Source organism: Eretmochelys imbricata, chromosome 9 (assembly GCF_965152235.1).
Source record: "Eretmochelys imbricata isolate rEreImb1 chromosome 9, rEreImb1.hap1, whole genome shotgun sequence".
Lineage (NCBI taxonomy): Eukaryota > Metazoa > Chordata > Testudines > Cheloniidae > Eretmochelys > Eretmochelys imbricata.
Genome location: NC_135580.1, coordinates 100,534,518 through 100,606,274, shown reverse-complemented (window position 1 = coordinate 100,606,274; position 71,757 = coordinate 100,534,518). Strand labels below are relative to the sequence as shown.

Sequence of the window (71,757 nt, the reverse complement as noted above, 5' to 3'; positions counted from 1 at the left end):
CCTTGAAGTCTTTATACCACGATTTGAGGACTTTAATAGCTCAGACATAGGTGAGAGGTTTAACGCAGGAGTGGGTGGGTGGGATTCTGTGGCCTGCGTTGTGCAGGGGGTCGAACTAGATGATCATAATGGTCCCTTCTGACCTTAATATCTATGAATCTATGAAAACTATTGACTAATGGGCTGAAAAATTTCAAAACACACCTGTTTGTGAAAACAATGCCATTTTTCTAAGTCCTCCTCCAAAAAATCCTAGCAGACAACCAGGCTATTCTGGTCTTTGCATGTAGGGTGACCAGATGTCCTGATTTTATAAGGACAGTCCTGATATTCGGGGCTTTTTCTTATATAGTCACCTATTACCCCTCACCCTCTCTCCTGATTTTTCACACTTGCTGTCTGATCACCCTAATTGCATTCCTCAAACTGTGCTGGGGAAACAGGCGTACAATAGGTTTAAATTACACTGTTCTATGATCTGAGAGTTGAAAAACATCTAAATTATTCAACTCAGAATCTATTTGATGGCTGTAGTGGTAGAAATGCCTTTGTTTTACCTACCAATTCTTGCACACTTATGCTACATAAGCTATATAGACCACTTTGCATTAGCTGAGAAATCAGTTACTGCTTGCAAAGCTAGTCAATGTGTAAATTTCATTAGCTGTAAGAACTGCAGCGGTAAGCGCAACACCCCAGATTCTTTGCTGGGAGTCCATACTTCCCAGGAGCCTTACTGCTTCCATATGGCTGCTCGTTGGCGTCTATGTAATGAGACAAGCTTTAGGCAATCGCAGTGCATTTCAGTCCAGATGGCATGCACTGCCAAATGCATGCTGGTTGCTTGCCCAGTTGCATGCTCTGGAGAGAGCATCATGTTTCATTCTTACTGCATAGTACTCATGAACTCTGGGAAAAGGTTGGTGGCTGGCAGAGAAAGGAGAAGTGATGACTAACAGAGCTCTGTGTAATTTGAAAGCTTGTCCCTCTCACCAACAGAAGTTGGTCCCATAAAAGATATTCCCCCATCCCCCACCTTGTTTTGTGGTTGTGATTTTTGTTCCCAGCGATACCAGTGATTAAACCCCCAAACATTCTGTATCCGGGGCGTGTGAAATGGTGAGCTAGGGAACAGTCGTCCCCCTCCCACGTCAAGATTTCAGGTTTGTTCACAGATGTTCGTAACCCTGGACCAAGTTCAACGGGAGTTTTGCTCAACTGACTCTGTGGCCCCATTAGAAAAAGTCATATCTGGATTTCTGTGACCCTCTATACTCCAGTATATCACAGCTGACTGATGCCTACCTATTCCTAATACTTACTGAGTAAATTGGAGCCATGATATAAATCCTTGGTTTAACTCTGAGCAGGGGTGCTGGGGGTGCAGAAGCGCCCCCTGCTTGAGGTGGTTTCCATCATACCCAGGGTTTACAGATTTGTTTAATGGCTCTCAGCACCCCCACTGTACACATTGCTCCAATGCTGTGGACTCTGAGTAGAACTCTTGTGTGTTTTATATTGAAAATTATAGCTAAAGTAAAGTTCAATGCCCAGGGAGTCTTTCCTTTGACCTCAATGGGTGTTGGATCCAGTCCTATGTACAGAACTGATGGGACATAATACACCAGTTATGATCCGCAGTCCCGAAATCCTTATTCCTATGATCGAGCTGTTCTCCACAAGTAGCCCCATTAAAGTCAGGGGAATGACTCATGTGAGTAAAAGTTACAGGACGAGCCCCTGGAGTTATTAAAACCTTGTGTTGTTAATCATGAATGGCAAAACATGACTAGTAATTTTGATGTAACTCCAGGCAGGAATAAAGGTGTCCAATGATAATGAACAGGCAATCTTGTTAGGTAAAGATAATTTGCAGATTGCAGTGTCAGGCACCTCTGCTCAGGCAAGATGTAATCTGTTGTAATTGAACAAAATGCTTAAATACAATAAAGCAGATGCCAGGCCAAATCGTGGTCCTGGTAAAGTCAATGGCAACACTCCCATTGAATTCAGTGAGGCCTGGCCTAGGCCTATGAATCACATTCAGCTGGTATATTTGTTTTATAAGAATAGCAGGAGAAAATAAACTGTTTAGATTGATTTTATTGATAAGAAGCTTTCATTGTCATTGTGGGCAGGTGGAGACCACATTAGACCGAGCAGACATCTCCAGTGAGTGCCTAACCACTCAGCTATTGGCTATTCCAGTGTGGGTGTCTCCCCCTGACCAGGAATTACATCCTAGCCCCAAGAGAGCTTCCTACCTGAAGTTTTGTCAAGACTGGTATGTTCCTGCACAAAGTTTCAGTTTTGACAAATCAGCATTTTCCAACATTAACCTGTTGTGTCAGTAAATTCCTGACCAGCCCTGCTCAGCACTTCTTCAGCAGGAAGTAGATTCTGCTACTTCTAAACAAGACTAGACAAGTTTGTCTTCAGTTAAATGTTCTCCATACTGAGGTTGATGGGTCCCGCTAGATGCTCACCTGGTGTAAATTTTTCAAATTGCAATTAACTGTAGAGCTGGGAGAAATTTGTTAATTTTTAAAAGTTGACAAAACTTTAAAGTTTGAAATGCCAAAAGCGGGATGCCTTCCCTTCCCCCCACAAAAGAACTTTCCTCGTGTAGTTTTGAGCAGCTGTATTATGCTTAGCGGCTGCCTCTGAAAATAGCGGAATTGCACTTGACTATCCTTAAGAAAATATACATCTAATGGCTTCATGTTGGTGGCAGTTTTCCAAGCTTCTGCATAAACCATCCAAGTTTAGTTTTGCTCCAAGGTGCTGCAGTTGCAACGTGATGACAGTCAATGATCTCTGACCTTGCCCTGTAGATGGTGGCAAATAGCCAGTGAGCTTTTGATTTCTCATGGATTTGCAGTTGTAGATCCTTAGGCTAAATACCTTCCAAGTCACCAGGAGAACACAAGACCCCATGAAATATGAAGCTGCATCCTCTCTGAAGCCAAGATGGCAGGGAGCGGGCACCTAGACTGAGATGGAGTGAGGTTTTAAGTGAACACCCAGGGTGTGACAGAGTGGGATACGTCTGATCAAATTATTAACACAATCTTGTGATGGGGCTTATGGATTGTTTTTCTTACTCCCACAGTATATAAAGCAGTTTGGGTTCAGGATTCTGTTACTAGGGACTTGGTTTTACTTGTGCGACTCTCAGAATTTTCTAATATTTAATTACATTTAAATTTAAACCAAGAGAAACACAGAAAAGAGGGAGGAGGGGAAGGGAAAGAAAACAGAACTCTGTTTGACGCTTGCAGGCCAGTGGCGGAACAGTGGCTGAGCCCGGAGCCCAGCTGTATGCTCCTGCTTCTGACGCTGCACCCACCTCTGTGTGCCATCTGAGCACTGGGGGCTATGCTGTTTGAGCTCTGCCCCTGACTTCAGTGAGGTGAGACTGGGCCCAAAGTGGTGTGCAAGCCTAGGTGTCGGCCATGCAATGCTTTCCAGGAGCATCTGTAGGTTTGTTGTGTTGTTGTGTGATAGTAAACACCCCACCCTCTGTAGCTTTATGATTAATTTGGGGTGCAAAATGCATTTGTCACTAATAACAAATTCATTCTTTGGTGGTGAGTTAGAGCCGAATTATAAAGATGATTGGTGAGACTCACAGAGACTTCGAATTTTATTAGTAGCACGATCAATATAAGTGAAATCACAGAACTAGAAAAACCAGATAAGGTGACAGCATCACATGTACTCCCAAACTGTGGGCCTGGGGGTTCCCCTTAAGGTGAGATTAAGTGTTAAGGTTGTCACCATCCTGCTATCTCAAGGTCCCACAGATGGTCGGGTTTGATTCCCTTTTTATGCACCAATTCCTTACACCTACCTATTGCTGGGACCCTTTGTGGTTAAGTTTTGGCCTCTTGTCCATATTTGTCATTCCCGCTACCCATGTGGGTGGGTCTAACAATTGTCATAAGCAGCGGTGCAGTTCAAAGGTTCTCTACGCAATAAGTCTGGCTAAATAAAGCCTTTACAGCCTAGACAGTTTATCACAAGGTCTATATTGCTAAATCCTCTCACCCAAGGTTACTCACCAATGCCAGCTTTTAGTAGGCTTCCTGGGGCCTTGTGCTAACTGTTGCTACCACTAGGCCTCCAGCTAAATACTAGACCTCAGACAGCAAAGCCCACTTTAAAATGTTCTGTAAGGCTCTTTGCATTCGAAAGTATGATACCTGTAGGTTCATTCATAGACACTGACTCCGTGGGTGCTCCGGGGCTGGGGCATCCGTGGGGAAAAATTGCTCCCCGCCCTGCCCCCCCCCAGCTCACCTCCATCTCCTCCCCTGAGCACGCTGCCGCGTCCTGCTTCTCCCCCTAGCTCCCAGCACTTGCGCCGCAAAACAGCTGTTTCATACCGTAAGGCTGGGAGGGTGGGGGAGGAGGGGGAGCGCGGCGTGCTCAGGGGAGGAGGTGGGGCCAGGGCGGGGATTTGGGGAAGGGGTCCAATAGGAGCAGGGAGGGGCGGAGCTGGGGCAGGGACTTTAGGGAAAGGGTTGGAATGGGGGCAGGACAGGAGCGGGGCAGGGATGGAGTTTGGGCGGGGCCAGGGGCAGGGGGGCGCGAGCACCCACCGGCACAGAGAAAAGATGGCATCTGTGGGTTCATTTGCACTATTTAACAAGCACCTTAACTGCAGCTAAAGACCTAAATAATTATTGACCTGATCACCACTCCTGGGTCCATGTTGTTCAGACCGATAGGTCAAATGTTCAGCAGGGAGGAAGCGCCTGGCACTGTGAGAAGAGTGCCCCTTTCCCAGAAGTTCTTAATTACTGAGCTGGGAAGCGAAGGCCCTGCTATGTCAGTGGTGGTCTGACCCGCGTCACTGTCGTGAGTGAGCGCCTGGCAAACATTAATGACAGTGTCCTCACACTACTCTGCCTGTTTTAAAGATGGGGAACTGAGGCTCCCAGAAACAGCTGGCCTAAGGTCCCACAGGGAGGCAGGGCCAGAGCTGGGACTTGAACCTACGCTTCTCATGTCCTACACCGCTGCCTTAGCCAGAAGATTGTCATTTCTGTGGAATGCTGCGGCTAGGGTGACCAGATGTCCCGATTTTAGAGGGGCAGTCCCGATTTTTGGGTCTTTTTCTTATATAGGCTCCTGTTACCCCCCACCCCCTGTACCAATTTTTCACACTTGCTGTCTGGTCACCCTAGCTACGGCAGCCCTCAGGGGCAAGCTGTAGGTCAGTTTCCAGTCGGCTTTAATATTTATTTAAAAGAACGCTCTTTGGTCTAAAAGAAACTGTGTATTGGGGGGAGGGGGGAAGAGATATGTATTTGTAAAAAGTTCTATTGTTAAACCAATACTAACTCAGGGAAAAAGACGTGTTGTTCAGGTTATTCCCTTGGAAAAGTGCTTCTTCCCCAGTGGCCTTTCACACAGGTGCTTGGTACAAGAGGTGTGGTTCACTGTGCAAGCTGTAAAAAGCGTATGACTGAAAACAAGGCACTTGCCAGAACAATCTACAGCCTTCTGTAATGACTCAGCCGCATAACACTGCAACTCCAGGTAATTACCTGCTCTGTTCATTCCCTCCGGGGCACCTGGCACGGGCCGCTGTCGGAAGACAGGATACTGGGCTAGATGGACCCTTGGTCTGACTCACTATGGCTGTTCTTATGTAATGCACTGGGTTAGTGGATGTCCAAGGTATTTCTCCAAGCTCTGCCCGTACAGGGCCAATTCCTGCAGAATTTACTGAATCCCCACCTAGCAAACTCCCATTGTGCTCTCTGGGATCTTTGAGCAAGGAGAACGGGATTAGCCCCGTAGCCTTAGTGGGAGGAGAGTGATGTGATGGTGGGGGAGACAGTGTGAGGAGAGGTTTCAGAGTAACAGCCGTGTTAGTCTGTATTCGCAAAAAGAAAAGGAGTACTTGTGGCACCTTAGAGACTAACCAATTTATTTGAGCATAAGCTTTCGCTGTAGCTCACGAAAGCTTATGCTCAAATAAATTGGTTAGTCTCTAAGGTGCCACAAGTACTCCTTTTCTTAGTGTGAGGAGAGGGGACCAACAAGGTGTTGCAGGGTGTGGGGAAGCTGTGTGCAGAGAAGTGTGCTGAGAGGAATGAAAAGGGCATGCTGGGAAAGGAGAGAGATGCCCATGGGGAATGAATGACATGGAGGTGGGACGAGTGTGAGGAAGTGGGAGAAAAGGGGTCTCTGTTTCGGCTGTCCTCCGTTGACAACCCTTTGGGACTATTGCAAGTTCCGCGGGAGCAGAACATTGCAGCAAAAGTTCCGGGCCAGATTCTCTCTTCAGTGGCATTCCCCCAGAGCGGCACCAGCGTAACGAAGAATGGACCCTGCTCCTCAGTGTGCCGGGTGACAGCGGTCAAATTGGTAGTTGCTCACTTCTTGGTATGAAGGGAAACTGGAGCTGTGCTTTCTAGTCAGCTGACTGAAGAGACAATCTATCCCAGTGAGCATGGTGACATGGGGTGGAGGGGAAAGCCCAGGCCTGGCAAGGTATCACTGCCCTGGGACTCAGCTTTTGGCTGGGCTTGGGCAAGAGGGCTCAGGGCAGCTGACACAGAATCATAGAAATATAGGCCTGGAGGGGACCTTGAGAAGTTATCAAGTCCAGAACCAAGTTAACCTGTGAAAATTGCTATGAGAAGTCTCTGCCAAAGTAAAAATGCCTACTCTAGCTGTTAAATGAGGTTTCTCCATGCCTTCCCTATCTGCACAGAGTTGGCTGTTGGCTTCCAGCTTCTCGTTGCCAATTTGATCCTTAAGGAAGGAAGCCGTGCTGAGGAGTGAGTTCACGCCAAGTAAATGCTCAGCAGCATTTGCAGTAGAGAAGGACATTAAAGTGCCCCACCAGATTTTGCAGCAAATAAATACTGATAATCAGTGGCCAAAATCTTGCTGTAAAATGGTCCATTGCAAGTTTCTGATTTCTGCAGAAGCCAAAGGGGGAATTAGCCACAAGGTAGAAGGCTGCACCCAGCTTTAGACACCGTTTTGAACCCAGGTTGTGTGTGTGAGGGGAAGACAACTATGCAAGGTGAATGTGAAACTAGCCTGGCCCCTTCCTCACGCACAGCCCCCAGCCCAGTGGGATACAGAAGAAGGAGCTACAGAGGGCTGGGAATGTGGGTGGGGAGGGGAAGGGCAGAAGTCAGTCTCGCTCTCAGTCTTACTGACAGGTTTCAGAGTAGCAGCCGTGTTAGTCTGTATTTGCAAAAAGAAAAGGAGGACTTGTGGCACCTTAGAGACTAACAAATTTATTTGAGCATAAGCTTTCGTGCATTCGGATGCATTCAGTGGAAAATACAGTGGGGAGATTTATATACACAGAGAACATGAAACAATGGGTGTTACCATACACACTGTAAGGAGAGTGATCACTTAAGATGAGCTATTACCAGCAGGAGAAGGGGGAGGGGGGGAAATAAACATGGGGAAATAGTTTTACTTTGAGTAATGACCCATCCACTCCCAGTCTCTATTCAAGCCTAAGTTAATTGTATCCAGTTTGCAAATTAATTCCAATCAGCAGTCTCTCGTTGGAGTCTGTTTTTGAAGTTTTTTTGTTGAAGAATTGCCACTTTCAGGTCTGTAATCGAGTGACCAGAGAGATTGAAGTGTTCTCCGACTGGTTTTTGAATGTTATAATTCTTGACGTCTGATTTGTGTCCATTTATTCTTTTACGTAGAGACTGTCCAGTTTGACAGTCTTAGTCATTACTTGGGCAAACGCCCACTGAAATCGATGGGAGTACTTACTGACTGTTGCTTAAAAACCGAATACAGACCTCATTGTTTGGCCTTTAACACAGGGCTTAAGGAGTACGTAGAGCTTTGTATGTTCCCACCTAGACTGAAGTAAAATTCACCCCTGCACAATCGGTGCAAGAGACACTACTAAATTTCAGGGACAAGTAAATGCCTTTGTGGTTTCCAGGGAATATGTCTGTTTTTTGCGCATCCTGAAGTGCTGTTTCTGTCCCCACAGACACGATTGTTATCACTGTGAGTGGCTGTTCCTTAACAACTGACAACCCTTCGGCGGAGAAACACAGGGGGCCTGCAAAAGCTGCTGGTTTCTCTGTGTTTGAGAGAGACGACTTGAAGAAAAAAAAAGATAATTTCTCCTTTTTAAATTCAGACCACAACACGGTGTAAAAGCAGACATTTGAGCAATGAGCTGTTTTGGGAACTCCATTTAAAGTGAAACTTGCCCCGGGGCCCAGATTATTCATTGAGGTGGGGCTCTGCTTTTGTGCAGGGCCTGGGATGTGTTAAACACAAGAAGCACTGATCTGAGTGCCAACAAGCATTTTAAGCCTGGATTCAGCAAGGTGCATACTTCAAGTGACACACATTCTTAGGTCCCTTGCTGAACCGGGGCCCCGAATGGCACCTAGAAGGCTGAGGACCCCAGGTTTCCCCCACAGGTGGGGCTGAGGGGAGAAGGAATTAGAATGTAAGAGGCTCTAAGCGTGGCAAATGGAGACCTGTTCCTGCTCCCCACATCCCAAGCCCCCGACTCTGCAGAGTGAGTTCTGAAGGGCAATCCCACGCTGGGACCTCAGTTTTCTGTACAGGAGTTAGTGTCCATAAGTGCTGGGAAGGCCCAGAGACTCCCCTGGACATTTCTGCTGTGCAGCCACAAGGTAAGGGAAGGGGGATGATGGCACAGCAGCATGGCTCCTAAAGGAAATGAGGAACTCGGAGCAGCAAGCAGAGTTATGCGCACCAAAGCCTGCATGTAAAACTTGTCTCTCTTAAACCAACCCCCTCCCCCGCTTTTCCTCTGCCCATCTTCCCTCAGTTGTCTCGCTCCATTGATATTCCCAGCCGGCCCGTCAGGTTTCTGCTGTGCCTATTCGATCATAATCACGTTCACTGAGTAACGTTGGCTTGCAGGTCTAACTTGCAGCAGAGTTTGCAGCTGGAAGCTCAAACTCCCATTTAGTTGCTGTATGGCTTTGTAATCTGGAAATGGATCTAATTTGCTTTACTGAATTACAAGCAAATTAAGCTAAATACATTGTGTTATGTCTGGGTGCATTGTCTGTTTTTCATCAAGGAGAAAAGCAGTAAATTGTCATCAGCACAAGTTTTTTCCTTCAATGTCAATAAATTCATGTTTTCTAAAACATAAAACATCTCTATAAACAGAGGAGTATTTTCCCTTGGGGCCAAGGGCTGAATAGCTTGAGTAATTCATTTTGTTCCCTCTGTCTCCCATCTTTCACCACCCAACTCCTTAAAGAACATCCTAACCAACAACACAATCTGTGTTCTATCACACCTCCCCCCACCCCCACGCTTTGATTGTCTTAGGCAATATTCAATTTGATAGCGTTAAATGGTTCTTAAAACTTTCCCTCTGGCAAAAGCCTCTTCCCTTCAAATTAGAATTTTTTTTCTTGGCTATAAATCAACATTAGAGCCTCATACGTATAAACAGAGTAAATAACACAGCACTCTAAATAGGAAATTTATTTTGCATTTTCATTTCATGAACCATTAGAGAGAATATTGTGCAAAAACCAGAAGGGGAAACATCAAGCTGATAAAATGACAGTGTTCATGCTTCATTCTGTGTGTATAACATTTTAATAGGGATGATATTATTAAACACATTCAGGACCACCCAGGCTTTGTTTAGGTTACAGCTATGGTCCAGTGATCACTTCCATTCAAGGACCAATATTACAAAATGCTATACTGTAGCCAGACTAATTTTAACTGTCACATACTCTTCTTACTTTGCTGACTACAAAATATTGCAAGTTTGGTTCTGCTCTGAAATGTTACTGTGCAAAACGGGCACTTTCTCCTTCGATTGCCTCCTTCTCTGTGGTTAACCTCTTAGCTGTTTGGGAACACAAATAAGTTTTTGATGATGTCCTCCTCTTTGCTCTGCAGCTCCAGCACAGCTAAGAGAGAGTGCATAATATGAATAGGATCATTTTCCAAGTTCTCATTTACAGGGAGGTTAGTCAGTGACATCAGAGCCAGGGCTGGGTGGAAATTTTCTGATGGAATGTTGTTCTGCTGAAAATGCTGATTTGTCAAAACAGAAAAGTTCTGCGGGAATGTCCCATTTTGACAAAATTCCAGCAGCAAGCAGGCAGGTTTCCAGTCGGAACTTGCTTGCCAGGCAGGTTTTGAAATCTGCCTGGTTTCCTGTTCACTTGCCCACTTGATTCTTTGACAGCCTGGCAGCCCTGGCTCCTAGGAAGCTCCAGGAGCCTTGGAAATGTTGCTCAAAGATCACAACAGTGACTTTTTCAAAACAAAATTTTGTAAAATGTTTGTAACAAAACCCAGAACCAAGTGAAAATTGCTTACTTTTAGTTGTTGTGGCAGATACCAACTTGGTTTCAGGAGCCCTGAGACTCATGACCCTGGGCCAAGTTTCAGATACAACTGTCTGAAGTTGTGGCTTCTGGTGGAAAGCATCTTAAATTGAGTGGCTCCGAGTGGCTTCTACTTGAAACCAGGCATAACACAAAGGTGTCAGATGAATTTTGCTTTGTATTTGGGGATTTATCACAAGATGCACAGCAACTAATTCAGGAGGCAAGAACTCCTAAGAACTGAAACTGCCAGCTGCCTAGTCCTCTTCTCTTCTCTTCTCTTCTCTTCTCTTCTCTTCAGACTGCTCTCATCACCAAAAGGTTGGCATGCAATCAATCTGCTTGCAAATTTGAGGTTTTTAATCATTTCTTTTTGATGTACAGGAGATAAATTAGTTAATGGATGGCCAATAACAACAAAGAGCTGAGTACTGTGACATCCACTGAAATCCAGGGCCAGTAATATATCTTGATTAAGGCTAAGATATTGTCACGGAGGTTATGGAAGTTGGTGCAGGCAGTGGGGGGACCCCACAGCTCCAAGCTGCTGCCGTGGGGAGCCCTGCAGCTTCCAGTCCCTGCGGGAGGGGGCAGACCCCACAGCTCCAAACTGCTGCCTGTGGCAGGGAGGGGCCCTGCGTTTTCAGCCACCCTGGGTGGGGGGCAAACCCTGGAGCCCCAGCAGTGGTGGGCGCTGGACCTTCCTCCTTCTCCATTTTGTCATAGTTATTTTTAATAAAAGTCAGGGACAGGTCACGGGCTTCCGTGCATTTTTGGTTAATTCTGATGACCTGCCTGTGACTTTTACTAAAAATAATCATGACAAAATCTTAGCTGTAATCATAATAAGTTCTCTCTCCACCAGCCTATACTTACTGTTATTCAGTAACAAAGGAAGTGTCTCCTTCTTAAAGACTCATGTTTAAATCAATTGGTTTTCAAGATAAAATGTGTGTGATTGTTAAGGTCTCTCGTAGGCTTAACCTGAAATGACAATTAACAGCTACATAACTTCCCTTTGGGAAAAGCATCTTTTACAGCACTCCTTCTATTAACACAAACTGAGATTTCAGTTCTTGATCGATACAGTCATTGCAGAATTTGTTGTTGCTGGTCATGGGGGTATAAGAGAAATGCAAAATCTTTACAATCATTGGCAGCTCCTTGGAGCTACAGAGCGTGAGACATACAGTTCTCAGTGACTTAAACAGGAATTGGGTTAGGCCCATTGTACATAGGCAGGAGCAGTTAGGGTTATTGCCCTTGTGATTTTAAAGGTGTGTCTTTGAGCAAACACGAGCAGTAGATCTATTGCTCAAGTCATTGTGACTCAGCGAAGCTGGTAAGTGGTGTAAATATATGATACCGTCAGCGGACATACAGCAATTTAACCTTCGAACACCTGGCAAGTTTATTTTGATTTGCTGTGTGCTGGCCAGAACATCAGGTCTATAGGAGTAAATGGCTACTACTGAGTTGTCTATTCACTGAAGCACGAGAGATAGAAGTGGACATTTCAGCACTGGACACACAATGTTGGGGCGGCTATTGAAAAGTAAGCCTCTTGTCACAGGTATTTTGAGAGCAACCGATTTCTGGAGGTGTCCATGTACCAAGGATGCTCAGATATTGTTACAGACAAGAAGAACGCTTTGTAATAAAGCGGAGGCCACAAAGAAGGTTATTTCTCAAACAGCTATTCCAGGTGGGTAGAAATGTTTTGTTCTGTGTTTCACATAATTTACAGTAAAATGGCTAGTGACTGACCCGTTTCTCTATCCTCTAGCTAAGCTGAGGAGATTCTGTATGTTCTTTGTGGGTACCACAAAGTCTCTGAGACAGAGTCTCTGGCAGCCCCACCTTTTACAGTGTACATGGACAATTTCTTAATTTCCATTTAAAAATAGTCCTGCTTCCATCAAAGCAAATGTTCCCAGTTCATGGAAGTAAACTAGTTAAATTAAAAAACAAACCAGCCAGGAAATAGATGTATCTATTCATGCCCTAGTAATGAAGTCCTAGAATAGAAGCTATTCATATTATTGTAGGCAGTCGGCCGAGGCTGGTGGAGCTGCTATTAGACTCAGGCCTTGCAAAGTAAATTGTCACCTTAAGTTTACAAATATACCCTGATAGCAGCTCTCAGGTACCCAGGGTTCGTCCTGTAGCATCCAGGTAGGTCTCAACCCAGCCTCTGGCAGCGGGGTCTCTCCCCCAGCTCTTCCAGCAGTGGGAGCGTTAGAAATTGGGAGAACTGTGGCCTCGGTGCAGGAAGGGTTCGGGTCAGGCAGCGCCGAGGTTCTGTGTCCCTGAGGGCTCCTGCAGGCACCAAGTGAAGGTGATGTTTTCAGGCACAGAACGATGGCTAGGCAGGAAGCGGACTGAATTGCACTCCCTGGGCTAGAGAGACCCGGAGTGGGGATTTATCTTGAGAGAGGGCAGTTCGTGCTGGCACAGCCTTCCCATGGGGAGAGGTGGCTTGGAGGGTGGGGTAGCTGCTTGGCGCTCCATATGAGCCCTGCTGAGCAGCTTCTCCAGCAGCCATGATACCCGGTACCTTGCAGCAGCTGCTCAGCCACCTCCACCCCTACCAGTGTCACCCCTGGCTGCCGAGGTCTCCTTTCCTAACCTGCACTGCCAGCTTTCAGCAACCTGGCCTGGGGGAGGGGGCGGAAGAGTGGTCTGGCTGCCTGTCTGAACGGGGGCTGGCCCTGACAAAATTCCCCTGGAGCTTCAGCAGCCAAGAGTCGGGGTGCAGGGTGGAGGCTAGTAGCCATTGGGGATCTCCAGCTGACTCCCTGGGGATGGCTGATTGCCTGGGCTTCCAGCCCTCCCTGCCTTGCAATGGGCTGTCATCCTGCCCCAGCCTGCTGGTTTACAAGCCTGCTCTGCTGGGCACTGACTCACCATGTAAGAAAGCCAGCAGTGTGTCCCGCACCTCTGAACCACACCTCTCCCCAGGGCTGGGACAGTAAAAGCCCCCCCCCACCCCCTCCCGGGCCCTTCACTGTGTGAGAAAGGGGGGCAGGGTTTATACTCTGAATTTTTCAGCCTCTCTCAAAACTGGGGTGAAAGAAAGGCCTTGGTCAGAACAATGTGGTGTTATTTATCCAGGTAAACTCAGCAGGGAATGATGCTCTTTGTCTTCTGTCTCCTAAGTCTGTATGTAGCTTCAGAGTGCGTTTCATCCAGGGAGAGCAGCAGTAATTGTGACCATTAGCAACGTGGGGAGCTCAAGGGGAGCTGGCCACATCAGCTGCACCCCGTCCTCCCCTACCCCCACACAGAGCATTATGTGCTTCTAATGCCACTGTTTATTTTCAAACTCAAGCAGCATAGTCTCGGCTCAGGGGGGTTGATTTTCTCCTGCCTTGTGCCTCAAGTTGTCATCTACAGCTCCACGTGGCCAGAGCAGATTCCTCGGCTCACTTCTAACTGTGCGGGATAGAAGGCCGTGGAAAACCAGGTGCTCTGGCATCCGGCTCGCCATTTCTTGTTACTCTTTCACAGTGGGCTTACTTCAACTGGCCTCATTTCAGACCCAATGTTGGGAACGCATTTCCAGGCTGGGGCACAGAACTTACTTTGTAGTGACACATGTTGAGAGAGAATACCAACGGGCTCCCCCGGATAATCTCGTGTGGTGCAATGCATCCTAATGGTTGTGCCTGTCGCTAGCTCTCATGAAAGCATGTTGTCAGCCTCCCAATAGACTGTATCTTAACACAACCTCCCTCCTCATTCTCTTTGTGGAATGGCGACATTGTCAAGGAATTAACACAGCAGACAGGTTGCTAAACCTCACTATTTTGAGCATTTAAAAACAAGACGAAACAGGAGACAGGGTTCCTGGTCAACAAGACTCTCTTCAGCAAAACATCCCACTCCGCTCTCAGAGTCAGAGCATCTGCCTGGGGGAGAGGAATGGGAAAGGAAGATAGATAAGACCTTTGAGGAAGGCAGGCATGGGTCCAGGACATTCTCAAGTTCTGGCCCAGAGCAGAAAGATTCAGCGGGAACCAGAGCACGTGGGGAAAGGGGGCAGAGATATCAGAAAGCCCTTGTGCTCAGTGTAAAGAGATATTGGGGAGAGTATGGGAGGCTCTGCAGTGACTGGGTGTGCCCCGTGGTGGTCCCAGTCTCGGGGAGGGGTAGAAGGAGCATGGAGGTGCTGGACTGGAGAATCCTGGGAAGGGTTGGGGAGGGGGCCAATGTTGGCAGTGGCCCTGGGGCAAACAGAAAACAGGGAGGGTTGAGTTTGAGGCAGCTGGTTCAGGGGCATGGCAGTGGAAAAGCACAGACTCTTCCATGGCAGCAGGGCGGTGTTCTGAAGTGGTGCGATTATACCCCTGGCACAGAGGAAGAATGGGCAGACGGACACCTTTTGTGGACTTTTTGTTTGGTGTTTGTTAACCTTGGAAAGGGAGAATTTTTTGCTGGTTTGGCCCAAGCACAAAACTGATCTAGTCACACCAGCAAAGAGGGGAAACTACAGCAGTGGCCATGCCTGGCGATGGAGGAGTGCGACTCTGTCCGTGCGGGGCAGGCCTGAAGTTTGTTCGGTTCCGGCTGGGTACCAGAGCAGCCTCTCCTGCAGCTGCACATTGCTGTACTAGATGCTGCAGCTGACACAGATACAATCAAATACAAAGAGATGAGGAGGAGGAATTGAGCTGTGTTTCTGACTTCTGAACACTGAACTGGAAGGGGGTGGGGGGGAACATCTCCTTGTAAATCTCTTGCTTGACCTGTGTGCGGTAATGCTGAAAAGTGGCTATAGTTTCAGACCAGCAATTTATTTTGGGGCTTTCTTTCTACAAACATAAATAATGTACAGTCTGTTTTTGCTGCAAAGCTTTTCCTGGGAGCCGTGTGTGTTGTTGATTTCAGTGAAGGGAATTACTGGGGTGGGCGAGACACTTGCCATTTACATCTGGGATCAAAGTACAGATCAAGCCATTCACCGTGGTGGGGAGAATGTCACTCTGACCTTGTGGTACGTTTTCTGTGATGCTGCCCTCAAAGAGAGAAAGAACCTTCGTTCCCTCGCCATTCATCCGAGGGCTCCAAGCAAAATCAGCCCACAGCGGCCAGGCTGCAGTTAACAACAAGGCACTTGGAGCCAGTCCTTGGCTGTGTCCACACTAGACTCTTATCCTCCCCCCCCCCCGCAGCACCATTTTTAATAGAACATCTCAAAATTATTTCTTTGAAACATTTTTTTTTATGGAAAAGGCTCATAAATGGAATGGAAATTCCCTCCCACCAAAGAAAAAGTTAATTTCCTTCCAACATTTTTTAAATTAAAGATTTTTCATTTCATTTACGGGCTTGATGCTGGACTGATCTAACGTCCCTTCTGGCCTTAAAAATCTGTGGGTGAAATCCTGGCTCATTGCAATCAATAGGAATCTTGCCATTGACTTCAGTGAGGACAGGGTTTCATCCTATGTATCTACGTTTTGCCCCCGAATTGGAAAAATCCATACAATTCATGACATGAAATCTTCTAACTTCTTGTAGAGTTGTCGTGAACATTGCACCATTGCAGCTTGCTTGGCAGAGTGCCCATCCAGAAAGTAGACCGGCCACTGGTATTTTAACCATCACTGGCAATGGTTAGACTACACAATGACTAAAAAACCCCTTTCATCGTTGCTAGCACCAGCTGAATTGCAATGGGGGACAACTACAAAAGAAAATGTCTAGACAGGGCCCTTGAGTTGAGTCGCTAAATCTCATTGATCTTAATTGAGGGTGGGTTTGCCCTTAATGACAGGTGTCCTCGAGCACATGAAGCCCTTCTCTAAACTTTCAGCCCAAGACTCTTTTTCTTTAAATGCAGCTTTTTACTTCCACTCTTAACTTAGCTGATGACTTTCTTTGGTACTATCTTTTACAGGCCGTGACACATTCAGAAATGACAGGAGACCTACAGCATTTGATAAAAAGATATTATTATGGGCGGGACGGTTTAAAAAAGAGGAGGATATTCCAGTTCTAGTATCGTAAGTAGACCTGTTTTCTTATGTTGTCAAAATCTCCACCACTGGGTATGTGTAGAACGGCCAGTTCAAACCTTCCCTTGCGTGGCCAGTCGCCAGCGCTAGGCTTACACAATGAGCGTTCTTTTTTCTAATAGTACAACAGGACGACGGGACCGTGCATGAAATGTGTGGGCGCACTGCTGTCTCAGTACAAAAACAATACAAGCCCATCTTGAAGCAGTCGCTTTTTTTGCCAACTCTGTAAGGTGAACTGAGTTAAATTGCTCTGGAGATTAGGAATTTCAGAAGAGGACAGAAATCATTTTTGACACAAATTGCTGGGTAGCTCACAAATCACTGAGCTGCCTAATGTCCATTTCAGGGTACGTGCTTTAACCACTGTTCTGAATCGGGAACATCCATAGCTTTAGCAAACAACATCTGAAGTGAGTTTCCATCAGGCCAGTTTATATTTTCATTTCCCTATTTAGATCTTTTTTTGAAAAAGAACATCAGTTCAGTGTGTAGAGACATTAATGCCACCTGGTTTTTAACATTGGTGTGTTTATGTGGTGGTGGTGGGCTTCTTTACCAGGTCCTCAACACATGCTTTCCCCATACAGATGTAATTAAAGCCACTCTTTTGCTACAGTTTCATGAGTGATTGGCTTAAGTTGTCATGCTAAAATGTCTATTGCAAGAAATAACAGTCAAAGAAGTGCCCTCAGTCATCTGCAGAGCCCAGTAGAAACATCTCAGCAATGACTATGAACAGTTAACAAGTCTCTGGGAAGACTGCATCTACCATCTACAGCCTCAAGGACCATTTCAAGCAGTCCCCTGGTGTTAGTAGGAAGGTGTTTGGGAAAACTGCCAAGGTGCAGGGCTGTGATGTCTGAGCTACAAGGACACCTCACTTAGTTGAGGACCCTAAGTAACAGAACTGCTGGGATCAAGCTTATTCCTTGAATAGTCCCAATAATTTTAACATGGGCATGGGTTTGCATAAAAATGCCAATGCCTGCAGCAAGAAAACCCAGCATTTACAGACTGCTTGTTTGCCACCTGCCACCTGCCCACAAGCACACATCTTTCTTTGTGCCCATAGGTACAGCACCGATGGCATGTTTTCCCCCTCATGATGTGTGGGAGGATTCGCAATACAGTTAGTTGTTGCCTAAGATCATGTTTGACCTGCTGGGAAGTGACTAGTGCACTCCTCATGATAGTGACCGTTGTGGACACTTAGCACAATTGAACACCAGGAAAAGAAACATTAAACAAAGATGTCTTCAAAGTGGGTGTTCTAACATAAAATATTCCCCTGGGCTCTCTGCTGAAGGAGGGGAACAGAGTCAGTGGGGAAACATGGGGGTTTCAACAAGTGGATTGATTCTAATGTGTATTTGATTTGGGGGTGGGGTTAGTGCAGAATCTGCCTCTTCCTGTGTCTCAGATCTGTTCTGTTTTCATATTTGTTTTCCATTCAAGGCCCTAATCCTGCAAGCAAGCACAAATGGGCTTAACCGCGCTGTGGTAGGGAGTCTCATTGAGACCCATGGGACCGTTAAAGGTCTCCAGGTGTTTACAGGATGGCCCCTGAGGTGCTGGCGATCAGTCACCACTGATGCCCAGTATAAAACATGGATTATAAGGACACGGTCCAGATCAAGTCAAGGGCAGAGCATAGCTCACTGTCCCAGGAGCAGAGTAGGAATCAGACAGTGCCTCTGGGAATCACAATTTGCTTCCTGACTTTTCCTCTGCCCACCTGCCTGTGCAAGAAGTGGCTTCTCTCCCCACACTGGCTCCCACGATGCAGGTGACCTGCACTGGGGAACGATGCTCACTTAGCCCTGCTGAGAATCTAGCCCTGGAGTCTGCTATTAACAACGTTTGTTACTTGATGGTCACAGTTGCAGATGCGCTGGGCTTCATAAAATCCTCCCAGCTGGTGTGCTACTGCCCCGTGCTTTAAGCCTTCAGCTGCTGCCCACTCGCTTCCATCCTCCTCGCAGCTGCTGGATGGCTTGCTTTGCTTTGGCTGACTTTTCTACGTTGAAAAGCGCCTCGTGCAGGAGCTTTTCTTGGAATGTGATAGGATGATAATGACAGACCCAAGGGGGAGTCGCCGTGAGAAGCAGCTGCAATGTGAAAGCTTCCATTAATCCTAGCCAAGACTTGCGTTCCTGGCCCAGGCCAGAGCGCCATGTCGCCCCACCAAAGGTAGCATTAGCCGGCAGTACCATCATTCGTACGTATCAATGGAGGTCAGACCCCCATCTAGTTTAAATCAGCACAGTCAGCTGAGGACGTGGCCCCCTGGATTTCAGTCATGAAAAGGATTAAATTGCACTCCGAGCTCTGCCACTTGTCTGCTCTTCACTCCTGAATGGGTCAGGAAAAGGCAGAGGAGCAGCATTCATTCCCTGGTGGGCCCCCTTCAGATGTTTGCTTTATGCAGCGTTTGGCTAAACCCCTCAGGCAGCAGCTAGTTGACTGTTAACTTCTCGTTTAACAATCCATTAATATAAAGAAACCAGAAGACCTCTGACCAAAATAAACTGCCACTGGCAAGAATTGTGCAATTCTTTAAACAACTTTCCCCTCTTGCCCCCCCCAACCCTCTTGTTTTATTTCATGCTGTTGTCATTTGACCAGATATCTGCTCTGCCCTTCTGCAGATCTGAAGTCATCAAAGCTGCTACGAACAGAGCGAGGATCAAAATTTGCTACATCACAATGGCCCTGACTCTGCTAGGCTGCTTGGTCATGATCATCTCAGGCAAGCAAGTAAGTATGTTTGTACTGACTGGTCAGCAACCGCACTGTTTGACCGGTGCAGATACGACTTTTTTCTTAATAAATACAAAGGTTTTTTGAGCAAATACACATTAACCAATATATTAGGGATGATGAGTTACTTACCACATGTTTCTGGCTGTAGTATGGTATTGGTGATGTGACTTATTGGACCATTATTCTTTCTGATTGACTTTGCAATAACCCATTGCAATACAACTTTAAAAACCAGTTATTTCTCTGTGGCTCAGTATAGGTCCTCTCCAAAGAGAATGGACAATTCCTACTGACTTCAGTGGGCTTTGGCTCAGGCCTAAGTGAGACACTGTATCCATTTCTTTCAGGCCACTCAGCCCATTCTTTCCCCAGTGCTGTGGGCTCACACTCCCCACTGAGCAGACCACGCAAGCTCGGCTTGCCCTGGAGGAATTGTCATTTGCGGCGGCATCGCTCAGCAGGTGCTTGATGTTCATGCTGCCCTGCTGGTTGTGAGGTAGACCATCCAGCGCCGTGGTCTAATTACACACGCATCAGCTGTGTGCAGTGACCATTCCTTGCTGGGCTGGTGTGACCCTTCTGATGAGTGACAGCACAGAAAAAACACAGCCTCCAGAAACGTCAGCTCAGCGTAGGTGGGAACAGGTGGCCTCCTGGCAGGGATGGGAAACCTTGATGTGGAAACTGGTGGCCTGAAGCCTATGAGTGAAATAAATTAAACAAACAGGGATGGGTGGATGGGCTTTGGAAGCAAACAAAAACAACTCCAGAGGGTCTCTGCTTCTGGGTCTTTCAGTGATGAAAGCCCCCCCCCCCGCCCCGGTTTGTCCTAGATGTTTGCATGCCTTTGGAGCAAAGGCAATATGCTTTCTCTGCTAATCAGAGGCTCCAAATGCTGACAATTAGGTGAAGCAAGGAAATCTATCTTCAATAACTTCTTTAATTGTAAAAAATCAAAAGAACACTGGGGTGCCAAAGCAAGAGAAGCAAACAAGTGGGATATTTATTGTTGGGGAAATTTTATTGTGCAAATGAGATTCACTGTTTATGTTCAAAGGCTGCGAGAAGAGACAACACGCTGCTGAGGATGAATGCTGAAAAGAAGGCCGTGTGGCGGGCTGAAGCAGAGACAGAACTGGAGGCAGCTGCAATGAAAACTCAGTGATCAAGGCGGGATTGATTTTAGCAGCCAGCGACAAGTGATTTATATATGTGGCACACGCACCTCCGTTCCGCTAACTCTTTGGAGCTTCTTGTCACGGCAAAGATTTCCGACAGAAAACTGGTTACTCATGAAATTTGAAACCCTCGTGGAAATGCCAGCAGACTTGGTTAGAAGCCTTCTGCTGATCTCTGAGCTTTTGTATAGGCCTCAGTTGGCGAGTCAGAATCAGTATATCGGCTTTTTTCCAAACCGACATTGGCCAGCTTGGAATCAGCTGAATAAAAGGACAAGGGTGGTTCAGAGGGTTGGGTGCTAGCCTGGGACTCTTGAGATCCAGCTTCAGTTCCTTGCTTTACCACTGCCTCCTTGCGTGACTTTGATCAGTCACTTACTCTTTATGCCTTAGTTCCCTATCTATAAAATGGAGGTAATAGCATTTAACTACCTCACAGGGATGTTGTGAGGGCAAACACAATAAAGATTGTGAGGTGCTCAAATACTGTGGCTAGCCCGAGGCCAGAAGCAGTTTTCTCACCCTGTGAGAATTGTTGAGGTTTCAAAAAAATTTTCCCATCCCAGATCAGGATGAAAAGTTGAAATCTCAAAAGTTTTTGCAAACAAAAACAAACAAAACCCACAATATTTGGGGGGCAATCTAGGTATTTTTTATTTCAATTTTGCCTTTCCCCCCCTTTTTTATAAACCATTTTTTAGTCTAAATTTACTAAAATTTTGAAATGAAAAGTCACTGTGACTCAAAACCCCCAATACTTTCTGGATAGAAGATGCTGAAATGGGACATTCTGACAATTTCAACTCTTCCTTCCAAAAAGTTTTTGAGTTGGGAGATTTGTCAAAATCAACTGTGTTTTAGCACAAAAATGGTTCAGTGAAAAATTCCTCACCAGGTCTAACTGCACTAGTGGGAGCCATATACATTTCTTAGATAGAAAACTTCCTGGCATTTCTGCTGAAGGATACCACCATTCTAAATACAGAGCCAGGCACTCAGTCTTTGGAAGGACAAAAGCAGTATCACTAAATCAGAGCAATCCAAATGAACCATATTCTAGCAGCTTGCTTTAAGGGGGTGGTGGAAAGCTTGGTAAAAGTGACCTTCCAGAGCCTATCTGCTGGGGGGAATAATGGCTGAGCTGAATTTTAAAAATCACTTATGCACAAATCTTGTCTTCACCCCCACCCCTAAAAAACCCCTAAGTCTCCTCTCTATGGGCATGCTTAGCTTTGATTGGCAGTAGAATGTGTGTACTTCCTTAGCAGCGGGGTGGGGAGCAGGCAAATCGTGGATCAGCCAAGCAGGGAGGTGTTCACGCTCCCTGTGGACCTATTTTCACAAGGGAGAATGTGGTGTAGCATCAAGCTGGTTTGGGTTGGTCCATGGGAGCAGCTGGGCCACAGCCAGTGGGTATAATATCAGGGAAATATCAGCTCAAAGGTGCTGGGGCCAGAGAAGATGCATCTGCAATCAAGCAGTTCTGCTGCTGACCTTGGTGGCTGGGTCCCTGGGCAATGATCTTTATCTCAGGGTACCTGCCCTTATGTAGAGACGCACTGTCATGGCAAAGCGTTTTGCCTTGTTGCGTTGCCCTGTGGTTTTCTTTTTAATTGAGGTCATTGCCTCACATGAAAGCTCCCAATCACTTGTCTAGTTCTGATTGTAGTCAGAATTAATTGTTAATAAATTATTTGCTAAATTTGGATTTTCTGGTCACTGTGGTTCATTAATTTGTGATAAAGCAGCTGTCCAATTCCACCTAAAATGAAGGCATCTTCTCACAGCTGCACTGAAAGTGTCACCAAAGCCTCTTGGCTGATGTCTGACAGCTGGGAGACTATGCTAATGAAATATTGAAAGTTACATTTCCACAGAAGTGATTAAACTTTCAGACATGAAAATGCACTGGTTCGGATGTGTGGGGTAACGACCTCAAACACCTTGCATTATTCATGATCTTTTGGGCTTCAAGAGACTTGTACGTTGCGTGAGGTGAACAAGGCCATTGACGGGGAAAAAAGTACATTTTATCTTATTCATAAAAAAATGCAACCGGTGTATAACATGGTGAATGCACTGTACTAAACTCATGCCTCACGTAACACCATCAATGTCAATGGGGTTACACCAGGGATGAGTTGGACCCCCCTTAACTATGGTTAAGCTTATTACTCACATTGAATTCTTCATATTAGAGTTATATCTAGAGCAGTGGTTCCCAGGCTTGTTCCGCCATTTGTGCAGGGAAAGCCCCTGGCGGGCCAGGCCGGTTTGTTTACCTGCCGCGTCCGCAGGTTCGGCCGATCGCGGCTCCCAGTGGCCGCGGTTCGCTGCTCCAGGCCAATGGGAGCTGCTGGAAGCGGCGCGGGCCGAGGGACGTGCTGGCCGCCATTTCCCGCAGCCCCCATCGGCCTGGAGCAGCGAACCGCGGCCATTGGGAGCCGCGATCGGCCGAACCTGCGGACACGGCAGGTAAACAAACCGGCCCGGCCCGCCAGGGGCTTTCCCTGCACAAGTGGCGGAACGAGTCTGGGAACCACTGATCTAGAGGCTCCCAGTCAAGCCTCGGGGCCTTGTTGTGCCAGCCACGGTAGACACATAACAGGGGCTCACAATCCAGGCAGCACCTGTAAAGAGATCCAGGCCCTAGAATGGGGTCCGCCCAAACTCGCATGGTCCCCATGGTACAAAGTGCTGTGCTGTAGAGTGGAGTGGTGGGGGGCAGGACCACCCAGAGCCACTGGGGTCTGGTAATTCCCAGCCCTGTAGGGAATCGGCCTGAAGCTGCATCAGCTTCTCTGTGTGTCTCCTCCATGCTGTGGCACCAAGGCCAGGGGCAGCAAGTGACGGACACGCCCTGGCAATGCAGCTCCAGGGATAGGGCTGGGCAGGAGCACCAGAGTCAGTGATGAGGCACAGAGCTTTGGAGTAGGTGGTTCTGGCCCCCTGGGGATCTCGGTGCTTGAGGGGGGCGGGTCCCAGAGCTCAGGCTCCATTGTTAGCTCTGCAGTCTGAGCACCTCGAACCCGAGTCAGCTGACATGGGCCAGCCGCAGCTGTGTTGCGGGGCTTTTATCCCATGCAGACATACCCCCCCTCGTTACAGGAGACGTGTTCAGAGCTTCGGTGAAGGGAACTAGGCTGAGTTTTCATCACCCTGCAGAACCCCTTCAGCCTTTTTCTTGGGAATGGTGACTGGGGCTGGCCTAAGCGGATTTGGCCTGGTGTACATTTGGCTATAGACAGGGACATTTGTGTGTCTCCATCTATCCTCACAGATGGGCTGGTTTGCTATGTGAAGCTGATTCTTTGTGTGTAAGCTGAAGGCTTGAATTCTGCTTAACACATTCACAGGAGGAGGAACATGCTGCCTTCCTACTGATGGCCAGATAATTGGCAAAGCCTCTGTTGAAACAAGGTGTGCATCATGCTCAGACTTCTACCACATGGGCCAATAGCACTAGTTGGCTGTTCAAACACCATAACATTGATCAGAACTATAACTTTCCTGGTGCCTATTTTTCAACTGTTATGACTCCTAGCAGAAAAACAGAGGCAGTCTTAAATATACCTCTAAGAGCCAGCAAATGAATCAATTACTCCACCCACCAATAGCTCCTCATCTCTCTACCTGAGAAACAAAATAGCTGGGGGTTCTTGGGTAAGAGATAGTATGAAATCCTCCTAAATAGATGAGAGCTCTGTTGGCTAATACATGAAGCTCCTGTATTACAAGCATCAGTAAAGAAGAGACGAAGCAGTTAGGATTCCAATACCTCGCACCCACTTTTAATAATATCATTCTGGATTTTCAGCCCTGGTTGCTTTTGGGTACTCATCGATTATAAATAGAGCTGGATGAAATTTTTCAGACCAATTTGTGTGTGTGTGTGTGTGTGTGACCCATGCAGATTCAGCAACACACACATATTGTGACTTCATACCGGGTTGGCCAAATCTGTTCATGTCGAAAAAAGCAAAACAAAAACAAAAATTCAGAAAAAGTCAAAAGCTTTTGTTTTGACATTTTCAAACAGAAATCGTCACTTGTTTGGGTTCAAAATGACTTTTCAATTAGAAATTTCCTTCAATTTAATTTAAAAAAAATCAAACGTTAAATGCTCAAAAGTCAAAAATGAAACATTTTGTTTTAGGTTGAACAAAATGCTTTGTTCTATCTGAAATTATTTTTTTCTTCAACTTCCAATTCACTGAACATTTTTTTAAAAATCATTTTTGGTTTGACCCAAAACAATTGTGTTTTCATTTTTTTGGAATTGCTAGTAAAAGCCAAAAAGTCAATTATTTGTATAGCTCTAATTATAATGAAATATACCTCTGCAAAGTCATCTACAAGGTCTGTTTACAGGATGGTTAGTTTTTAATGTAAAACATTCTGCAAACAATCATGCTAACCAATGTCTGACTTGACCGCTACCCTTCACGAGAAATTGCTGGCACAATATAATGTAGTGTCCTTTGTAGAGTCATGGGAGTGTAGTAATTACAGATGCCACTAGAGGATGATATAGTGCTGACTGCTCAGATAATCTAGGATGGAAACTCTGCATATTTAAATTGGTTTTTTTCTGCGTTTGTCAAATTCTTTGAAATCCCCTGATGAAAAGTCTCTAATTAATGCAGTATCCTGCACGTATAACAAGCAAACCCCTTCACATTTCAGGCTTTTCTGTCTATATTGTTTAAACGTTATTCTCTAACCCCCAGTCATTTTTAAAGGTGGTGTAGGAGTTGTTATTAGATAGGAGTTATTATTAGGTTTTTAAGCATTTGCCATCTGTATCACCAGTCTCTCCCAGTGGAGAAGAGGAGGAGAAGGCTGGTCTTGTAGCTAAAGCAGAGGACTCTAGAGATCTTGGTTTTGTTACAGTCATTCTGTGGCAAGTCCCTTAACTTCGCTGTACCTAACCTGCTTAGGTCCTTTTAGGCAACTATGTACCTCTTTAAGCACCTAAATCCCTTCGTAAACCTGGCCCAAAGACATTCCATCCTCCTACAGATCCAAGATAAGTGAATTAATTAAGGAGCACTCTCTCATGCTATCTGGAGTAGCTCACGTCTGCGAGTGCCAACCCCAGACCAGACTGTCCAGAAGCAGGGCAGAGACCCCATACTGGCTGTGTGTTCTGTCATTTCACCAACCCAGTAACAAATGTGAACTCCTACAGCACTGTACCAGCCTTACCATGGAGTCACAGACAGTCACTTTGGGTATTCCAGTCTATCTCACCACCCAGGCAAGCTGGACTTACTGATAGACGGTCACTTAGACCAAAGATCACAACAACATTCAGGTTACTCCCAGTCCCAAAGGACCAGTCACTTACCCCCGATCAATTTGTACCTTAGATTTCACACCAAAGACAACAGTTGTAGCCAATCCTATAGTAAACTACCTACGGATTTATTAACTAAGAAAGAAATGAGAGAGTTATGACAACGTTAAAGCAGGCAGGCATATATACACAAATGAGTTAGTCTGTGGTTCCAAAAGGTGACAGAGCTGTAGCAATCTGTCAGCTGTGAAGGTCTTTTTAGGGCTAACCCACACTGACCCTGGGATCTCTGTTTCTGTTTCATAGCTCCGGCTCTGTGAGTGTCTAAACAGCAAAAGATGAAAAATTTTCTGTCCAGCTATTTTTTTTCCTTCTTCCAGAATTCAAGCTGATGGGACGAGCCCTTTTGCACGTAGCCTCTTCGGGATGTAAGGGGAAATTAACAAAGCCTTTGTATTGTGATGTCCCGCAATGGCCTATTTAGTTTTGATCGGCCTTCTTGATGGGCAGGAGAGGATCCCTCCTGACTGGGTTCACAGTTCCAGAGCAAATATTTGTTATAGTTACAAAGCAAAAACATAACTATTACCTTATGGCATATGGTAAAGATATTATAAGTGAGATTAATGCATGCAGCAATTGAAAAGCATTTCACAAAGTCTGAACGCTAAACACATTGCCATATGTCTAACCCCCATTTTAACCATACGATCACACAAGTGAAACAGACTTGCTTCCAGCGATGAATTTGTCAGTGCTCAGCTGAAGCCTAAAGTCTTGGCACCTGGTCTGCCAGCATCACACACTCATTCAATGAACTGAAGTAACATTACTGCAATTGCATTTGATAAACCGGTCTAATGCCCATTGACTCCCGGTGTGGGTCTGATTCCATGGGTGTCAGATCAGGGTTAGGCCATGTCCAGCATGTGAGCGTGGATGTACACTGTGAAAGAGGCTCAAGGCCAGGCTAAAATGTTTTGTTTACTTGTGGGACTTGAACACCCGACACCTGTAGTTTAGTTGGCTTGGCCAACTCCACCTCTGGTCTGCGCCCTCTCACGGCTTGTCTATATGAACAATTAGCATGCAGCCAGCTGGGCTGTAAATCTACCTCACACTAGCCTGCCACACATTGTCTGTGTGGACCCTGCTACTGCCCACTGGCAGTTCCCTAGCATGCTCTGATCTACTCCTGTTTCACAGCAGGCTGAGCAAAGCACACTGTGAACATTATACGTGCAGCACCAGGGCCCACGCAGACCATCAGCATACAGCCGGCTAGTGCACGGCAGCTTAACACCCCCGTTGACCGTGAACTAAGTGTTTGTCTAGAAAGAAGCCCATCTCCTCACATAAAGACAAAGGTCTAAGGGGACATCATGGGGCCAGATGCCGACTCACCGCTCATGTTGAGTAGCACCTCACGCAGTGAATGGTCACTTTGACTTGGATTCTAAAGCCCAGATCCTCACAGATTGGTCGGTGAGTAACTCCCACTGATTTCATCTCCCTGGTCATGGTTTGTACAGTATCTAGTACAATGGGCTCCTGGATAATGATTGGGTCTGTGAGGCAATAAAAAAAAAAAAAAAGAATGGTCTCACCCATGGACTGAAGTTCTAGTCAGTGTAAGTAGGGGGTATCAGAATCTGGCCCAGGATGATAGGTATAGAAGTACAGGGTTTATAGGCCACAGCTGTGGTACATGGCTCACTCACATAACTTAGGAGTAATTTTGAGACATTTTATATATAGCCAGATGAAGCCAGAAATGGCCCTAGGAATTAGTCACATACTAAATACAATCATTTCCAGAGGGTCATATTCCTGCTTCTACTATACACGTTACACAAACATGCCTCACCTGGTGTACTGTGAATTGCACTAATCATTATCCATAACTCATAACTGTTGGCTATTTTATCATTGTCTAAAAATTATCCTGCAGCAAATCTTATGCAGTGATTCCAAGGACATTCATTAAGACTGTCAAGTTGTCATTAACTCAGTGCCGTCTCAAAGGAAGTGAAACCATAGAATACTATTTAAAATTACATTGAGGGACTAGTACAAACTTTCAAAGCAAGGAAATTCAGGGTGTCTGTAAAGTACTGCAGCCCACACTGTGTATGCAGGAGTCCCCAGTCAGCAGGTAATTTTACGTCAAATGAACTTTAATAACAAAGCAAAACAGGCTGAGTTAAGGATGGCTTAAGTCAGATTCCTAAAGGTAATTGGAAGTTACTGGTTAGCAATTCTCTTTCTTATGGTTGTGGAGAGGTTGCTAACCTGAAATCAAGAAACTCTTAGAGATTTTAGAGTTGCCCAGTAAACCTACTACAGTGTATATTGTGCAAGAAGATGTAAGTCAATGTTAGTTATCATTCTGACAGCTCCTTTCTAGATGGCCGTGCTTAGTAATAAGGCTCTTTATTAAAAACGAGACATTTACTTACCTCTTATGGCCTTTTTCTGATTGTATGAGCAAAATTCTGATCTTATCTAAAGTGATGTCAGTGGAGTTACTCTGGATTTACACGAGGGTGAGTTATGTCAGACTCAGGCCTCAGAGAGTGCTGCAGCCCTCTCATCATTAACCAGTGCTGGGCGAGGAATACAGTCGCCATAACTGTGCAGAGCTTTGCAATCACCGAAAGCAAAAATAAAAATAAACCTAAAAGAACACAGGTTACAAATTGAGCTCCCCAACTGGTAGAGAACTGGTATGTACAAATAGGCTTTCTATGCAGGTCCCAAAGAGATACACCCTCTACTCTTCTTAGTCAGGGCCAAATCCCCAGGCTTATCCCCAAGAGATAAAGGCACAGGGTGCAGATGGAATCATCCCCCCCAAAGTGGCAGCCAAGCTGTGGGCCATCAGGAGTGTCAGGGATGTAATAATAACTGTGCCTCACCCACCCCGGGCCTGGAGAAGCTTCCTTAATCATGGAGCGACAGGCCAGTCGCCCACCCACCCGATACTGGACCATCCTACTGGGAGTGGAGCACTGCCCTGGGGTAGGCAGGGTGGAGAGTTCCAAACCCTCTGCATGGGTTTCTCTCTGCACCTTGACACCCTGCACAGGGAAACTCCTGTGGCTGTGGCATGGGGATGGAGCAGGATTCCTCCCTGCAAAGCACAGCTACATGGGATATTGAACTCTCTTTATTAACATCTTATTGCAGTTCGGCTACAAAAAGGCTAATCAAGCTGACATTGCAAAGAACAGAAACAAGCTGTTCCTATTCAGCAAGGCAGGTCTCCCCCTTTGGTGCACACTGGCCATCTGGAGCAAAATAGAATAAAAGATATACCTGCAAAAATGATTGTGCCCAGAAACTTGATTGCCCAGCCCCCAGTCACATTCCTGCCACGAAGCAAACACACAAGGCTGGAAAGTGATTTGCAACATTCCTCATCTGTAGCTATAGATATATACACTCAAAAACAAAAATTGCCCCAGCCCCACTGCATCTCAGGGGCAGATTCCTCCTGAGGTGCCGTGTGGAATAGCGCCACTTTCTCATACGAAGTAGGAATGCCGGGAACCTTGCTGTCAGTCCCATGGAAAGAGGCAGAAAGCTTTGCGCTGGGAAGACGTGGCATGGCCCTATGCTTTCTCGCTGCCTCAGTGTAAGTCAGGGGAGTGTGATCCACACTCACACAGGGCGGTATGTTCTACCCGTGGGCCGGATCATGAGTCATAACAATAACATAGGGTGACCAGGTGTCCAGTTTGTGACCGGAACACCCCGTCGAAAAGGGACCCTTACGTAGCACTTTTCAAAGCCCTTTCCAAGGCACAGAGAGGGGAAGTAACTTCCCCAAAATCACTCGACAACAGAGCTAGGCCTAGAACCTAAGTCTCCTAGTTCAGGGCTTTACCCACTAGACTAGCCTGCCTCAAGCCACCTGGGATAAAGGGCAATATCTTGTTGTGCTACCCTCACAAGAGCCTGGGAAGGAGACTGCAAATCAGGGAACCCCTAATTACCTCCCTGCATTGCCTGTTGTAAGGGGCAGGATGTGATAAATGCATCATCCGCTCTGATGGCACGTCACTCAGTGGCTTTTACCCAGGTTCTGGATGGGGCAGGAGCTTCAGGCTATGACCTGCGAGATGGAGCCATTCTCTTCATCACTGGTGACAGCTGGTTGTGATGTTTTTTGTCCAGTATTGATAGAGATTGTTATTGCCTTTTGTCACAGGCAGGGGTAGCTCTCTGAACCCCCCCCCCCCGTTCATTTTTGCTATGGTCCTGGTTTCCACCCAGAACAGAAGAATTCTGGGAGTGGTAGTTCCGAGGACTGATGGGAGTTGTAGGCTTGGCAGTAATGCATGCTGGGAAAATGGGAAGCACTAGAAAGAGCTCCCTCTTTCTCTAGTACAAGAGAGACCAAGGAAGAGGTGAAGTGTATTGTGGAGTCCCTTTGTGGAGGTGCTAAGAGCTGGAAGGAGTCCTAAGAGGTAGATGGACAGAAAGTTAAGAAGCATTCTGAATTTTAGTAATAAGAGGGTGTTGGATTATCTGTGGAGGGGGGTGTTAAAGCCACAGCCTTTTCCTGGGAGAGGAAGTTAAGTGGCTAAAAGAGAGAAGGCAGAAGCCTTAGGCAAAGAGAGAACAGAGGGTTTGGGACATGAACTGAGTGCTGAGTTCCTGGTTGAGGGCCCGTGGCTGGGACTTGTGAGAGAGGTTGGGTGAGGAAACCCCTTTCATCTCTCCTACATCAAAATGGAAGATGGTCCAGACCCTGGAGGGAAGGGGATGTAGAATGGCTTGCTGGATACATTGTTTGATTGGAGTTTTACACTGGCAGTAGAAGAGATCTGGGATTGACCAGAGGCTAAATTACTGAACCAAACAAAGGGAAACTGAGCTGGTGGCTGCAGTCCATGATGGAGAAACAAGCCATGCTGATTCAGCTGTCACCAGCCTTTGTGAGGAGGTAGCTCTCTTTGCTATGAGTCTGACATGTGAGCATATTGATATCAGAAAGCTTACTGACAGTTACTAATGACATCATCATTTTAACTTAAATACGGGTATGTGCCAGAGGCCAGAGTAGGGGAAAATCAGAGCAAAGACAAAGGGAGGTGTGGAACATGAGAGTGAAAGGCGGTAAGAAGGGGAAAAGAAAGAGATAAAGGCTCAATCTCTTCTTTCATTCTTCAGCTCTTCCTCACCAAGACAAACACCACTTGGGAATGTTTTTGCAAATCAAGCAAAGAATGTGATCTGAGGGTGAAATAAGTTTCCACACACTGTCCTTTCAAAGCCCATCCACGTGTAAATAGGAGTACAGCTGATCATGAGGGTGAAACGCTTCACGTTCTGCATAGTCAAAGGTATATTCACATGGGTGCTGGAGCTAGGGGTGCAGGGGCTGCCACCCCCCCTGGCTCGAAGTGGTTTCCATTCTATCCAGGGTTTACAACTTGTTTCAATGGCTCTCAGCACCCCCACTGTACAGATTGTTCCAGCCCCCCGTATACTCATTATATAAACAGTAACTAATCTACATACGTAACCAGAAAAAACAGGCATACAAAAGATGACTTACATGCACCCAGCTGAGCTGACGGTGCTTTTCCAAGTTCAATGTTTGCATACCCTCACTCTTGTTCTGGTTTTTTTTTAAATTTGACAACCATAATACTCCACTGGTGGTTTTTTTTTTTTCCTTTTGCATTTAATATGCTTCAGTGCACACTGTGGAACATAACAAATGCTTAACGTTAAGCACGAGTCGCCTCCTTGACTTCAACAGGAATGCTGGTGCTTGAAATTGCTTAGTTGAGTCAGGGTCTTAATCAGCCTTTGTGTGCGGTAGGAGACCCCCCCCCACCGAGGACTCCATGTACAAAAAGCTGGCCTAGTCCCACAAGCTGATGAGCCCCCTCGATAACATCAATAGACCTTGAGGGTGTGCAACACTTTTCTGAACTGGACTCAACATTTGTAAGATTTTTGTTCTGTTTGCTGGATCCTTTTGTTTCTGCTCTGTGTGGTGGGTTTTGGTTTGGTGGTTTCTCTTTGCAATTTCATGGAGAGAAAGGGCACACCCAAAAGTGTGGTGCTGAAGTGATGGTATCTGATAACTAATCTGCAGATCGTTAATCACATACAGTAGTCTCAGGTCTCTGCTAACCATCCTACTTGGATGTTTTACTGACCTATTTGTGTTCCACCTCATAGAGCACAATTGCTGAAGGGAAACCTGCCTGGCCAATATAAAACGGTATTTAAAAAAAAAAAAAAGCCATGCAGTGGTTTTAAAAAATCTGGCTTCATAGAACATAAAGCAGTTTTACTGCAGTTGCCCACTAGAAAAATATGGGTTTCGTGCAGGAGGTGGAGCCAGTAGATAAAAGCCTCCTCTGGGAGACCAGCTGTTGAGAAAGGCAAGCTCACTTGTGAACCGTGTTGGCACTCGGCACTAATTGATGGGTTTTGTGTGTCCTGAGCTCACGCTAACAAGTGAGTAGTTGTGGGTAATAGAAACCAAGTATCTCAGGGCTTGTCTATACTCAAAGTGCTACAGCAGCATAGCTCGCGGGAAGGGTCCTCTCATTGGGGTAGGTAACCCACCTCCCCGAGCGGTGGTAGCTAGGCTGATGGAAGAATTGTTCCGTTGACCTAGCTCTGTCTACATGGGGACTTGGGTCAACTTAATGATGCTGCTCAGGGGTGCGGATTTGTCACACCCCTGGCCGACGTAGCTAAACCGATCTCGTTCTCTAGTGTAGATCAGGCCTTAGCCATGGGAAGAGGGCTGCAGGACTCCTGCTGATGTTAGATATATTCTGCTGGTAGCTTCCTAAACATTGTGCATAGACAGTGCTGTAGCCTGACAGGCTATGGCATGACACATGTGTGAGCTGAAGTAAATAATTAGAGCCCTGAGTGTTCTTCCCCATTTAGTTCCATTGACCATCGCTCAAAGCACGTCGATAGATCCAATCGGGTAGAAATGTGCTGGGGCAGGAGGGGAAAGCCCAACTGCCTGCTCATCCCAACGCTACTCTGGTACTAGCTCACTATGGGGCACGTGTCCCCACTCCTTGTGGAAGCGTGCAGGGGGCGCTTGTGTGCACGCACGTGCATGCGAGGAGTCTCGCTGACTTGCACAAGGGCTGGGGAGATCTGCAATACCTCCATTTGGGGAGCACAGGAGCTGCTCACTCTGTGTACCTCGCAGATGTAAATCACCCCCATGGACAGAGGCCAGGCAGTATCAGCTGGTGTCAAGCCACATAGTTCCACCGACTTCCATGGAACAATAAAACTTCTTTATACCTGGAGAGGCTCTCCTGCTGGGCTGGGTAGCCTCCTTGCAGAAGAAGTGAGTAAACAGCCCTACATATCACCCTTGTATTCCAAAGCGTTCCAGAAGCATGATCACTTAGATATATACTTAGTCTCAACTTAAGTCTGCAACACTCAGAGTATTTGGTGACAAATGCACACAAGTCTCTTAAAGAAGATGGGATTCTGCTTTCTCCTGCACCAATTCATTCTCCTGACCTTTGATTCTCACAGCTGTGAAAGAAGAACTAGGCTCCTCCTCGCTCTCTCTTCCTTGCTTTCTATAATGCTAACTCATTGGCTGCATGACGCAATCTCTGGAAAGTTAACTTAGTCCAAACATTACCTCAGTGTCTATAATAACTTTAACAGACTGGAGGATGATTTTAACCAAGGGTGATGCTAAAGGCAGGTTTGCATAACGATTGATATAAAAGCTACAACACCTCCTACGTTGCAACCCAAATAGGAAAATTTATTCAGGCTCGATTTTATATTAAAATACTTGTAACAATGGAGAAATTCGGTGGCTTTTTCAGAGGGTAATTTGCAGGTCCTACAACCATTGCCTACTGCAGAAAAAGCCCCTCCAGACATTTCATCAGAGCTACAAAGCATATTTCTAAAGCTTTTGTGATGAGACCACGGCATATTTTAGTGAGAGCTCAAAATTAGGGTCTTGTCAACTCTCTTCCCTGCCTTTGCCTCATCACGATGCTTGTTTCTGAAGGTTTAAATCCTTCAGGAATACTGGCTTCTATTTTTCCTCTGCAGAAAAGCCTTTAAATGTAGATTTAACTTCATGAACACTAGTTTCCTAGCTTTTATTAAGGCCGTGGCTGTGATGAGTGAAAACTCGAACCTGTCAGCTCTAAATGCAGGAAAACTCCTGATGCTGCACTCTGGCTGCATAATACAAAAGAATAAGAAATTTCACGTCCACGTATCGGTGAAGAGCCCCTGAAAGGGAGAGCAGGCAGTATATTGTTTATATACTGGTTCCGTAAAACTGTGAAAGCTGTCAGCTGGGAAGGCAGGAAATGGGGAGACCGGGCAGCCTACTCTGTTTGTTCTGGTTTTCCAGCTAGCTAGTTCAGGATCCATCCATTTGGCTCTGTTTATACCTCTCCTAATATTGTGTGGGAAATAACAATCCCTCTTCTTGCTTAGATTTATCCCCACTCCTGACTAACCTTGTTTCCCCTGTGAGTCACTAGTGACACCGTAGTCCAGTAGCTCCCGAACTCTAATCTAGGAGGAGGAATAACCCAATAGCGTCCCAGAACCTGCAACTGACAGAGCTGTGGCTGGTGTGAGACTGGTGGCAATTCCTCTCACGTTTGGTAGCCACCAGTATGGTGCTGGAACTAGGAGTGCTGGGGGGGTTGCCACACCCCCTGGCGTGAAGTGGTTTCCCTCATATCCAGGGTTTACAGTTTTGGGTTCAATGGCTCTCCGCACCCCCACTGCACACATTGTTCCAGCACCCCGGCCACCAGATCCTGGTGCTGATCTTTTCTGGCTTGGACCCCTGGCACAAATTCCCCTGGCTGTCGTAACACCCTGGCAGCCCCCCAGCCCATGGGGCCATCCCAGCAGCCGGAGGGGATGCCCTAGACATGCCCTCTTCCCCAGAAAATGCAGTGGGGAGGGATGGAAGAGCTGCTTTCTACCACCTAAAGACGTCCATGTTCAGGAAAGGCCCCCGGGGCCGCGTAAGCGGTTTAACCGCAGCTGTGTGCCCCCTTGCAGCGCAAAGGCGCTCTCTGTCCTCGGGTTTGTGCTGCTGCTCGTTACCGTAGCATCGAAGTGCCTTTCAAGTAAGCGAGAAATCGTGAAGCTCCAGCAGGTTTCATGACGTTTCTAGCACTTTCCCTTTCTGGAGTCAGAAGTCCGCTTCCGGGGAGGGGCTGGGTTTTTGGCCAAGTGGGAGGGGCCTGAGATTAGCAGGCGTGTTTCTATTGCAAGTCCCTTATAGTGGAAATGCTTTCTCAAAGAAGAGTGTTTTTTGGGGGGGTGTTCCCCCTCTCCCCCCCCTCAATGTTTCCTAAAGGCCGTCAGGCTCTGGGGTGGCCTGATTTCCTTTGGAAGAGTGTCCCACAGCTAGGTCCCCTGGCCAGGGAATGCTGTGTCCATGCTCAGAGGCGTCACCCAGGGCGTTGTGATCTGCATTGTCGCAGAGAAGCACCACTATTGCCATGGGTCAGAGACCAGGAAGGACAGGCAGGGCAGAAAAGGTGGGGGAGTGGCCTGTATGTCAGGGAGCAGTGTGACTGCTCACAGCTCCGGGATGAAACTGCAGGAAAACCTGAGAGTCTCTGGATTAAGTTTAGAAGTCTGAGCAATGAGGGTGATGTCGTGGTGGGAGTCTGCTATAGACCACCGGACCAGGGGGATGAGGTGGACGAGGCTTTCTTCTCGCAACTAACGGAAGTTACTAGATCGCAGGCCCTGGTTCTCATGGGAGACTTCAATCACTCTGATATCTGCTGGGAGAGCAATACAGTGGTGCACAGACAATCCAGGAAGTTTTTGGAAAGTGTAGGGGACAATTTCCTGGTGCAAGTGCTGGAGGAGCCAACTGGGGCAGAGCTCTTGCTTTCCTTACTAATTCTTCCCGGTTTGTGAGCAGCAGGTCAAGAAAAGTGGATGGGAACCTGGGAGGCAGTGACCATGAGATGGTCGAGTTCAGGATCCTGACACAGGGAAAAAAGGAGAACAGCAGAATACGGACCCTGGACTTCAGAAAAGCAGACTTTGACTCCCTCAGGGAACGGATGGGCAGGATCCCCTGGGAGAATAACATGCTCGAATAAATTGGTTAGTCTCTAAGGTGCCACAAGTACTCCTTTTCTTTCTATGAGCGGGAAAGGAGTCCAGGAGAGCTGGCTGTATTTTAAAGAATCCTTATTGAGGTTACAGGAGCAAACCATCCCGATGTGTAGAAAGAATAGTAAATATGGCAGGCGACCAGCTTGGCTTAACAGTGAAATCCTTGCTGCTCTTAAACACAAAAAAGAAGCTTACAAGAAGTGGAAGATTGGACAGATGACCAGGGAGGAGTATAAAAATATTGCTCAGGCATGCAGGAGTGAAATCAGGAAGGCCAAATCACACCTGGAGTTGCAGCTAGCAAGAGATGTTCAGAGTAACAAGAAGGGTTTCTTCAGGTATGTTAGCAACAAGAAGAAAGTCAAGGAAAGTGTGGGCCCCTTAATGAATGAGGGAGGCTACCTAGTGACAGAGGATGTGGAAAAAGCTAATGTACTTAATGCTTTTTTTGCCTCTGTCTTCACGAACAAGGTCAGCTCCTAGACAACTGCACTGGGCAGCACAGCATGGGGAGGAGGTGACCAGCCCTCTGTGGAGAAAGAAGTGGTTCGCGACTATTTCAAAAAGCTGGACGAGCACAAGTCCATGGGGCTGGACATGCTGCATCCGAAGGTGCTGAGGGAATTGGCGGATGTGATTGCAGAGCCATTGGCCATTATCTTTGAGAACTCATAGCGATCGGGGGAAGTCCTGGACGACTGGAAAAAGGCTAATGTAGTGCCCATCTTTAAAAAAGGGAAGAAGGAGGATCCTGGGAACTACAGGCCAGTCAGCCTCACCTCAGTCCCTGGAAAAATCTTGGAGCAGGTCCTCAAGGAATCAATTCTGAAGCATTTAGAGAAGAGGGAAGTGATCAGGAACAGTCAGCATGGATTCACCAAGGGCAAGTCATGCCTGACTAATCTAATTGCCTTCTATGACGACATAACTGGCTCTGTGGATGAGGGGAAAGCAGTGGACGTGTTGTTCTTTGACTTTAGCAAAGTTTTTGACATGGTCTCCCACAATGTTCTTGCCAGAAAGTTAAAGTAGTATGGGCTGGATAAATGGACTATAAGGTGGATAGAAAGCTGGCTAGATTGTCGGGCTCAACGGGTAGTGATCAATGGCTCCATGTCTAGTTGGCAGCCAGTATCAAGTGGAGTGCCCCAGGGGTCGGTCCTGGGGCTGGTTTTGTTCAATATCTTCATTAATGATCTGGAGGATGGTGTGGATTGCACCCTCAGCAAGTCTGCAGATGACACTAAACTGGGAGGAGAGGTAGATCCGCTGGAGGGTAGGGATAGGATACAGAGGTCCCTAGACAAATTAGAGGATTGGGCCAAAAGAAATCTGATGAGGTTCAACAAGGACAAGTGCAGAGTCCTGCACTTAGGACAGAAGAACTGCATGTACCGCTACAGACTAGGGGCCGAATGGCTCGGCAGCAGTTCTGCAGAAAAGGACCTACGGGTTACAGTGGACGAGAAGCTGGATATGAGTCAACAGTGTGCTCTTGTTGGCAAGAAGGCCAATGGCATTTTGGGATGTATAAGTAGGGGCATTGCCAGCAGATTGAGGGATGTGATCATTCTAAATTCCTGGACCCCATCATCTTCCTGAGAAGTGATTGGAAAAAGGAGAACCTGGCCCAGTGAAGTACAAAGCAAAGTCAAAGTGCAATATATCGGCTCTCAGGTTAGGTAGGGATCTTGCTCCACGTAAACACATCTTCTTGTGCACAGAGTTAAACTTGTTTGCCACATGGGTCCTGCATTCTGACACTTCCCCTTGATATTATTCCTGTTATTCTCTTTGGCTAACAATAATTCATTCTATCGTTCCACTGCTCTAATCTCTTCACTGCAAGCTTTAAGTGATTCTGGGCATCTTGATTTCTTTCCTTATCTTCATTCCAGGCTGGGACTGCTAGGAAGATGGAAGGAAAGATCTGAAGGATCACTTGATGATTACCTGTTCTGTTCATTCCCTCTGAAGCACCTGGCACCAGCCACTGTCAGAAGGCAGGATACTGGGCTAGACAGACCATTGGTATGACCCGCTATGGCCGTTCTTATGTTATGTCCCAATACTCAAACTCTGCATTAAAAGGCCTGTACCTTTAAAAGGAATGAGTGGGTGTTTGTTAACAGTGACAAATGTCTAATGGAAGTAGGCTCTTAAGCACAAGGGAAGCAACCATCTACCCAAAGACGTGGAGAAAGGCTGGCCACCTCTGTGTGACTCCCATTTGTCTACTGCACCCTCTGTCCATATGGGGACCCAGGAACTGTCCAACTGGATCTCAGTTTTTATCCATCCAATCCAGTATCCTGTGTGTGGTGGTGGCCAGCACCAGATCCTTGAGAGGAAGGTGCAAGGACCCTGCAGTAGACGGAGGTGGGAGGAGTAGCATGAAACAAATATGGGGATACAATCGACAAGAGAAATAAAACAAAATAGAATTTGCCTCTTCACTCTTTCCCCACAACAAGTAAACATCCGAGCATCAAACCCAAATTCTTTAAACAGTTAAGCAAATATTCCAACCATATAAACAAACGTTTCTTCCCGTGTGTGGAAAAAGCTGAGTCAAATAATTCTTTCCTGCAATATTAGTTACTCCTTAACCCCAGGAACAGTCCGAAGAGAAGGAACAGAGCAGGGAGGGGGGCAATCCCCCAGCAGCAGGTCACTTAATTTGGTAAAGAAGAAAGGTGAGCATTTCACAACTTTCAAATAGCTGACTGAAGGTCCAATTTATTTCCTGTCAGTCTCGCATGCTTTGGTAGTGAGGTGATATCTGCTCTGTGATCGCCAATCAATATCTTATTAACGGCTGGCATTCCTTGTATGCCATTCATGCAGTATGCGCTGGAGTATGTACTTCGCTGGTCTCAGAGCTGATCTTCCTTACACTGTCTCTTGGCGCATTGTTTCATGTGCCCTAGCTCCGCCGGGTTGCGGTGTTAAATGTACCAGGGTTTGTACTTGGCTAAGCAACAGGGACAGCTCTCTTCTAAACCCCTCCATGGTGCTTCCCACCACTCCTGGCAGGCAATGTGGTCGTAATCAGCATTTTTCAAAGGTCTCTCCCTTTCAATGCTTCCAGCTTGGTTGGCAGACTGTGTGGCACCTTCATGGCATCTCCGTTGCTAGAATGGTGTTGCAGAGACACCCAAACTTGCTCCTATGATCTTCTGCTAGTTCAGGGCATTTCCTCAGGTAAGAGGGCCAGCAAAATGACCCCATGCTGCACACCCTCTCCATCCATGCCATAGGGATGTGCCAGAGTGGGAGGGACACAGTGGGGAGGGTTCTTGCCACTCTTGGGTAGCAGACTGCCATGTAGGAGGCCAATCAAAGGCACTGTCAAACAACCTCTAGGGTTGCCCTCAGTTGCATTAGGGGCCAGGCATGCTCTTGGCTGGAACCCAAATTCCAGTGTGAAGCCACCTTCGTCTCTGTCCACCCCGCAGACACCGTCTCCTGTGCTGCACAGCCTGAGATGTGCCACGTAGAGCTGGGACACTGCCAGCTCCTAGAGACGTGAATCCTGCTCCGAGAGCTCTGGTCCCTGCAGTCACACTGCAGACTCGCACGGATGCTGTCTGGAATCCACTGGCCCCCCTTGCAGGACTGTGCTGCAAATGAGGTCCAGCAAAGGAGCGCAGCGTGAGGCTTTGTGCACTTGAAACGTGTCCCAGCTAGAGCAAGCTCACTGCTATTCCGTGTTCATCACAGACCCATCAGCAGAATGGCAATCTCTGGAAGGGCCTGGTCCCCTGAAGTGCTGGCATTCCTGGGGTCACCTCCACCTCACGTTCCTCCTATTGCCTCCAGGACGAATCTCTTGCAAAGTGACTAGAGTTCCTATTGTCTCGAATGGGAACCGAAGGTGCTCGCACCTGGCAGGAAGGAATAACCCGTGACACAAAGGAAAAACAATGAACAAATCCCACGTATTGTGGAGGCACCCCACCATGGCCAGCCCACCTTGCAGCAGGCATCTCCGCCGTTGACTCTTGCATATTCTCCAGGCTGGGCACAGAGGCGCTCAGACACCTGGCTGTGTGTGTTGCTGTGTTAAACTGGGTGGGGCGTGTGTGGGGGAACTGATGGAACAGCTGAGTGATTTTCATGCATGCCATTGATGCTAAGGAGAATAGAATCCTGCTTGTTCGTACAAAAACCAAACTAACGAATAATTGCCATTGCTCCAGCAAAGCTCTCTTGGTGTTATGAGACTTTTAAACGCTCCCTACCTCATTAGCAGTCGAGCCTGAAGAGAGAAATCCATTATGCATGGAGACTGAAAAAGCGAGCAATGAAGTATCAAATTTATTAGCCTCAGCCTGAGAAATAGCGAGCTGAGCTTGTCAGGCTCGCCTCGGCTGGCCCAAAGAGCCCTGGCAGGGGCGGTGTGCTGGAAGGTGCTCACCACAATTCCCCATCCCTTCTTAGAACGCTCCCACCGACCTGCAGGGCTGGGTTCCTGGCACAGAACTCATTCCTGTGGCTACTGTTAAGCGGCTAGAGACCACTCATCCCTAGAGCTCCTGGGTAGCTAGGAGCCCACACTTGCTTGCCTACTGGAAGGCACAAAGTTGCCACAGGGGTTTTTGCACTGCAGTTTTGGAGAGATTATACCCCCAGGTAGGGCTCTTCCCAGCCCCCCATGATGTGCTAGGGACTCAACACAGTATATTCAGCACCTTCTTCAGGAACATGGTGTCCTTGTGGCTAGTGGGTGCAGCAGGATCGTCCATCTGCCAAGTAGACTGTGGGTTATGGGGAACACAAATGTCTCTCTTCTCGGCAGGCCATGCACCCCGGGACAGTGTCTCTCCTAGGCTTGGGGGGCACTTTGTTACAGTAGTGAAATCACATCACTGGCTTGCAGGTAGGTAAAGTACAGATCTGCCTAGGGCCTGTTTGTGGCTCTCCCCTGCACAGGGACACGAGCAGGGGAAGGTGCAAGGACCTTCCACTTCCTTTCCTCCCCCATGTCTGGGCCAGCCACAGCTGTACTCCTTGCCCTCTGCTTTGTTAGCAGATCCAGTCAGCCGCGAGGGGAGTGGGTGCCGGCTCCCTGGAAGGGATGGAGCACCAGTGCACTCCCCTGGGCATGTCAGCAGAGCCTGGAGGCCTTGTGCTTGCAGACGACTCCCAGGGCGGGGGTGGATAAAAGCCAATGCCTAGGAGAATGCAACCTTCTTGCCACTGTGTATCTAGCAACCTGAGGGATCAATGTTATAAATGCCTTCTTGGAAAGCTGGTAACTGCCTGTGCGCCACATGTCAGAGAAGGAGAAGTTAATAGAGACCGCCAGAATGAACAGCGGTCACCCCTGAGTGCGGGGCAGGTTTGCCCTTGTTGGATTAACGAGCACTGCTTCACCAGCACAGCGTTGCTGGGGCACTCCTCCAAAGCATGCAGGCAAAGGAAGCTGTACCAGAAACTGTTCTGACCCCTGCATGCATGCTGGAGCACATCCCAGCTCCAGGAGCAGCTTGCAGAGCCCGTCATGTGCAGCCGGAGTTTCATAGGGGTCACTGAGACCATCGTAAACTGCAGTGGGGCTGTTTAAGCTATGAAACTTGGCCTTCTTCAAAACCACGGACAGGGAAAGTGAACCAGGGGAGAGGTGACTGGAGACCAGACTTGCTTGCCACAGATCAAAGCTTATGGAAAGTATTTTCAGGACTTCATTTATGTAACTTCTGGGGTTGCATTTGCTTTTGTCCCTGTTCATTACAACTGATAGTTTTTGGGGGGTGGGGGGCTGGTTATCCGGGCTGATGGCGTTAGCAAGTGCCCATTGATCTGGTGTTTGGAAATAAAGTCTTGCTTAGACCTGGTCAACATTAGTATCAAACGTTAGACCCTTAAACTGTGTAGGTCCCTCTCCTGCTCTCAGATCTCTTTTATGCACCTCCGCAAAAGCAGCTACAGCACATGCCTTGGTGCAAAGTCCTGCCATTAGAGATGGGCCTCAACTGGAGCCTGCAGCCACAAACCTGGGGGCGATCAGATCTGGACCTCAGTCTGTGTCTGTACAGTGCCTAGCACAATGGGGTCCTGGCTGCAGCAGGGGCTCCTCGGTGCTGCAGTGAGACAAAGAAATGAAAGTTCTATCTCTCGAGTCCGCTCTGCAAATCCAGGTCTCTGAACACCCAGCCCTGATACAAAGGCACCTAAGTCCTCATCCACTGCTACTTAAGGGACTTTAGTGGGATCAGGCTCCTAAAGCAGCTGTGAGCAAAACTGAGTACAACATCCAAACACTCTGAAAAGAATGGTGGATCCCAGGCCCATCTGGACATGAAACATCAGTCAATTTAGTGTATAAAACATTTGTATCTCTGCTTTTTTTTTTAATGTTGCTCTTAACACCCCCCCCCACAACAAAAAACAAACAAACAAATACAGCTGATCTCCTAGATCTGAGAGTTTGGCAGTGGAACACTCAAAATAGCTGTGCAGAAATGTTTGTGAAGTTTCTCTTCCATCTACTGGTGGTTTAAAAAAAACCAACCCACCACTTTGTGCTGCGCAGTGCATGGCCATAATATTGTGCGCAGAAGAGAGCATGATGATATGGGGGGCGGGGGGGTTGTCTTCTCCTTTGATTCGGAAAGCTTGCTACCAATGGTGTGGCTAAACAGATATTGTGCAGCATAGTGATAACCAGTTTGAAGTAATTATACAAATGGTTTAATTTGATGTTGCTCTATAAATAAACATAGATTATTTGCATGCATATTTTGTTGAGAGAGAGAAAAGCTATAATTCCTAGCAACAAAATTTTTGTTACTGTTATAACATCATGATGTCTGCCATTCCGTGCTTAACTTCTCAGTCAATTTTTAAAAAAAACTTTTATCACATACCCAGTAAAAACAAAATGAAAACAGGTTAGCCATCTATCTACCAGCTACTTTCTAGAGGAGCAGCTGAAAGACAAAATCAACTATAAAACATAGGAGATGTATATCTTACTATAAGACTGCGATGGACTTCAATGGGCTTTGGAGCAGATCCCTTTATCTTTGTAGATAATGGTAAGGCTTGTTACATTTGATTTGCATGTCTGTTTCTCTAACTGGCTTTCTCTGGAAGTATCACTTGCTGAAAACGTAGTTTCATGTTTCAGTGAAGATGAAATTTTCCTTTTAAAAACAGATGTTTGTTCTAAGGCAATGCTCAAGCCTAATAACCCATTACTGTAACTTGCAAAGCTCAAGGAATCTCTTGGCTCCAGTTAAGGTGCAGGGAATGGGCTAAGAAATGCTGCCAGAGCAGGCATGGAAAAGAGAGGATGCCCAGCTGTGGAGGTGTCAGGCAAGGTTTTGTAGAGTAATGGAAATAACTCAATGGAGTTTTTACAGGTGGCAGATGGGAATGTTTTGTTTTGTTAAAAAACATTTAACATTTTTTTTTATAAGCTAGTGTCAATACTCCAGACAGCTCAAAACACAGTGGTTGTGGTGCCTATAACGCAGACCTCGGTGTCCAGGCTGGCTGCTTGGTTCTCTGGATCATGGCTAGCACACAGAAGTAAAACCCTAGTCAGGTGTTCAGAACGGGAGCTGCAGTACGTGTGCATCCTTGTGGCTGGTGGGGAGAGATGGGTGAACAACCTCCGTGCATGTAACAGGAACTTCTGACCCTTTCTCTTGGTCAAGACAGGATGTTTCTTGCTCAGGCGTGTGCTGTCTATGGATATATGCACAGCTGGTCTCTGGATCTGGCCCTTCAGGCCCAGTCTGAATCTACAAGCATAGAGTGGCTGTCAGCTAGTAGCAACATGCTCTTGTTGAGCTCCTCCATTTACGTCTCCTGTTCACTGGATGAACCCCACCACAGCCACCACTTTAGCAATTGACCCATGTCCTAGCCGCAGAAGGCATTTCTGCTAAGTGAGTGGAAGGAACGCAACAGTGAAGCTCTTCTCACCTGGAAGTCCCCTCATGTTCACAGACATTGGATCGCCGATGTCCTGGTGCATGAAGAGAAAGGAACACTCCGCTTTCTCCCACGGCGTTTGCTTACTGTGAGCTCGTTTTTGAATGAAACGTTTAAAGCTCACAGCGGGAGCTGCAGTCTGGAACTGGGCCTGCTGCTTGGAGTGCTGGTATCTATTCCAAAAGAGCTGTGATTCTTTCATTATTTATTACTCCATAAAACTAAACTTAGATTCAATCTCTTGCTAAATTCATCTGCACAAATTAATATCACATTTTGCAAAGAAGGCAAAGACACATATGCCAATTTTGTGCTGCCGCTTTCTGGAGTGATGGCCTCAGCAAAGCAAGCTGTTGTATCTCTCTAGAGGAAACACTTCCACTGTGGGCAAGCCTTGATTAACCAAGCTCTTTCTTAAAAGATGCCTATGGTTGAAATAATAAGCGGAGGAATATTCGTTATGTTGTAATTTTGAATGCAGCACACTTGTTACTTCAGTTTTCCCTTTTGTTTTAGCCACAACTATTAAAGGACAAATCAGTCTTTTTACCTGGCCAGAACCTCCATTGACTGACTTGTGTTGCAACAACTGATAACTGTCTCCATTTACATTTTCTTAAATCGGCACGATCACAAGTCCCAATGCAGAATAAATCCATAGAGAGCACAAGGACTTGATTATTTGAGATCCCTGTTCTCCACTCCATCAGTGGGAGTTTTACCTGACTAAAGGCTGCAGGCCAGGGCCTGAAATAACCTGTAAACAAACTAGGAACTTGCTGAGTGTTTACAAACAATACGAAATTACTAAGAATTCATCCAAATGCAAATGTGTGTTCTAGCCAATTCAGCACCAATGCTGGGAAAAAACATTACTTCTCCTTACAAGGCTTGTGTGACTTCCACAGGGGAAGAGAGATCATGCCCAATTTACTGGTAGGCCGAGTTCTAGACTTGCAGAATGATCACTATAAGGCAGCAGGTAGCGTTCTGACAAGGGCCTGGCACATCCCATTACAGTCCATCAGGGAGAATGTGTTTGACATTCATTAAACTAGAACTTCTGAAGAATAACATGCCAGAATGTTGTCAGCCATTTTCCCCCCTGAATCAAAAGGGCAGCCTCCCAAACTGAAACAATTACATTGTCCCTGTGCTTCTATGAACACATCTGGATACAGAATCATTAAGCAAGTGCCCCTTGATAGACTTGTAAAGAGCTCCTTAGGATTAAGAATGGCACATGAGAGGAGAAACAGGAAGCATTTATTGTATGTCAGGGCTAAAACTAAATTGGATCAGAGTCTGGAATAAAGTAACAAGCACAATATGAAAACACAATCTTAGCCCGGTGCTTATGATCTCCCAACCTCAGGGACATGAAGAATTGTGGGAAACTGTCAGCCATCCACATCAACCCAGGAATAGATCAGTGACCCATAATGCCCAAGAGGTGTCCAGATTGACTCTGCGTTTGAGAAAATGGACAATTGATGAATGAGTTGTAAATCACATTCTCTTGGTTGATTGGATACCCGGTGAAATGCTTCTTAAGTGAACACCACACAGACTGACAAACCATGGTTGGTTGCTTAATAGAGGTGGACTTTAAGGACCGGTGGAACAAAATTATACTGCATGTCCTCAGAGATACTTTGAGAAGGAGTCCCAATATGGGTGGCCTCTTGTACAGATTTCATTGAACTGGTGAGATCCAGCACTTTTTTGCAGCAGAAACACAGAGGGGTAAACAATCAGCAATCCTTAACAGGTGCTGAACCACAGTCCAGTTGTTGCCCCTGTCTTTACCGTCACTGCTGCAGCTCTTCATCTGTTAGGTGCTCTGTCTGTTGCTTGTTGGAGCCTACTTAGTTGGTACTTCCCTTCCATTCCTTCTGAGCTGCTTCTCAGAGGTCCTTTTTTCCATTTGATGGTGATGTTAGAATTTGCTCTCCTTTTGGCTCACACAACAATTCCCCCTATAGTCATCTGCCATTCATTTTTCCTATCCACAGCAGTAAGTGTGCCTGGGGCGGGGGGGGGGGGGGTTGGTAGTGCAATGAAGCAACGATAAAGCAAATAGAAACAGACCTTTAAGGGGAAGGGTTCCTTCTCTTGTTCCACCCTGTTAGCTAGTGGGGAACCCTGCAAGGAGATACCATCTGCCTTTTGGTGACTTACTGGCTATTGTCTCATGAACTCCATGCATGATGTCAGGGTGGTGGACTGGCTCTTCAGGCAATCTCGGAGGGCGATGGCTCTTCAGGGAAACCCATGGGGGTGAAGTGTAGGCCGAGGCTGTTAATGCCAGCCTCGGAAGGGGGTGTGCTAGGAATCCATAGAGTAGCATGTCAAAGTGGTGGAAGATTGCCTTGGATGGGGGCTGAGGTCTGGGGCTGGGAGGGAGCCTGGGCAGCCCCCAGGGGTCTGGCAGTGGCCGGCATGCCCCTTGGTCCTAGAGAAGCCTGGAATGTTGGACTGTCCATCTGAGTTCAGACTCACTAGTACTAACCCCCGGTATCATGAGTTTCAATAGTCTTTTACCTCTTGTCATGGGGGGGTTCTGTTTCACCTTCCTCTGTGGCCTGGTAGGGGAACCCAGCCCCCTCACCCCCACCCCATTGGTTCTGGTCCAGGAACCTTTTAATAAGAGGTCAAGGCCCGGCTATGCTGACCTCTTCCTGGGCCACTTCCCACCTTGCACTGTCTAGGACCTTACACAGGGTGCCTGGGGAGAGGCTGCGGGAATTGGCTCGGCTCTCTGAGCCTCTCCTGGTAGCACTTTTTGCCCCTGGCTGGTGCTGTACAAGCATCTTCTCCATTCCCCTGGCAGGGCAGTCTCTGACCCAGCAGGAGCCTTCTGGCTCCCTGCCAGCCTCTCCACCCGCACACCCTTTGCATTCTGGGCCCTGGGCAGCCTCAGCGGAGACTGGAAGATTTTTCCACTTGCTATCCAGGGGACAATGCGAGAGTATTGGTGGGAATTACTCTGAGAAGTTGTGACACTGCACGCTTCCCACCCACAAAATATGACCTTAACCACATGTTAGAATGTGTTTAAAGATTGAAGCCCATCCCTGTGAAGCTAGGCTGGCTAGAGTTCTCAATGTGAAATGCTAATTCTTCTGACGCTTGTATCTAGGGCCCTACCAAATTCATGGTCCATTTTGGACAATTTCACAGTCATAGGATTTTAAAAATCGTAAATTTCATGATTTCAGCTATTTAAATCTGAAACGTCACAGTATCACTGTTGGGCTCCTGACCCAAAAAGGGGGAGGGGGTCGCAAGGCTATTGTGTGTGTGTGGGGGGGGGGTTGCGGTGTTGCTACCCTGACTTGCGCACTGCTTGCCGGCGCGGCTCTGCCTTCAGAGCTGGGCGGCTGGAGAGCGGCGGCTGCTGGCTGGGAGCCCAGCTCTGAAGGCAGCATCCTGCCAGCAGCAGCGCAGAAGTAAGGGTGGCCCGGTGTGGGATTGCCACCCTCACTTCTGCGCTGCTGACTGCAGAGCTGGGCCCTCGGCCAGCAGCCGCCGCTCTCCGGCCACCCAGCTCTGAAGGCAGCTCAGAAGTAAGGGTGGCAAAACCGCCCCCCCAATAACCTTGCGACCTGCCTGCAACTCCCTTTTGGGTCAGGACCCCCAGTTTGAGAAACACTGGTCTCACCTGTGAAACCTGTATAGTATAGGGTAAAACCACACAAGACCAGATTTCACAGGTTGGGATGGGGGGGTGGGTGACTGGATTTCACACATTTTTTTTCATGGCCAAGAATTTGGTAGGGCCCTATCTATATCAGAGGAAAAGCTGTAGCTCCAAATCTGGCATGTGCCAGCAAATTAATTCCTTGTGAAAGGGCCAAGTTCTGTGAAATAGTTGTGCCGTGAGGTTAAAAGGGCTGCCTCCTTGTATTGCCATTAGCCATCCTCACAAGGAGGTACAGGTCTACTTATTGACAAAGGTGCCCCAGCGTTATGAACTCATCGCAGTGAACCCCAGTGGTGCCAAACAAGTTTTCTAGCGTGTCTGCACAAATCTCTTTGAGCAAGAGGAGATGATGAGAACTTGGGGCACTATGCAGGACTGTGACACTTAGCATAGATCATGGCTTTTCAGAGAGTGATTCAACACCTGGTATCCAGCGTTCATGGAGTGAGTCCGTAACTTGAAGTACATGGTCAGGGATACTGTTCCCAATAAAAAGGGGAAATGCTCGGGGCTTTGGAAATTCTGTCAGTATAGATGAAAGCTGTAGATTCAGTTGGTTTTTAGGATGAATTTTTATTTTGTATGGAAGATATTTGACTGAAGACAATTGTTTGTAATCCAGACAATTGTTTTTGTGAAATACCCAAAGACTGGGGGGAATTCCTGCTTTCAGTGACCCTTTTTCCAGTCCAGAAGGTGAGACAGTCCTCACACCAGTATAAACCCCTATCAGTGCAATTGACACTGGGCCTTCGATGTCAAGATGCAACTCCAGTGTCCTCAGCAAGATGGCATTACAGTGGAGAGACTTGTCTGCAAAAGCTAAAAATCCCAGCGTAGGCCAAGAGCCTGGGTTCTTTGCATAAGCTTCTTGGTGACTGGGCCACAATTCTCCGGTCTCCTAAATTTACGCAGCAGAAAACTTAAAGGATCAGAGGCCAGAAGGCAAAGACCCACAACTTGTTTTAAAAACATCATTTTGAAACCGTTTTCATGACTTTTTGGAGGAAGCCTGACTCCGGAATTCTGAACAGTTGGGGTTGGCCAGGGGCTCTGCATGGGTTCCATCAACATGGAGTACACCCCAGGATCTGGGGCCTTGAACCAGATTTCTTGTGGATTGTGACTTCACTAGTACAGCACACTATAAAGAGTAACTAAGATCAAAGGGGACTTGCAAGGTTTCTTTGGGTCCTGTTACTCAGCTGAGGGAAATCTTAATAAGGACTTCAGAATTTTAATGACAACAAGATGGAAAAGGTCCAGCAGTGGTGCTGTGACCTTACTGAAAACTTCTGGTACTCCAGAGTACTGATATTTGGTAGAACTTTGTATTTGGGTTCTACATCCTTTTTATCTCCTAGGGACAGAGCATTATCCTCTTCATGGCTACTAGAAATGTCATGACTGCTCCAATTTATGTTCTAATTCCACTTATGGTCTTTGGAGTATTTTGTTAGCCATTTCATACATATATTTAAACACAGATCAGTCTTCTGTAAGGCAACTTGGACAGAATCCTTTTAAGCATGAACTTCTCCTACTAGAAGCTTACTGACCTGTCAGTCAGTGACAGGTTACCATTGTGCACCAGCTCAAAGTACCTTTCTTCCTGCTTAGAATGCCTTTGTCAGCTTCACTGATACTCTTTACTCTAGTCAGATTCTGGCATCTGGGTATGATGACTTATAATATTTAAATGCATCTTTCAGTCCTTTAAAATGTGTCACTTTGCAAAGACTGTAATATAAGAAGTTTTCTCTCTTGCACTTTAAGGAAACTCTGTCTTAGGATCGCAAATGCAGCTGACAGCATGGGACTGTTTTTTCTCTTCAGAGAGTCACATCTGTTTGGAGCTACCATAGCTGGACTTTTTTCCTGTCAAGCCAAAGTAAGGCCCCTAAATTCTAGTCAGGGTCAGATCATACTCTGCTGGCTGAAGCCAGTCCAATTCCGAGCATCTTTTTCCCCTGCTCTTATAACAACACAGAACCATTCCATGCTGAATTCTGCCTGCTCTGACTCCCCTCCGCTTCATGACGTGAATGGAGCCCCATGGGGTGCAAAGCAGAGTGGTGCTGCCTCCATAGGACTGCGATGTACTTCCTTTTCAGCGGTGTTTCCTTCATACAAGGGTAACATTTTCCTCTGCAAACCAGCTATTTTGGCTGAACTGGCTAGACTATGAGGATGGCTATCCAGCTGGTACTTCAGGGAAGGTTCCTACTAAAGGGAAATTAGTTTTTATAGATGCTAAGCTTTTACTTCCTAATTTTAGCTACATTAGGATAGGGATAATCCTAATAGGATGGGATGGGGGTGGGGGGAGGCATAGCTCAGTGGTTTGAGCTTTGGCCTGCTAAACCCAGGGTTGTGAGTTCAATCCTTGAGGGGGCTATTTAGGGATCTGGGGCAAAAATTGGGGATTGGCCCTGCTTTGAGCAGGGGGTTAGACTAGATGACCTCCTGAGGTCCCTTCCAACCCTGATATTCTATGAGTTTCAATTAGCTCTTCACATCCAGGGGTATCTGTCTTGTTTTGCTTAAGTGGACATTGGCTCTGATTTTTGTTCTTTTCTAAGAGCTGAACATGATTAAAAGGTCTCTCCTGTCTTCTGTTTTGCTTAGTATTTATACTCTGTGTCTCATTGTTTATCTGATTGCTCCAGATATTGACCTGACTTCTTGGGGAAGTGGTTTCTCCTTGATTAGCTTCAGCTACCATGGGGGTGTGGGGGAAGGTTCACTTCACTGTCTCTCCTATCACACCAGAATCACAACGCTTGGGTAAATGCATCCTCTCTCAGAATGACTACAAACGTTCCTATAAAGTTTTTCCTGCAGTGGTTACTTAGCAACAGTATCACCCTCTCCTGTCGCCAAGGTGATCTAGCAACTTGCTGCTGCTGGAAGGAGACCATTTTAGCAGCATCGAGACGGTTAAAAGAAGGAAACAAACATTAGGAAGCCAAGCAAATTACCCACGTCAGCAGCATTAGCCCATTGAACAAATTCTACAACCAAATCGGAGTGAGGATTTACAACCCTTATCAACTACCTCCCATGTGGGAACGGCTGGTGCCAGGAGAAGCAGTCGGGCTCTTGGAAAAATGAGAAACCCAGAACTATGGAAAGTGAGGAGAGTGGTAGACAGAGCAAAGACGGGGAAAACTGAATTGTGCTGGTCTCCTGGACTCCCTTGGGGTTTGTCTTGACCAGGATCCAAAGGTGTATTAATGTGTTCTAATGAATACCTTCTAAATATCTTCTGTAGACAAGGCAATGTATGCTTTAAGGTATGGTAAACTAGTCAAGCTCAGACCTAGGTGTGAGCCTAAACTTCATTTTGACCAGCTTACTATGTGTCAAAGTCCACACTGCTTCCCAAGCTGCACTACTGAGAGCCAGTGTCTCTCGCGGTTAGAGCAAAGGATTATGTGTTAGGAGAACCTACTTCTATCCTGACTCTCTCCCACTGATCTGCCAGTGACCTTGAGCAAATCTCTCCATGCCTGCTTCCCCAGGGATGAACTGTTGCTCACGAAGCACTCTGCACTTTAACTATTCCTTCCCCATGAGGATCTTGGACAGCAGCAAGGTTGGGTTTTTTACTATGTAAATAAAGCTGGTGGCCTTAGTCCAGTGTTCAACGTATTGCACAAACTTTCCCCCATAGTAACTGACACCAATGGACCCTCTTGCTGGCAATTTCAACACAGAGGTCAGGGACTGAATGAACTTTTCACCTTTAGAGATGGCCTCTGGGTCAGCGTTGCCTGTTCTGTGGGTAAATAAAGGACTTCATTCTCCAGGGCTCTACCCTGGCACCTGCCAGGAGCACCATAGACTCTCTAGAAACTAACTCACAACCTCTCTGATAAGGTTCTTGATGATCTTGAATCATTCTCCTTTTATTTCTGCCCCAGTGGGGACTATAATTGGTGAGAATTTCCCAGCATTCCCACTAATAGATTTACCATTGCACCATTTAACTGGGCCACAGATCTCCCAGTCCAGGTTCCTCGCTGTGGCATTGCTGATCAGGATTCCTTGATGGTGCTTTGTCTGTTTCTCATGTCTGTCTCTGTTTCTCTGTGACTGGCTTGTGTTCAATAACTGGGCTGCTGACTCATCCTCCTCTGTCTTGTAGTGGGGCATGGACCAGTGTTAAAAGGCTGCACATCTGTGTCCCTTTGTTCTTCCCCCAGCATCTTCCCTGATGGCCATATTTCTGCGTTTTCCACCTGTCCTGTTTCACTTTGCATTGTTTGGCATGCTACAGCCCTTGTGTGGGTACTGTCCCGTTTGGCTTCCTTTCTCATTCTTGGAGGCTCAGCTGCCGTGCAGGTTACCTCGGGCTCTTTATTGCCAAGCAGAGACTGGCTTGTGCTAAGTGTGCACTCCATTCACAGGGGGGAGCAGCGCTCTTGCTCTGTATTAGACATCTTCTGACCATGTGGCGGCCGTTCTTCACAGCAGCTGTTTCTCAATTCAGCTTGTCTTCCCATTGGTTGGAAAGCACAGAGACCAGCATTCTGCTATCTCAAGAATTGCTCTGTTTGATCTCTCCTGTGCAGTGTTAAAGCAAGCTTTGTGGCTGTCCTGTAATAACCTGTTCTGCTAATCAGTAGGTCTCAAACTCCCATTCATGTTCAGACTCTCTGCAACGACATTCATTTTGTGGCTGTTTTATTCCATTGCTTGTATCCGTTGTACCAAAAAAAAATTGCTACAGATCCCACAGGAAGTGTATATTCACTAGGTCTAGTCAGGATAGCCTCAACAAAATATAAGGAGGACTTGTGGCACCTTAGAGACTAACAAATTTATTTGAGCTATAGCTCACTTCATCGGATCAGAAAATGATGATCCGTCAGGAAGGTTTCTTAGGTCCAGGATGGAACTGAGAGACACTCCATGGACTAGCCAATAGCTCAGTGGTTAGGTCTCTGTGATACACCCACACCTTGAATACTGCATGCAGATCTTGTTCCCCCATCTCAAAATAGACCTCTTGGAAATGGAAAAAGTACAGAGAAGGGCAACAGACGTGATGAGGGGACTGGAACAGCCTCCATATGAAGAGAGATTAAAAGACTGAGACTGTCAGCTTGGTGGGGGTGGGGGTCGGGGGAAGAGGATAGTCCCATAAAATCAGGACTAGGGGAGAGAAAGTGACCAGGGATGTGTTATTTACCCCTTCACATAACACAAGAACCAAGGGTCACTCAATGAAATTACCAGGCAGCAGGTTTAAACCTAACATAAGAAAGTACTTCATACAATGCACAGTCAGCCTGTGGAGCTCATTGCCAGGGGATGTTTGAAGGTCAAAAGTATAAATGGAGTAAAAAAAGAATTTGGTAAGTTCCTGGAGGACAGGTCCATCATGGCTATTAGTCAAGATGGTCCGAGATGTAATGCCATGTCCGGTGTGTTCCTAAACCTCTGACTGCCAGAAGCTGGGAGTGGATGAAAGGGGATGGATCACTCAATAGTTGTTCTGTTCATTCCCTCTGAAGCATCTGGCACTAGCCACTGCTAGAAGACAGGATACTGGGCTAGAGGGACCATTGGTCTGACCCAGTCTGGTCATTTGTATGTTCTGTCTGACTTGGAGCAGGTCCTTGAATCTGGGTCTTCCAGATCCCTAACCACACTGGGCTACCAGCTATGCTAGCCTGGTCGTGGTCTCATTTTTTCACAAGTCTTTGATGAAAGGTCTCGGTTTTTTGGTTTTCATGGAAATGAAAACAAATGTGCAAAATATCAGATTACAAGGAACAGAATTCTTGTTTTCTGGCCAGTCCTATCTTCCCTGTCCAATTGATGCACTGTCTGGTGTCAGTGTTTGTCGATTTTTTTTGTTTGGTGTATATACCATTTTTAGTTTTATTCATACTTGGGTTTTTTTATTCTTTTATAATAAAGCTGATTGTGTGCCAGCCATGGAATGACAAATTATTTAAAATTCCATGTGGAATGGGACTGAACAAATGATCAATCTGCCCTGAAATGGCCCCTCTCTCCTGCTCCTAAGAATTGATAACACAAATTATTCCTGAGACATCCTTCTGTTGCTGATTGTATGCCTCATTGGAAAGTGGATCAATCAAAAATTCTCTTGGGAATGTTGCTATGGCTCTATTAAATTAACACTTCTACAGTAAGTGAGTGATATAGATGGCATTTCCTAGGGCTATGGATTTATTTTACAGTGGCCATTACTGCATGGCATGCTAAGTTCTATGGGCACTGTGCTGAAATATCATTTTGTTCTCTAACTTTCCCTGCTAGATACACTGCAATCTCTCTCCATGCAGTCAGTAGGCCGAATGAAAATATGACCACTCTATGGTAGCCAATAGAAAGGGCCTAATCTTGCACTGAGAGATCCACTAATATGGCCCCATGAGCCCATGCAGTGCCTTATTAAAGGCAGTGGGATTTCATGCAGACATGGGGCTCATGTCACAACGTAGGATCTAAACCAGATGCTTAGTGTTTATAAACTCAGGCCTTAAGAGGCTACATGAAGCTCCAGAACACTGAGGAGGGAAAGAGCTTTACAATTGTTTAAAACCGCTGTTGCGTTTAACAGCATATGAAATGGGCTTACCCTGCTTATTTCACACCCTTCTTACCACTCTGCTCCTCCACCCTTTTTCTCTGAAAGGCTGCTCATTGAAATAACTTATCGCAATCTGCCTGATTCACTCCTCTCTAGGTACTTATGTATGCAATAGAAGATAAAAAGAATTTGAGAGGAGCTTCCATGTTTAATGTAAACCTTCAAAGCATGCTGCAGAGCTTCCCCTCTTCCCCCCCAACAACCCCTGGCAATTGGAGCTTGGAGACGGGGTGAGGTGGAGGAGAAGTGATGGAGGGGGAAGGTAACTGAGTTTGCCAGGAGCCTGGTTTGCTGGTGATGAGTGAAATGGTGTTGCACCATGCTCCCGCATGCTGGGTAGGTGTGTTGTGTATAGCCCTCAGGCAGCACTGGGCAGCTTTTCCAAACAGAGGCTCTTTTTTTTTTCCTTTCTGTTTCTGTGAAAGGCTGAAACATTCCCTGGGAATGTTTCTTTCACGCTTCTTCAAAAACCAGCTTTCCCCTGCAACAGCAAGGCTGGAGAGTGTGGTGGGTTTTTTTGGTTTTTGTTGTTTCTCAGCTCCAATGTAGTGAGCAGCTGGGTTGGGGGCTGGGCAGCTGGTTAACTATTTCACTGCTGGCTGTGTCTGGTGAATCCCCCTGCTGTCTCTCTGGGGCAGGGACCTGCTCTTTGGTATGTGCCTGTATAGTGCCCAGCACAGTGAGGCCTCATCCCTGACTGGGGACTTGAAGTGCTTCTCTAGTACCCATAATGAATACTGGGGAGCTGGTCGGTTTGAGTGTTCGACTCGGCAGCCAGGAAGAGGGAGAATGCCGGAGCACTCCAGGCACAGGCCTGTCCATCTCTTCGCCCCCTACAAGGGCTACATGTGCAGGGAGCCCAGGAGCCAGTCATTCTGCCTCTATCTCTGTCTGATCCCCTTGTGGGGCTGGAGCAGCGCAGAGGAAGTGGCTGGAAGAGAAGAACATGGCCCTATATACCTGCCCCAAGAGCCAATCCCTGACCCATCATGCAACGCCAGATAACTGTGTGCAAACAGCAGCATGTCTAAAAGTAGCAGAAGGTTTAATGTGCTGTGTCCCAACAGGAGTGACCGCTGGCCGCTTCCAGGCTATGCCATGAAATGCCTGGCTTGGATACCTACAGAGTAATGAGAGCTGCTCATGAGCTTCTGTGTCTCTTCAGCAGTCAGGTTATAATCCGGCCCTGAGAAAAACATTCCCTCTGGCCCGGCCCTGTTGGAGAGTAGTGGGAAGTGACACATGAAAGTGCAGGAGGGAGGCAAACCAAACCGGAAAAGGGGCGCACACAGCATCGGGGAAAGAGCTGTAGAGAACTGCACTGGGAACAAAATGGGCCCATCCTGCCGCCTCTCAGCCTCAGGGGGTTATCGATCTAAGTTACACAACTTCAGCTGCGTGAATAACGTAGCTGAAGTCGACCTACTTAGACCTACTCACCGTAGTGTCTTCAGCGCGGTGAGTCAACGGCTGCCACTCCCCTGTCGGCTCTGCCTGCGCCTATCGCGGCGGTGGAGTTCAGGAGTCGACGGGAGAGCGCTCAGGGGTCGATGTATCATGTCTAGACTAGATGCGATAAATTGCCCCCCCCCCCCCCCCCGCTGGATTGATCGCTGCCCACCAATCCAGCGGGTAGTAAAGACATGCCCTCAGAAGCCTTGTCTGATATCGAATGACAGCGACACAAAAGTTGTCCACGCAGAAGCTCTTTGTTTCTGAACTATCTGGTGAGCTAAGCAGAACAGGCACAAAATAAAACACCATGTAATTCAAATATCTGTAACCACTGTGAGTAACGAAATCAGAAGCTCATATGTCTCTACTGATTCACTGAGAAAGTGACTCCTCCATATTGAGCCTGGAGAATTACAGATGAACTATACTAATGTAATAGGTGGGATAGGTCTGGTAGCAGCAAGTGGCCTGTGAATGATGGTACCTTAGAACCCGTATGGTCCCTCTGTACAGCATGAGAGTGTGGATAAATTGGAGAGAGTCCAGCGAAGGGCAACAAAAATGATTAGGGGTCTAGAACACATGACTTATGAGGAGAGGCTGAGGGAGCTGGGATTGTTTAGCCTGCAGAAGAGAAGAATGAGGGGGGATTTGATAGCTGCTTTCAACTACCTGAAAGGGGGTTCCAAAGAGGATGGCTCTAGACTGTTCTCAGTGGTAGTAGATGACAGAACGAGGAGTAATGGTCTCAAGTTGCAGTGGGGGAGGTTTAGATTGGATATTAGGAAAAACTTTTTCACTAAGAGGGTGGTGAAACACTGGAATGCGTTACCTAGGGAGGTGGTAGAATCTCCTTCCTTAGAGGTTTTTAAGGTCAGGCTTGACAAAGCCCTGGCTGGGATGATTTAACTGGGAATTGGTCCTGCTTCGAGCAGGGGGTTGGACTAGATGACCTTCAGGGGTCCCTTCCAACCCTGATATTCTATGATTCTATGTGTATTCATACTAGAATACATGATATAGGGTTAAATGAGAACCAGGAAAGTCTGGGTTTGCTATGGTTTGGTTTGCTGGATCTTTGCTCTCCATCAGCTGAGAATCTGGCCTTTAGTATTTAGGATATATGCCATAAACTTTAAACTGGTCTCATCTTATTTGATGCACATCACCAAAAGCCCTGTAAATCTACCAGAGCAGGGTCCAGAGTGGAAATACTGCAATGTGAAACATTAAGTTGCATGCATATATATTGCAAAATAACTTCAATTCATTCAGCAGATGGGGAAGGTGTAAAGAAGTTGGCAAAAACATGCAACCCATAGGAACTGTCCCAGAAAACCTTCCTGTGGTTTCTCTGCTGAGCCTTACATTCATGTCCCCTTTTATGTAATGCTCCGTGTGTGCCTATATTGACATACAGGCTATGCAAATTAAGATGCTTCACACACCACCTGTACCCTAATATATCCTAGGACATTTTGAATCATCCGATTAATACCATTTTAGCTAGTTCACTTCATGATCCTTTCACATCTAATGTAGAGATTCATTTCTCGTTGAATTACTGACCAACTCTTCAATGATGTTTAAATATGGGTAAAGGCTTCTCTGAAGGAATTGTTGACAGTACAGTCTGCACAAAGCTCTGTCCTGGATCATTGTCTTGATGTTCAAATTCCAAACAGTACTTTGCATATCCACTATTACGCTCACACACGCAGTTTCTCACTTTGTTTAATTCTCAGATGATCTGGGTGAATCCTGGGTTTGGAGTCTGCATTAGTCAAGCACAATTCAAGCACACGGTCCAAAGGAATTCCACTTCATGCAGAAACAAGCAAGCTGCTTCCAACATCTAGCAGCTTCACTTCAGAGGTTCACACAAACATTTTATATAGGGTTGATCCATGTGGTTTCACACCCCATAGGTTTCTCTTTCAAAGAACTCCAAGCCAAACTCAGTCAAGGGCACTGAATTTCACCTATTTGTCACAAGAAAAGAAACTGCCTGCCTGCTCTACCTTCAGAAGGTCATCCTCATTCTTGATGGTTTTGCCTAAATAGTGCTAGACTGACTTGAGATCTGGGTTCAGTTTCCAGTCTGCCACAGGCTCTGTCACCTTGGGCAAATCACTCAATCTCGGTGCATCTGTTTCTCTGGGTGAAATGATCCTTAGTTCTTCGGGGCAGGGACAGTCTGACCAATGTTTTATACAGTGCCTAGCTCAATGGGGCTCAGATACCAGCTGGGGCATCTAAATACTACTCTCATACTGACAAAATAATATCAGCTGGGCCCAGATTTGCTTCAAATATTACGCAGACTTAGAACACTTAGCACCTGATGGCTCCCAGAAATGACACAGACTATCGCAGATGTCCTTCAAAGCTCTGTTTTTTAACTAGGTGTCCACGCAGCTAGATCTTGGAGAAATGTGGGTTGTGGTACAGCTCTTTTGTGAAGCTGAGCACATCCAAACCGAAGTTTAGTCTCGGACAGAAACTTTCTAGGTGAGCACTTCTGCCTGCCTGCAAAGAAAGCTAAAATTTTACATGCTGCCAAAATGGTTATTATGTGAGTCTCAGATCTGTAATGAAACTCCTCTCCAGGTGAGTTTCATGTGGTCTGGGGTTTCATTGTGAACACATCATCCAGCTCTAAAAGTAGGAAAGAAACATGGTTTCTCTTGAGATTGGAATTCTTTCTGAGCAATGCAAAGAGATTTGTGGGCCAGCTCTGAGGTGATCAGCACTTCTGAAAAGCAAGCTTCTCAATTAGCTGCTGAGGAGGCAGGGGGAAGAAGGGCTGATTTTCTAAAGCACTGGTGGGATTTAGGAGAATGAGTTCAGCTGGCTTTTAGTGAGTGATGCTCCTAATTCCTTCAGACGCTTTCAAAACTCTTCCCCTAAACCTGGATTTAGGAGCTGAGCTTAAGCATCTACAAATCCTGGCATAATACACAACCCTACCTAGCTGCTGTGCTGAGGGGTGACTAGCACAAAGCGGTAACATTCATTTCCTGGTTTGCCTTCCCCACCCGGAGTCTGCAGCTGCATCTTGCTTGGAATTGCTGGGGCTTTCCTGCCAGCTTCCAAACCCAGGAGCCATGACGAGCAGGCTGCTTGCATGGGGCAATCTGCTTCATCCCCACCATTACAGAGGTGGGGAGAAGAAGGGGGCTGCCCTCCCCTGGGAGTCAATGGGTCATAGTGGTCTGGGGTAGCCAGAGGGAGAGGGTCCTGTTGTCACCACTCATGGTTGCTGTCAGTACACCTCCCACTGCTGAGACTGGCCTGGGGTGTCTGGAAGAGGCGCAGGCTGCTGCAAATGCTCCAGCATCTCGGCAGCTGGAGCCAGGGAGGATAAAGATATAGCCGTTTTCCAGCTGGAAGCTCAGGGTGGTTTTGGCCTGGATATGCCACTGAGCTTCATTTTCTCTTGAAGTCAGATTAAGACACAGCTTTTGATAGGTCGCCCAAAAGTGAACCCTCCTGCTTTTTCCCTTGAACGTTTTCTGCTGACAGTTAATCAGGCATTTTCAGAACATTGGGAGCATTGCCAGTTGACAGGAAGTGACATGCAAACACTGCACTGCAGTGGAGGGAAATGGAAAGAATCTCTTGAAGATGATCAGACTGTCAGTTTGTTCATGTCCTCATCATCCCTTTCCCGAATCCTGACATTTGCTCCTACAGCTGCTTCTGTCCCTAATTGACCAGGACAAATTCTTTAGAAGCCATTAATTTCCCCTTCATTTGTGCAGCTGGGCGGTTCTGCATTGGAGGTCCCAAAGTGATTTCAGAAGGTAGAGAGTTCCCAGAAAGAGGGGAGGTAGATTGCTGCACTCCCTGTCTAACATCACTCCCTGTCTAACATCCTCTGTCCCAAGCCAGCTTGCCTCAGCTGCTTGTTAATTAGAATCCTCCAGGGACCAGGAAAAGGGAAATCAGTGGGTGCAATTTTTCTTCCGACTAAGGGCCCAGTCTCTGTATTTCCTCCTGTCCCTGTGGCTCTCTCCTTCTGGCTGTCTATTAGAAATAGATTGAAAAGCCAAATCCTGCAAATGTCCTGCTTATTTGGTATGATGCCAAATTTGGGTGCTTTTCTCATTCCTCCAAGTACCATGCCCAGAAATCCATATTCGTGGTGACGACATCAGACTCGGAGGATTGGCCCGAGATGACTGGCTAGCATGTAACTTCTGGAATGCTGCTACGTGCTGTGAGAGAGCAGTGCCCAGCTACAGGGGAGGCACACTGAATAGACAAGGTTTTTCAAATGAGTGATCCCTCCTCTGTGCACACACACGCACCCCACCCACATGTCTGACTGTGAATCTCTGCATTGGTTAGACGTATGGTGCAGGGCCTCTCTCACAGTGATCAAAGAGCTGGCATGGTAACATGTCTGCACAGCTTGGCATGTGCTCAGCTCACTGCCAAAGTGGCAGATTCTGGATCTTGACCATTTGGCTGCATGTAGGAAGGGACTGTAACATTTGCACACTGGACGGTCTGCAGAGACCCGTGACTGCCCACATGGAGTGATTCAGGTGTTGACTGTTTAAAATAAATTATTACTGTTCTTCCCATTAGCATGGAGCCTCATCACTTCTGTTGATACCAGTAGGGTGGCTGGCAAGTCCTTGATTATTTTTAGTAAAATGTTATGTTCCTTGCCTAGAACATAAGAATGGCCATACTGGGTCAGATCAGGGGTCCATCTAGCCCAGTGTCCCGTCTTCTGACAGTGGACAGTGCCCGGTGCCCCAGAGGGAATGAACAGAACTGGTAATCATCAAGTGATCTATCCCCTAGCACCCATTCCCAGCTTCTAGCAAACAGAGGCTAGGGACACCATCCCTGCCCATCCTGGCTAATAGCCATTGATGGACCTATCCTCCATGAACTTATCTAGTTCGTTTTTGTTTTTGTTTTTTTTTTGGAACCCTGTTATGGTCTTGGCCTTCACAACATCCTCTGGCAAGGAATTCCACAGGTTGACTGTGCATTGTGTGAAGAAATACTTTCTTTTATTTGTTTTAAACCTGCTGCCTATTAATTTCATACCTGACTCCTTTTTCTCTTCCCTGACACTAAAATGGAAGCTGAGTGGGGCTTTTTTAGTTATTGAATAGGAAGAATGTAATTAATTAGTCTATCATAACTTTATCAGGACTTTACGTTAGCTGTGATGACCCCAATCTATCCGTGTAATAAGCAGCCATTTTATTAGCTAGACAGATGCCTTTTGAGTCGCTCCTTACAAAAATGCTGTGTTTGCTGAAATAAGTTTCAGTAGTTGTGATTTATTTTTTACATAAGGGAGTTTTATTTATATAGTGCAAATTTCTGGCCCTAATTATGCAACTACTCATCAATAACACCACACTTTCTTGCAGTTTCTTAATTTTTTCTTTGGTTCTGATCTCCTTTTGTGTTCTGTAGCTGCACAAATAGTTTATTTGGTGCAGTGTCATCACTCCTAAATTATAATATTAAAGATACCTTTAAATGTGTCACCACAAAGATAAATGTCCTCTAATTAGAACATACTGGAGCTGCTTGATCTTTCTTCTTGGTAGAGGCTGTTTTGGAATTGAAGTGAGAGCCAAAAAATAGGAATCGGGAGGATTCATTAAGCTTTATGCTTCACTTTGGCTCCGATAAAACTTTCTGAGGTATTTATTGTGTAACTTGCCTGAAGCTCTTGTGTAAGCGTCTTTCTTAGCTGCTAGCACTTCAAAAAACTAACTCTGTTTAAACTTAAGGATTTTGTCTTCTCTGCTCAAGGCCATGTTCATAAAAGTGCATGATACAGTACCAGGGTGTCTGTCCCAGTAATTCAGTGCCCCACCCCATTCTACCACCATCTATATGGGATGCTGGACAACACGTGGAAAGAAATACAGTTAAATATAGTGAAACAATATTAAAAACCTGCTGAGGGTCTGGGAACCTGCCCACAGATCGTTGTGCAGAGAACTGCACCACTTGGGATGCCAAAGTCCTGGGCAAGAAATGTGTTTTGTGGGAGTCAAAGGAGGGATCCATTGTAAGTGAATGTCTCCTCTCTTTAATTACAGATTCCTTTCTATTTTCAGGAGTTGGGATATGTACTTTTGCAGAGTTAATCTACAAAAGAGAATAAAATGTAAAACTATGGCTTGTTTTCCTCATCAGTCCTACCTTAGTATAAGTAGGGTTGCACATTTGGTATTTAATATGCTAGGATGCTGAATTCCACAGTTAACAGGAGAATCATGAGTATCATTGACTCGTCAGAAAATGTGGCTTCTCTGAAAGGGGAAAATGTTTTTCAAACAGCTCCAATTGTAAGATTCCTCTTGTGAGATTTACCCCCTGGTGAGCTGAAAGAATGTTAGTTTGTCCCATCAAACCAAAACGGTAATGTCCCTGCTGCTGTTCACCCCAGAATATTGTCTGCGGCACAAGAGCCTGGCTCAGTACAGTGCAAGATATAACTGAAGATGCAGAGAGTAAAAGTGACAGCCTTCCACATCCACACCATACAGAAATATCAGGGCACCCCACCCAGCCAATGCTCATATCATGCTTGGAATGCTTAGTTGCATGTTACCCAGAATGCTCTTTGAGCCGCTTTACGGCCATGCAGTTGTCTGAGCTATGGGAACAATAGCAGGATCTGGGCTCATAGACTCATTGATATTAAGGTCAGAAGGGACCATTATGATCATCTAGTCTGACCTCCTGCACAACGCAGGCCACAGAATCTCACCCACCCACTCCTGCGATAAACCTCTCACCTATGTCTGAGCTATTGAAGTCCTCAAATCATGGTTTAAAGACTTCAAGGTGCAGAGAATCCTCCAAGTGACCCATGCTACAGAGGAGGGCGAAAAACCCCCAGGGCCTCTTCCAATCTGCCCTGGAGGAAAATTCCTTCCTGACCCCAAATATGGTGATCAGCTAAACCCTGAGCATGTGGGCAAGACTCACCAGCCAGACACCCAGGAAAGAATTCTCTGTAGTAACTCAGATCCCACCCCATCTAACAGGCCATTGGGCCCATTTACTATGAATAGTTAAAGATCAATTAATTGCCAAAATCATGTTATCCCATCATTCCATCTCCTCCATAAACTTATTGAGTTTAGTCTTGAAGCCAGATAGGCCTTTTGCCTCCACTGCTTCCCTTGGAGGGCTGTTCCAGAACTTCACTTCTCCGATGGTTAGAAACCTTCGTCTAATTTCAAGTCTAAAGTTCCCGATGGCCAGTTTATATCCATTTGTTCTTGTGTCTACATTGGCACTGAGCTTAAATAATTCCTCTCCCTCTCCGGTATTTATCCCTCTGATATATTTATAGAGCGCAATCATATCACCCCTCAGCCTTCTTTTGATTAGGCTAAACAAGCCAAGCTCCTTGAGTCTCCTTTCGTAAGACAGGTTTTCCATTCCTGGGATCATCCTAGTAGCCCTTCTCTGTACCTGTTCCAGTTTGAATTCATCCTTCTTAAACGTGGGAGACCAGAACTGCACACAGTATTCCAGGTGAGGTCTCGCCAGTGCCTTGTATAATGGTACTAACACCTCCTTATCTCTGCTGGAAATACCTCGCCTGATGCATCCCAAGATTGCATTAGCTTTTTTCACAGCCATGTCACATTGGCGGCTCATAGTCATCCTGTGATCAACCAATACTCCAAGGTCCTTCTCCTCCGTTACTTCTAATTGATGCGTCCCCAGTTTATAACTAAGATTCTTGTTCTTAATCCCTAAATGCATGATTTTACACTCCTCACTTAAATTTCATCCTATTACTATTACTCCAGTTTACAAGGTCATCCAGATCCTCCTGTAGGATATCCCGGTCCTTCTCTGTATTGGCAATACCTCCCAGCTTTGTATCATCTGCAAACTTTTAGCACACTCCCACTTTTTGTGCCGAGGTCAGTAATAAAAAGATTGGTCCCAGAACTGATCCCTGAGGAACTCCACTAGTAACCTCCCTCCATCCTGACAGGTCACCTTTCAGTAGGACCCGTTGTAGTCTCCCCTTTAACCAATTCCTTATCCACCTTTCAATTTTCATATTGATCCATCTTTTCCAATTTAACTAATAATTCCCCATGTGGCACGGTATCAAACGCCTTACTGAAATCTAGGTAAATTAGATCCACTGCGTTTCCTTTGTCTAAAACATCTCTTACTTTCTCAAAGAAGGAGATCAGGTTGGGCTGAGCTTGTAGGACCTTAACGCTGAATAGAAAATGACTCACTTATGTGTGGTCGATAAGGTGAAGAAATAGTGTGTGTGTGTGTGTGTGTGTGTGTGTGTGTGTGTGTGTGTGTGTGTGTGTGTGTGTGTGTGTGTGTGTGTGTGTGTGGTTTCTTACATTTCTTAAACAGGAGTCTGTTCTGAGTATTCAAGCCCTCTCAGCCCTACTGCTGTCACTGTGCATATATAAAGGGAACTGTAAATGTTTTTGACACTTGTCAACAGCTATTGCCACATATATTGGCAGATACTAAACCACAGTGTGAACAGCATCATGTGTCCTATGAGCAGCGCAGCCAGCACCCATAACCTATTTCTCCTGGTTCCACCGCACCTTCTTCTGGAGTTCTGAGAATTCTGTGGTGCTATTAGCTTAAAAGGCATTAACACAAACATTCATTCTCTGTACATCAGAGAAGCTAGGGCGGGAAAAGACCTAGTCTAATCTGTCCTCCAGCTGGAGAGAGTGGGTGTATTGGCCAAAACTTAAACTAGGCACCTATAATGACCTGACTGTTGTGTTGTTTATTTTTAATCAATGTTGAGTGCTCAGCTTCAATGGGAGTGGCAGACAGTTGGCACCTCTGAAAATTAGTCATTTATTTTTAGGTGCAGCATCATTTTGATGTTACAATGTAGGCTGAAGACAGATTTTGGAGGGCCCGGAAGGTGGCGTTTGGGACTAAAGGAATCAATCCGTTGCTTTTCACAACCACCCCAACTTAATGAAAAGCAAATTAAGGAGTGTTCCTGTTTCCCATTGGCTAAGCAAGACATGACATGACATCCTGCTTACCAAAAGTAAGAGAAAACTTTAAAAAACCTATAGCTACTGTATTTCCCTTCCATTGGTAGGTTGGTATGGAAAGACTCTGTGGGTCAGATTATTAAGCTAACTATAGAATGGTCTTCATGCAGTTATTTCTATCCTTCTAAAAATGGAAATCAGTCAATAAATATCCAATATCCAATTACATGATTTTTTCCCCTCAATGTTTATAAATTTGTATCCATTCCTCTTGCACATCCCTGATACATGGTCTTGGCATCAGGTAAAAACTGCCTTTTCTGAATGCTGCACAGCAGCTGTATTTCTATTCAGCAAACTGGCTTAAATACAGTGACAACTGTTTCAAGCAATTGTCGCAAGGACCAGCAAAAACGAGGCACCAGGTAGAGGTGGTCTTTACAGTGCAGACACCATTATACAGGAAACCTAGGGAATGCTTTAAAGTAGTTGCTGGAAGCTAGGGGCTAACTATTTTAGACTATCCTAATGCACGTTCTGTTGTAATATCTCAGAGTAATTGACTACAGTATTGGCCTGTCTTTCAATTCCCCTCTGAGCAAACTGCTTTTGTGTTGCCAGAAGTAAAGCAAACATAAAACACAAATAATTTGAAACATCTTGTTTGTTTTTGGTAAGTTGATTTTTCCCCAGACAGCAGCTGCTTAAACACAAAATGGAGGCAGATGCAGGCATCTAAGGATGATCTTGAATGTTACAAAGGAAGTCTAAAGGATGAAGGAAAAACCCTCATTAGCTGTCCTTGCAATCAGCCCTATGAATTTCTGCTGTGAGCAAGTGAGTGCAAAGAAGTCTCCCTGATGTGCGTTACAGGTTTGCAAAGATTTGTAGGCTCATTAGTCAGATTAACATGCAGGAGTAAAAGATTACAAAGGGAAACGATGGTTAGAGATGAAAAATTTATTTGATGGATGCAGCCAAATAAGTTTAGGCTTCTAAGAAGTAGGACACCTGTATAGCTGAGAGAATAATTCAATGAGTTCCCTCTTAAGGATATCTAGGAACCAGAGGTGCCGGAATAATTTGCATAGTGGGAGTGCTGAGAACTACCAACTGTAAACCCTGTACATGAGGGAAATCACTTCAAGCTGGGGGGGGGGAAGGGGGGGCAGCTGGGTACCTCTCACTCCCTAGTCCCAGCACCTGTGCCAGGAAGTGCCATGACTTCTTTTTTTTTTTTTTAAACATTATGGCTCACTTGAAATCCAGGCTGTGTGCGTAGCTGTGATTAGTTAGGTAAGTTTCACAGTATTTTCTAGTCGCTGGCTGGATGAATTCTACTCTGGTAAACAAACTCTGATGCATGAGCGCTCCTGGGAAGTACGTTGACTCACGCATGCATTCTGAAAATTCACCTTCTGCGGACATGTTGTGCTCGTAAAATACAGTCACACAAAAAGAAGGCAAGTGTGAAAGAAAGGCATACTGTATCAGAAGTGAATTTGCTGTGAAATTCAAGTTCATGCATCTGGAAAGCTCTCTGCATCTTGCCGAACTCTGAACAACAAAACGATTCCCCAGCTCTTGACACAATATGCAGACAAAACCAAATAGTCAAGCACTGTACTTGGCGGCTGCTTAACTTGCTCCTCTCGCCAGCCACTTCCACAGCTCTGCAGGGTCAAGCCCACCTGCAGGTCGTCCATGGGGTTCTGAGAAACACGCTGAGCTGTGTCACTTACACCTCCTGCAGAAAAGGGAGAATGCAGTCCCCCTACCTGCAGTTTGTCTGTGCACCAGCTGCAGGTGCACAAGCAGGGACCAGACAGGCCAGTCCTCCAGCATGCCTGGTTGTGTCCCCTTTGGAGCAAGGAATGCCACTTGGAACACTGACCACAAACTAAAATAGCGTAAGGCTTTGTTCAAGCCCAGTGAAGTTGATGGGAGTCTTCCCACTGATTTCAGTGGGATCAGGACCCTAGTGCTCAAAATGAACCCTGGGCCTGTATTGTCTCTGCACATTTTATGGCTATGGAAGAGAGAGACACCCTGCCCCAAGTTAGCTCTTAATTCTTTAAGAGCTAGATTGAGACTTGGGTCATGCACTTGCACAAGGCAGGACGAGGGAACAAGGTCTTCCTGGCACCCTGTGCAGCTGACCCAGAACTTGCTCTGGGCCGTGCTTAAAGTCACCACCTAACCCAAAGGAATCAACAAAATCTTTGTTTGTTAAAACCAATAGGCGGCTTCACGCATCCTCCCAATCTGGTCTCCTCTGTAAACGTCTGTCGACAAGTTACATTTTTAACAAGAGTGCTTCAAAACCAGGGCCGGCACCAGCTTTCCAAGCAGGCGCTTGGGGCGGCATTCAAAACGGGGTGGCAGTCTGTGTCCCACAGTGGGAATTTGGCAGCAGCCCCGCTGCTCTTCCCGCCGTGGCGGCTTTTGGGCGGCAGCTCCACCGGTCCTGAGGTGGCGGCGACTGCTTGGGGCAGCAAAATTGGGAGAGCCGCCCCTGTTCAAAGCAGTTCATAAAAGTGCCTTTGACACAAGCACAGCCTCTTCCATTGTTTAATTCTGCCTTTTTTGTCTTCTGGAGCTTCGCCATGGGCCAGATCTTGCTCTGTGCCTCCTTACTTTAGAATATTGCAGCAATGAGCCACAATTATGGGTGTGATGCTGCACTGAGATGATGGCTGAGATCCACGAAGCTACAGAAAGATGATTCTTCAGAAAGAGAAACTGAAATACCCTTTTTACAAGGCATTTTTCCTAGGGGGATTTTAAAGTTATGTCAAAACCGGCTAAGGGCAGAGAGAGGCAGAAAAGGAGTGAAAATGTTACAGAAAGCGCAGAGACCAAATGAGTGGAGTGGCTCTCTGAAATGTGTCAATTATTTCAGGCCTAATTGCCCTTTCTGGGATGCAGGTGGAAGTCTTTTGCTGGTCTTCAAGTCCCCCACACTTAGATAATCTAGGGGAAATATCTTATTTATCTTTGGTCCAAATCATTAAAATCAGCATAGTAGACAAAGCAAAATGAAAAGCAAGCTGAACAATTCATTTTTTTTTTAAAGTTGGAGGTGGGGGATAAAAGATGACGGAAGCCAAAAAACCATTCTCCTTCCATCTTTAGTCTCTTTCATCACCACAGCAAATGAGCGTCTCCCAAGAGAAGAACAAGAACCATTTTATCTGTGTATGGCCTCCGGGTTGCTTCTGCTCCTATGTAACTAGGTAAAAGGAAACCCAGTGAGCCTTGCCTGTTGTATCTCTTTTTTGGTTCTTGTTTCACCTTTTTCAGAACTCCAGTTATTTCTGTCACCCATTTCTTTAAAAAAAAAAAAATCTGTATTTTGTTTCTCTTCTGGATAAAGAACAGATTTTTTTCCCTTAGGTTCTAGTTCATAACTGACTGCTGTTAACAGCATCTCCAGGTAAGAGACTGCCTAGCTCTGTAGGATTTTTCTCAAAGTAAGTGACGGGAGGAAAATCTTAACTGTATCCTACACTTCTGTGAAACTTTCTTCTCACTGGTGCATTTAACATATGTTTGTCCCTTCAGAACTAATCCAGGCTCTTTCAAAACCTTATCTGATTATTAGTTCATACCCTGTAGCTGGTATGACTTCTAACTTCCCTCTTCTATAATTCCCACAAAATTCTTGATTAACTTCTGACATATTCTGCATAATGTTATCTCATGACTGGTTAGTTAGTCTCAGAATTTCTTTAGTAAGCCCTGCTGCCTTGACAAAATTAATGTTCTAGTGATGTTGCATTCTGATGATAAACCTTCTTTTAAAGAAAAACCCTCAACACTGAGCATACATTTTGATCAGGCTAACACTGATCTTCCATGTATTAATATGAATGAGTAGGATTAGCATGAGAAACTTTGCAGTGTCTATAAGCTCTGGAAGTCTGTGCTAAAAGTTTTAGTGTTAAAAGTTCACCTCAGTTTGCTCATCCTTGAAGCATTTATTAAGCTACAACGAAGGATGCCAGCCCAATATCTGAGTGAAAACATGAAATGTACTTAAAAAATTGGAGATAATATTGACGTAGAAGATTTGGAAGCCAGCAGGAATTTCTGAACTTGGGCTTCCTTTTTCCCCCTGTAAAATATATTCCTGACACCTTTCTTACTTACCTCAAGGTAACAAACATGTTGTCTTATTGTTCAGGTTGACCCCTAAAATCATACACAAGCCTAATTAATCTATACTTTGTTGAATTAAGAAGTTAATTGAAGAGACTGGACCTCCATAACCTCTTTTTTAAGAGGGGCAATGCAAAGGAGGGCAAGAATTGCCTTTTTTGTGTTTGTACAGAGCCACGTACAATGGGGCCTGCATCACAATAGTGCGCTACCATAATAAAAATGTTCCTAACCTTTTCCAGTCTGTGGCTCCATGTTAAAACCATTTCAAGATACAATTCTCATGGACTTAAGACAAACCTGCCCTCATCTCCCTGGCAGGTCATAATCGTAAAGGTCCCGCTGGCCTTTAAAACTGATGAATGAAACAGAGGATGTCTCTGCCAACTTCCGAAGGCCCTGTCCCTGTCTGACTCCTGAGTTCAGAACCCAGTTTACTGCCATACCGGGCTGAAGTAGCAGCAAAATGTTACACAAATACCATATGTATAATTGCAAACTATGAAAGAGAGATCCAAATCAAAATAACCGATCTGAACTGCAGGGAACCATCAGACCTGGGTGTGGATCTGCAATTTGACAGGCCACCTTCTCTCTCTGATGCGTTGTCTTTAAACCTTGGATCTTAATGACTCAATTTTATGCAAATTCAGACCTAGAACCACTCTTTGTAGCCTGTGCCGATTGGTACAAATCAGACCTATGTATGGGCCCAGTTCTCCTCTCACTGACACTGGTGTAAATCAGGAGTGACTCCATGAAAGTCATTGCAATTATGGCTGAGCGAAATAAACATCGGCGAGGATAGACTCGGACCCATGTCTTGCAAAAATTGGGCCTCTTACCAACTGCCAAACATTTTTCTGTCCCAAGAAGCAGCCCATGACTCTGATGTCTCCGTAACTCACTGCAGCGCTATCTAGTGAGCCAGATGAGACTTGCAGATTAGTTCCTCTTCTCTACGTGGCTTGGAAATGTGACTTTAACCACAAGGGCTTTCCTGGGTTGGCTTTCTTTCACAGCCAGCGTGGCCAGAGACAACTGCTACAGCATTTCTATTAGATGGAAACGTCAGAGAGGTTTCTGGAAAAATTGCACTGGTGAAGAGTGGTTTTTTGTTTTTGTTTTTTTCTTGACAACATCCTCCTCTACAATTCTCAGCAGCTGTGGATTCCTCAGAGGCATTTTAATTGCTAACCCTCTGCTGCACTGAATGTTTCTCTTCAGCCCGTGACAAGAAAACCCATCACCAGGAGCACCATGTGTTGGGAGTGAATGCAATGTTACTGACAGCTCATAAACAAAACAAGGTTTGCTAATGCAGTCTGCTCACTTCCCAATACACTGAAATGTATTTACTGGGCTGTATAAAGGACTCCCCGTCCTAAAATGCATTAGTTAGTAGGTATGGCCCCTGAATGTAGATGGGGTTGGAGCAGATAAAAAGACAAGTTATTGAATTTATTTGATCACTGGAACCCATCTTCCTGTGATCAGTGCCTATTCTTTGTGTACATGTGTTGCATTTTATCAAATATAGATCAAAGTATTGTGTGGTGAGACCAGCCATAAATATTCTCCCTCATTATTAAACAGACTAACTCCCATCATTCTATAGAGTTAGTCTGTGTTCTGAACAGAGAGAAATGAAGAGGATAAATCTCTTTTTGCCATTTGTTTCTTAGGGCAGGCACAGTGGCTAAGTAGGACATGGATTTTGTTTTCATTACCATGCATCACAGACTTCATTGACAGGAAGTGCACATATCCCAAAGGGCCTGTGAAGACAAATGAAAAACTTGTGGCCCCACGTCAGACCTGCCAGAAGCAGACGCAGGTCCCTTGAAATCAGTGGGCTGACACACCTATGTACACATCTGTATTTGATCTTGTTTTAAGTTCTGATGAATGTCTGGGCATATTTCACATCTCAGCACAGTCAGACATCAAAAATAGAATCGGTGCTGGCTGCCACATGGCCCCCTGTCTGTGCCTCGCATGTGGGAGCCTTGTGTGGCCATGGAAACACAAGTGAGTGTGCTGCACCAGCACCATTCAGGCAGAGATCCTGCCACACTCTACGAAGGTGAAGCTAAACTCACACACGGGCCTTAGGGGAGTGCTTGTTATCCCCATTTTACAGATGGGGAAATGTGAGGTCCTGGAAAACGTGGGCCCAAATTTTCCCCTCTGCTTTTGCAGATGTGGAACGAAAAGCCAGCAGCTCTAGCTACGTAGCATGGAAGGGGAAGGTCCAACATGGCTGTGCCCTCTCCAGTGGAAGCCTCTCACTGTGAGCTGAATGAGGGAGAGGGAGGTGAAGCTACAGCAGAGAAGAGATTGATGCTGTGGGAGTGTTTGCCTTCTGCTGTATTCAGTGCCCTTATCTCTGCTTAAGTGGATGCTTAGCCAGGTCTGGGTCAACATTATCTTAGTCTCTTCCCCCTCTCCACTGTATGGAAACCTACTGCACCCTGAGGGTCATCCTTGACAAGGCTGCATCTAGCCTACCATGGAGCAGGAGAAGAGATACAAGTCCTTCATGTGACTGAGCCATGCTTCTGGTGGCTTTCCTGGGATCTGCAGACTTAGGAGCAATGAACCCCCTGGTCATTCTCCAAGGAGCTGACATAATTCCCCACCATCCTTCAGGTCCTGCAGGATCTGGGGTAAATTCTGCAAGACTTTGTCCAATTTCCCCACACAGTAGATAATTGGAAAAACTTTCCAAGGGTCCTGGCGGATTCTTTATCCGGGGCAATTTTTAAATCAAGAGGAGGTTTTTCTCAAAGTTCTGAGCTCATTCAGCCAGGAATGCATTCAGGGAAGCTGGAGGGTATGCTTTCTGCAGAAGGTCGGACTAGATGAGCACAGTGGTCTCTCTTGGCCCCGAATTGGTGAATTTGCCCAAGCTCACATGGGGCATTTGAAGCAGTCAGAGCCCTGTTCCCTGAGTCCCAGTTCTGAGTTTTAGCCATCAGCACAGTTTTCAGGCCCTACTTCTAGCCACTGTCCTCACCTTGCTGCTTAGCAGCTGCAATCCCCCATTGGTATTCTAGCTGAGCACTATCTGAATTGTCTGGAT

General features: G+C 46.2%; 1 protein-coding gene across 1 annotated transcript; it reads left to right on the top strand.

The window, feature by feature from the left end:
* Positions 1 to 11,888: 11,888 nt before the first annotated feature.
* On the top strand, positions 11,889 to 20,306 carry LOC144269838 (protein FAM162B-like). Its single transcript, XM_077825766.1, has 4 exons — positions 11,889 to 12,060; positions 16,258 to 16,363; positions 19,027 to 19,135; positions 20,199 to 20,306. The coding sequence occupies exons 1-4, from the start codon at positions 11,889 to 11,891 to the stop codon at positions 20,304 to 20,306; spliced, it is 495 nt and encodes a 164-aa protein (XP_077681892.1).
* The last annotated feature ends 51,451 nt before the right edge of the window (positions 20,307 to 71,757 follow it).

Excerpts from the sequence above, each read along its gene's own strand:
- LOC144269838 (XM_077825766.1), top strand. The coding sequence starts at position 11,889 with ATGTTGGGGCGGCTATTGAAAAGTAAGCCTCTTGTCACAGGTATTTTG. Across the intron at positions 16,364-19,026 it reads GATATTCCAGTTCTAGTATC|ATCTGAAGTCATCAAAGCTG; the intron begins GTAAGTAGACCT and ends GCCCTTCTGCAG. Across the intron at positions 19,136-20,198 it reads TGATCATCTCAGGCAAGCAA|GCTGCGAGAAGAGACAACAC; the intron begins GTAAGTATGTTT and ends TTATGTTCAAAG.